This window comes from Bufo gargarizans, chromosome 4 (genome assembly GCF_014858855.1).
Source record: "Bufo gargarizans isolate SCDJY-AF-19 chromosome 4, ASM1485885v1, whole genome shotgun sequence".
Taxonomy (NCBI): Eukaryota; Metazoa; Chordata; class Amphibia; order Anura; family Bufonidae; genus Bufo; species Bufo gargarizans.
Genome location: NC_058083.1, coordinates 516147516 through 516219604, shown reverse-complemented (window position 1 = coordinate 516219604; position 72089 = coordinate 516147516). Strand labels below are relative to the sequence as shown.

Sequence of the window (72089 nt, the reverse complement as noted above, 5' to 3'; positions counted from 1 at the left end):
TGTAAGCCTCGCAAAGTGACTTCAGACCTGTAGTGGTCCCTAAAAATTGGATTTCTGAAAAATTTCAAGATTTGCTTCTAAACTTCTAAGCCTTGTAACATCCCCAAAAAATAAAATATGATTCCCAAAATAATTCAAACATGAAGTACACATATGGGGAATGTAAAGTCATCACAATTTTTGGGGGTATTATTATGTATTACAGAAGTAAAGAAACTGAAACTTTGAAATTTGCTAATTTTTCAAAATTTTTGGTAAATTAGGTATTTTTTTATGCAAAAAATAATAATTTGGGGACTTAATTTTTCCAGTGTCATGAAGTACAATATGTGACGAAAAAACAATCTCAGAACGGCCTGGATAAGTCAAAGCGTTTTAAAGTTATCAGCACTTAAAGTGACACTGGTCAGATTTGAAGGGGTTAATGTGACCTATAAACTGTACCACTCAATTGAAAAACAAACTGAAATATTTTAGGTGGAGGGAATAAAACAAAAATAATAATAATAATAATAATAATGCGGTTGCATAAGTGTGCACACCCTCTTATAACTGGGGATGTAGCTGTGTTCAGAATTAAGAAATCACATTCAAAATCATGTTAAATAGGAGTCAGCATACACCGGCCATCATTAAAAGTGCCTAACCCCAAATAAAGTTCAGCTTCTCTAGTTGTTCTTTCCTGAAATTTTCTTAGTCGCATCCCACAGCAAAAGCCATGCTCCACAGAGAGCTTTCAAAGCATCAGAGAGATCTCATTATTAAAAGATATCAGTCAGGAGAAGGGTACAAAAGAATTTCCAAGGCATTAGATATACCATGGAACACAGTGAAGACAGTCATCATCAAGTGAAGAAAATATGGCACAACAGTGACATTACCAAGAACTGGACGTCCCTCCAAAATTTTGAAGAAAACTGGTCTGGGAGGGACCAAGAGGCCTACAGCAACATTAAAGGCGCTGCAGGAATATCTGGCAAGTACTTGCTGTGTGGTACATGTGACAACAATCTCCCGTATTCTTCATATGTCTGGGCTATGGAATAGAGTGGCAAGATAAAAGCCGTTTCTTACGAAGAAAAACATCCAAGTCAGGCTACATTTTGCAAAAACGCATCTGAAGTCTCCCAAAAGCATGTGGGAAAAGGTGTTATGGTCTGATGAAACCAAGGTTGAACTTTTTGGCCATAATTCCAAAAGATATGTTTGGCGCAAAAACAACACTGCACATCACCAAAAGAACACCATACCCACAGTGAAGCATGGTGGTGGCAGCATCATGCTTTGGGGCTGTTTTTATTCAGCTGGAACTGGGGCCTTAGTTAAGCTAGAGGGAATTATGAACAGTTCCAAATACCAGTCAATATTGGCACAAAACCTTCAGGCTTCTGCTAGAAAGCTGAACATGAAGAGGAACTTTATCTTTCAGCATGACAACGACCCAAAGCATACATCCAAATCAAAGGAATGGCTTCACCAGAAGAAGATTAACGTTTTGGAATGACCCAGCCAGAGCCCAGACCTGAATCTGATTGAAAATCTGTGGGATGATCCGAAGAGGGCTGTGCACAGGAGATGCCCTCGCAATCTGACAGATTTGGAGTGTTTTTGCAAAGAAGAGTGGGCAAATCTTGCCAAGTCAAAATGTGCCATGCTGATAGACTCATACCCAAAAAGGCTGAGTGCTGTAATAAAACCAAAAGGTGCTTCAACAAAATATCAGTTTAAGGGTGTGTACACTCTTGCAACCATATTATTTTATTTTTATATTTTTTCTTCCTTCTACCTAAAAGATTTCAGTTTGTTTTTCAATTGAGTTATACAGTTTATAGGTCACATTAAAGGTGGAAAAAGTTCTGAAATGATTTATATTTGGTCATAAGTTTAAGTTTGTGTGATGTCCAGTTTATGTTTTCCTTTATTATTCTGTGCAGCTATGGATCTGGGTTCCTGTGTGTGGATGTGTGTGTGCTGAGTTCTGTTTGTATTGTTGTGGACTTCAGCTTGCCTGCACACGGATCCAGTCAGCAAGGCTGTGGCAGGTGGCTGGAACTAGTGCAGCACCTGCCATATCCATAGGCCTGTTTCTGTTCCCCTTTTTCCTGCAGCTTGGCCAGTGAGACTCCTGTTCCTCCGCGTCCAGAAGGAACAGGTCGTCTTACCCTCACTCCTAGTTCAGGGACCGGCCGGAGGGTGAGTAGGGATCCGAGGTTCCTGAGCATGGGCCCTCCTACCTTCAAGGTCGGCCCATGCAGCTAGGAGTTAGGGACGGATTAGGGATGTTCTAGGAGGTGACCTGCTCCCTAATTCTCTCGTCCTGGCCAAGCAGCTGTTAACATCTTCTGGCATCGCACGGCTGAGGATTTTCCCCATCCTCAGCTGTGACAATAGTTTTGATGCCTTCAGTGAGAATCTACAATTTTCATAGTCATGAAAATAAAGAAAACTCTTTGAATGAGAAGGTGTGTCCAAACTTTTGGACTGTATATATAATCTCTTTTTAACTTTTTTTTTTTATTTGTCTTGACTCTGCTTTATGTGGATTTTTTTTTTTTTTTTTTGCGGGTTTTTTTCCTCCCTGCCTTCCTACATCCATAACTTTTTACTTTTCTTTTCACACAGCCTTATTATGTCTTATTCTTGAGCGACATGTACTTTTTTTATAGCACATTCCAATTTTTTTTTTACTTTTTCATTTTGATAGTTTGGACATTTTTTTTACTTGAAAATACCCTTTATGTTAAATTTTATTATTGTTTCTTATATGTAAAAATAGAAAAGGGGGTGTTTTGAATTGCTAATATTTATATATTTTTTTAAAGTAATTTTTTAGGGGACCTGTACAGCGATTTTCTGATCTCTGGTACTGCAGATGAAGCTGTGTCTCGGGTTAAGACCATATTCACACAAATGTCTACCGGCCGTGTCCGTTCTGTGGACCGTAATTTGCTGTCCGCAATGCACAGGCACCATCTGTGTACCCACCGTCTGCAGATGCTCACTTGAATGCAGTCCGTCGTCCTCATCTAGGTTCCACAATGCAGAACAGTAACACATGCACTACTTATTTGCTTTGTGGAATCACGGAGAGAAATCCCACGGAAACACTCCATAGTGCATCTGTGGGTTTTCAATCTGTGCCTTCAATCTGGACCCATTGAAGTGGCGCGGCCATTGCCGATTTTGTGGTTCGCGAATTGTGGATCTGCAAAGTGCTGATACCAGACGTGTGCAATCCACAATTTGTAGAAGTGTCCTATCTTTGTCCGTAATGTGGACAATAGGACATGTTCTATTTTGTTACGGTGCTGAGGGTGTGCTGTCTACATCTTTTGCGGCCCCACTGAAGTGAATGGGTTCGCATCCAACCCACAAAAATTGCGGTTGCTATGCCGACCAAAAATAAGTTATATGTCATATGCATGAGCCCTACGCCTTGGAGGTCCTCCATAGAGCAAGTCGAATCTAGCTGGTTCAGTATTGAAATGACTAGAACAGAGTTGCTAAAGGGAGGTTCATCATTTCTGGGCAGGTGGAAGTTGCTATGGGGGGGGGGGGTCCTCCATATAGCAACTCCATTTTAGCTGGTTCACTACTAAAATGAATAGAACGGAGTTGCTGCAGGGAGGTTTATCAATTCTTGGCAGGCGGTAGTTGCTACAGGGAGGTCCTCCATAGAGCAACTCCATTCTAGCTGGTCCGCTACTATAATGACTAGAACAGAATTGCTGAAAGGAGGTTCATCAATTCTGGGCAGGCAGTAGTTGCTATAGGGAGGTCTACCATACAGCAACTCCATTGTAGCTGGTTCAGTACTGAAATGACTGGCACGAAGTTGCTGAAGGGAGGTTCATCAATTCTGGCCAGGCGTTGGTTGCTACAGGGAGGTCCTCCATACAGCAACTGCATTCTAGCTGGTTTGCTACTATAATGACTAGAACGGAATTGCTGAAGGGAGGTTCATCAATTCTGGGCAGGCAGCAGTTGCTACAGGGTAGGTCCTCCATATAACAACTCCATTCTAGCTGGTTCGCTACTATAATGACTAGAACGGAGTTGCTGAAGGGAGGTTCATCAATTCTGGGCAGGCAGTAGTTCCTACAGGGAGGTCTCCATACAGTAACTCCATTGTAGCTGGTTCAGTACTGAAATGACTAAAATGGAGTTGGTGAAGGGAGGTTCATCAATTCTGGGCAGATGGTAGTTGTTATACGGAGGTCTTCCGTACAGCACCTCCATTCTAGCTGGTGACTACTAAACTGACTAGAATGGAGTTGCTGCAGGGAGATGCTATATGCCAGTGCTATAAAAAGTCCCCATCCATACATCTTCTCTCCAGCAGTCTGGTAAGAGTTAGACTCCAATCACATAGGCAGTCTGGTAGGAGTTAGACTCTGGTCACATAAGAGATATCAGAGGGTTAACGCCCCAGCTCTGATGTGCTACCAACAGAAATCTATAGTAAATATTATTGGCTCCCCATTTATTGAATGTTACCATATTCATGGGGGTCCCCCGCCACATTATGTGTCACAATAATGGTTTTGAGAGTTTAAACACCCGCAGTGCTGGATCCGGAAAACTCAGCCTGTCTGAATTTGTGCCGCAGATGTGAAAGTAGCCCAATTCCAGCTTTATTGTTGTAATAAAATGAAAAATAAAAATAAAAAAATCTAAACTTTCTTATTCAACAGTTTTATTAAAAAAATAAACCACAAACTATACAAGAAAGATATAAATATGTTTAAATATTAAACCTAACAAGCATCTGGCACCATGATCACTGTTCTAAAGCATTCATACTGCCTGGTAGAATAGAGCATGGTGAATTAAAGGGGTTATCTGGGAATTTATATTGACTAGAGATGAGCAAATGGAAGCTGACTAAGTGGAATTAGATCTGAATTTCAGGAAAAATTTGATTTGCAAGAAAGCCGAATTTCCTTGCGCTTTGTGGTAACGATTCGCAATTTTTCCTTAAATGGCGGTTAAAATGGCAGCTACACATGTGAGGACATGGGGCAAGGAACTCTGGGAAGGCGGGATGACCCATAATGCCATGCATGCATCCAATCAGCAGCCAGCCAGACCTGTGATGTCACAGTCATAGAAATACCCTCAGCCATCTTGGATTCCGACATTTTCCAGTCTACTTAGTGCAGGGAGAGACGTGTGCAGACGCTAGGGAGAGTCATTGGAAAAACCTCATTGTGAAAAAAACTATTTACTAGTGCAGGGAAAGGATAGAGGAATCATTTCACAGGAAGGGAGAGACGTGTGCAGACGCTAGAGTCATAGGAAAAACCTCATTATGAAAAAAAGTGATTTACAAGTGCAGGGAAACGTTATTTGAGGATCCAAATAGTCATAATACAACTCTGTCATTCAAGCAATTAGTTATTGGGGTGCAAGTGCTATGTTGAAAAGCCTTTAGTGGCTTTTATCTGTGGAAAAATATAAATATATATCGGCAGGTCACTTTTGCTGTTAATTGCTCTGAAATGATTTAGTGGCCTATTTCAGTACAATATGAGAAATATATAGGCGGTTCACGTTTGCTGTTTGCGCTGAAATTATTTAGTGGCCTATTTCAGTACAAGAGAAATATATAGGCAGTTCACATTTGCTTGTATTTGCGCAGAAATAATTTAGTGGCCTATTTCATTACAATAAGAGAAATATATAGGCAGTTCACATTTGCTTGTATTTGCGCAGAAATAATTTAGTGGCCTATTTCATTACAATGCAAGAAATATATAGGCAGTTCACTTTTGCAGTTACAGTTGCAAAAAAAAGTATGTAAACCCTTTGGAATGATATGGATTTCTGCACAAATTGGTCATAAAGTCACAACAATAGACAATCACAGTCTGCTTAAACTAATAACACACAAATAATTAAATGTTACTGTTTTTATTGAACACACCATGTAAAATGTCACGGATGGTGTTGCAGAAAACTAGAAGACACAAATGAAGATCCGACTGACTTGATCCAAAACTAAGGAACAAGAGGGTAAGCCCTGTAACAGCCCTAGCACTCTCCCTTACTGCTCAGCCTATGCAAATACAGAGGGAGTCAGGGTCACCTAGGATCAAGACCACAGGAAAACAGAAATAAAGGAACAGACTTATCTTGTGGATGCAGCAGTAGCAGCTTCTAGCATCAGCACAGTCCAGGAAGTTGTATAAACCGCAAGGTGAGGCAGTATGGGGAGGAGATATATAGGGAGGCAATCACTGCTAATGGATGACAGCTGGGAGAGGGAGGAGAGATGTCAAAATGAAAGCAAAACAAAAGAAGATCATGCAGGAAGTACTGAAGAACGTCTATCAGAACTTCTCAAAGATCTGGTGGTGACATAAACATTCACAGTGCAGGTGGAAAAAGTATGTGAACCCTTGGATTTAGTAACTGGTTGAACCTCCTTTGACAGCAATAACTTCAAACGTTTCCTGTAGTTGCAGATCAGACGTGCACAACGGTCAGGAGTAATTCTTGACCATTCCTCTTTACAGAACTGTTTCAGTTCAGCAATATTCTTGGGATATCTGGTGTGAATCGCTTTCTTGAGGTCATGCCATAGCATCTCAATCGGGTTGAGGTCAGGACTCTGACTGGGCCACTCCAGAAGGCGTATTTACTCCTGTTTAAGCCATTCTTTTGTTGATTTACATCTATGCTTTGGGTCGTTGTCCTGTTGCAACACCCATCTTCTATTGAGCTTCAGCTGGTGGACAGATGGCCTTAAGTTCTCCTGCAAAATGTCTTGATAAACTTGGGAATTCATTTTTCCTTCGATGATAGCAATCCGCCCAGGCCCTGACGCAGCAAAACAGCCCCAAACCATGATGCCCCCACCACCATACTTCACAGTTGGGATGAGGTTTTGATGTTGGTGTGCTGTGCCTCTTTTTCTCCACACATAGTGTTGTGTGTTTCTTCCAAACAACTCAACTTTGGTTTCATCTGTCCACAGAATGTTTTGCCAGTACTGCTGTGGAACATCCAGGTGCTCTTGAGCAAACTGTAAACGTGCAGTAATGTTTTTTTTGGACAGCAGTGGCTTCCTCTGTGGTATCCTCCCATGAAATCCATTCTTGTTTAGTGTTTTACGTTTTCGTAGATTCGCTAACAGGGATGTTAGCATATGCCAGAGACTTTTGTAAGTCTTTGGCTGACACTCTAGGATTCTTCTTCACCTCAATGAGCAGTCTGCGCTGTGCTCTTGCAGTCATCTTTACAGGAAGGCCACTCCTAGGGAGAAAAGCAGTGCTGAACCTTCTCCATTTATAGACAATTTGTCTTACCGTGGACTGATGAACAGCAAGGCTTTTGAAGATACTTTTATAACCCTTTCCAGCTTTATGCAAGTCAACAATTCTTAATCTTAGGTCTTCTGAGAGCTCTTTTGTGCGAGGCATAATTCACATCAGGCAATGCTTCTTGTGAAAAGCAAACCCAAAACTGGTGTGTGTTTTTTATAGGGCAGGGCAGCTGTAACCAACACCTCCAATCTCATCTCATTGATTGGACTCCAGTTGGCTGACACCTCACTCCAATTATCTCTTGGAGATGTCATTAGTCTAGGGGTTCACATACTTTTTCCACCTACACTGTGAATGTTTACATGGTGTGTTCAATAAAAACATGGTAACATAATTACGTGTGTGTTATTAGTTTAAGCAGACTGTGATTGTCTATTGTTGTGACTTAGATGAAGATCAGATCACATTTTATGACCAATTTGTGCAGAAATCCATATCATTCCAAAGGATTCACATACTTTTTCTTGTAACTGCATTTGCGCTCAAAGCATTTAGGGACCTACTTCTGTACAAAAAGAAAAAATATATTTGTCGCTTTTATATTTTATTTGCTTAAAATTTATTCAGTTGAGCTAAAAGTATGTCAGACAGAAGTGCCAGGCCCTGCACAGGGGAGTGGCAGAGGCATTAATGTTTCTGGCGCAGGCACAGGTCGCAGCAGAGTAAGGGAGCTTGGCAGCAGGAGTCACTTCGAGAGGCCTGAGCTCCCAGTGTCAGTTAGCGGTCGTGTCTTGAACAGCAACCCAGCGGTTCTTGATTGGTTGACTCGATCTTCGACTTCGTTGCAAGTGACAGCAGCACCAGCAGCCTGAGTCTAGAGTCGCTGATGAGCAGCTTTCTTCACCCACATAGTGAAGAAACTACTCACCAGCATCTAAACATAGAGCAGAACCTGAACCAGCAGGTGGTGGGATACTTGGACAGCACCCTGCCAGCCGTCATTGAAGATCCGCTGGACTACTGGGCAGCCAAACTGTATTTGTGGCCACAACTGGCAGAGTTTGCCCTGGAAAAGCTGTCCTGCCAGGCCAGTAGTGTGGCATCAGAGCGAGTGTTTCGTGCGGCTGGGGCCATAGTTACCCCAAGAAGAACTCGCCTGTACACCCAAAATGTGGAGAGACGGATCTTTGTCAAGATAAGTCAGCCAGGATTTCCACGCACCAATTCCTGATACATCAGATTAGATCATCCATGCCGCCTCACCCAAACCTTGACAAAAGAGACCGGTTTCTTCTGGATACCTGCCTCAGCTACTACTCTGACGATGCCACACATCTGATGCCAAATGCTCCTTTGTTAAACCACATTCATCAGCGGGTACTGGTATTGCCACCCACTCTGTCACTGGGTCAATTTGTGGTACCCTGATGCTGCTGCCATCTCCACACTATGTCACCTTGCCACTCTGTGGTATCCTGATGCTGCTGCCATCTCCACACTATGTCACCTTGCCACTCTGTGGTCTCTGCCTGATGCTGCTGCCGCCACCTCCAGACTCTGACATTGTGCCACTTGGTGGCCTCCTCATACTGCTACCTCCTCTAGACCCTGTCATTGGGCCACTCTGTGTTCTCCTCATGCTGCTTCCACCTCACCACTATTTCATAGGGCCACTCTGTGGACTTCTCATGCTGTTCCCCCCCTCCCCACTTCATGACTGGGCCAATACTGATGGATTACTGAGCAAATGCTGACCGAGTGAAGGTGGATGCTCCACAGACAGGATAATTTTTTTGTGGGTTATTGTTCTGACTGATCAGAGGAGGGGCAAAATAATCAGTGATATGAACACAAACTTACTGCTGACACCCTCTCCACTATGTCGGGGGGCTCTACTTGTATAAGCGTTTGATAGAACAGGTTCTGTAGACATCTATGTGGAAACAGCTGACGAGGGCGTAAAAGGAGTGCGCTTCTTCTTGACGCTAACATCAACCTGTAAGGCTGAGTTCATACATGAGTTATTTGGTCAGTTTTGGCCCTGTGACTGCCCAAATAAGTAGTGATTCTAAGAGCGACGCCTGTCATCTGCATGTCATACTGATTTCACTACCACAGCAGACTCCCTATCCGTGTTACTGCAAGGCACAGTGTTCTACACCACTATCAAGGCTCTCAGCAGCCTGGAAATAGCCATTTTTAATGCGATTCATGTCAAATGAATTCAGATCGAAGAAAATTTTTGGGGAAGATTCGACGAACTGGCCGAATCAATTTTTTTTTTAATTCACTCATCTCTAGTCCTTAGCACCGCAATCTGCAACTTTTTTCCACTCATGCCAGGTCTAAAAAAGTCGGCGTGGGCAGGGAAGGGTATACAGTTATTGGATAACACCACCATACAGTAGGGATGGGCGATATACTGGTATCACGATATACCGCGGTATTAAAAAAACAGCGATATGGCGATATCACTGTTTCCTAATTACCGCAGTATTTTGTGACATCATCGCTTCAAAAACTGCGTCCGTGACCGCCCGCCCCTGCATCATTTCATATCAATTGCTTCCCGCAGCGGCCGACCAGGCTCCTCCTCGCTTGCTCCCATGGTGCAGTCTCCGCCCACCGATATCTAACGTCGGAATCAGATGACGCCCAGTCTGAGTAGCGCAGTAGCAGCGAGCGAGTGGCGGGAAAGTCAGTCAGAAGTTTAACTTTATCACAGCTGCCGGACGGACAGCTATTAAAGGTGTAATGTCTCTGCCCCAATTATATGTCTTCTGTCCGACCTTGGCCTACTCAGTCGTCAGTCCTTCATGCCTATCTGCCTGCAATTCAACATGCTCCGCACTGCACATTGAAATAGCAGCCAGCAGGCAGGCAGGGAATGAGCAATCACGAGTCCCTCCCTCCCCCATGACCAACAAGAAGAAATTACTGTATGGTGGTGGCAGGCAGGTCACACAGGTGGCCATAAGACATGGGGGGAGGGGGGGCAGCACCTTGTGGCTGCTGCCCCCACTGTAATGTCTCCTTGTGGCTGCGCTGCTGCCCCCATACTGTAATGTCTCCTTGTGGCAGCTGCACCCATACTGTAATGTCTCCTTGTGGCTGCTTCCCCCACTGTAATGTCTACTTTTGTGGCTGCTGCCCCCATACTGTAAGGTCTTCTTGTGGCTGCACTGCTGCTCCCATACTGTAATGTCTCCTTGTGGCTGCTGCCCCTGATACTGTAATGTCTCCTTGTGGCTGCTGCCCCGGCGAACACTGCCATACAGTGTGACAATTAATGTCTCCAAGTTGTGGCTGCCTGGCCGCTGCCCCAAGCCAATGTCTCCTAGTGGCCCCCATTATCCCCATAAAGTATAATGTCTCCTTGTGGCTGCCCTCATATGTCTCATTGTGGCCCCCATACAGTATATCGTCTCCTTGTTGCTGCCCCCATACAGTATAACGTCTCCTTGTGGCTGCCCCCGTACAGTATAACGTCTCCTTGTGGCTGCCCCCATACAGTATAACGTCTCCTTGTGGCCGCCCCATACAGTATAACATCTACTTGTGGCCGCTCCATACAGTATAAGGTCTCCTTGTGGCTTCCCCCATACAGTATAATGTCTCCTTGTGGCCCCCCCATACAGTGTAACATCCCCTTGTCTGCCCCCATATAGTATAAATTTCCCTTGTGGCTGCCCCCATACAGTATAACGTCTCCTTGTGTTTTTCTTTTTTAAACAGGAATTTATTGCGATAAATTTCTTAATATCGTTATCGTCTGAATATTTTTGATATCGCCCAACCCTACCATAAAGTAACTGGAAACCACCGCCATACAGTCATAGGATAACACCACCATACAGTAACTGGATACCACCTTTATACAGTAACTGGATAACACTGTCATACAGTCACCGGATAACATCGCCATACAGTAACTGGATAAAAGGGTATCAGAGGGCACAGTACAGGTAATGACAAGGGGCACAGTACAGGGTATGGTAAGAGGGCACAATGCAGGGTATAAGGGGGCACAGTACAGGGTGGATGGCACAGTCACGAGAGGCGGAGGAGTGAGACAGGTGACTGGGACACTGTATGGACAGGAGGGGTGAACACAGGTAGTTGGTGGAAGGGGCTCTGAGGGGGATTCATACAAGAAGTAGTGGCAGGAGGTCTGTGCAGGGCAGCAGTAGAGGATAGGAGGGTGGAACAGGGGCTCTGGATACTTGAGGGAGGAAAGGAGACAGCAGGGGCTCCATGAGGATGGGATAAGAGAAGGACAGGATATTTGGGGGGAGGCAGGTGTCAATGAGGCAAACTGCTTAGGCCAAGTTCACACCAGTGTTCAGCCTTTCCATTCTCCTGCTCCGTTATAGGAGCAGAATGGAAAGGACCGATTCGGCACATAACGTTATAGGAGCCGAATTGAGCCTACGGACCCCACAGACTATAATGGGGCCCGTTAGATTTTCGCTCAGAGAAAGATTTTTGAAGCCGAGACAAAGTTGTGCATGCAGGACTTTTGTCTCCGCTTAAAAAAAAAACGTAATTAGACTTACCGGTATTTCTGTGTCCTTGAGTCCACCATGATGGATTAACCATGAGATTGACCTCTTGACCTCTGCAGGGGCAGGAACACAGAGAGTTAAATAGGCCACCACCCACTCTCACCCTCAGTGTTTACAAATTACCAAGTGGGTGCAGCCCTGAATTTTTTTTTCATATATATATATATATATATATATATATATATATATATATATATATATACATATTTATATATATACACAGTACAGACCAAAAGTGTGGACACACCTTCTCATTCAAAGAGTTTTCTTTCATAACTATGAAAATTGTAGATTCACACTGAAGGCATCAAAACTATGAATTATCACATGTAGAATTATATACATAACAAAAAAGTGTAAAAACAACTGAAAATATGTCATATTCTAGGTTCTTCAAAGTAGCCACCATTTGCTTTGATTACTGCTTTCACACTCTTGGCATTCTCTTGATGAGCTTCAAGAGGTAGTCATCTGAAATGGTTTTCACTTCACAGGTGTGCCCTGTCAGGTTTAATAAGTGGGATTTCTTGCCTTATAAATGGGGTTGGGACCATCAGTTGCGTTGTGGAGAAGTCAGGTGGATACACAGCTGATAGTCCTACTGAATAGACTGTTATAATTTGTATTATGTCAAGAAAAAAGCAGCTAAGTAAAGAAAAACAAGTGGCCATCATTACTTTAAGAAATGAAGGTCAGTCAGCCCGAAAAATTGGGAAAACTTTGAAAGTGTCCCCAAGTGCAGTCACAAAAACCATCAAGCGCTACAAAGAAACTGGCTCACATGCAGACCGCCCCAGGAAAGGAAGACCAAGAGTCACCTCTGCTGCGGAGGATAAGTTTATCCGAGTCACCAGCCTCAGAAATCGCAGGTTAACAGCAGCTCAGATTAGAGACCAGGTCAATGCCACACAGAGTTCTAGCAGCAGACACATCTCTAGAACAACTGTTAAGAGGAGACTGTGTGAATCAGGCCTTCATGGTAGAATATCTGCTAGGAAACCACTGCTAAGGACAGGCAACAAGCAGAAGAGACTTGTTTGGGCTAAAGAACACAAGGAATGGACATTAGACCAGTGGAAATCTGTGCTTTGGTCTGATGAATCCAAATTTGAGATCTTTGGTTCCAACCACCGTGTCTTTGTGCGACGCAGAAAAGGTGAACGGATGGACTCTACATGCCTGGTTCCCACTGTGAAGCATGGAGGAGGAGGTGTGATGGTGTGGGGTGCTTTGCTGGTGACATTGTTGGGGATTTATTCAAAATTGAAGGCATACTGAACCAGCATGGCTACCACAGCATCTTGCAGCGGCATGCTATTCCATCAGGTTTGCATTTAGTTGGACCATTATTTATTTTTCAACGGGACAATGACTCCAAACACACCTCCAGGCTGTGTAAGGGCTATTTGACCATGAAAGAAAGTGATGGGGTGCTGCGACAGATGACCTGGCCTCCACAGTCACCGGACCTGAACCCAATCGAGATGGTTTGGGGTGAGCTGGACCGCAGAGTGAAGGCAAAAGGGCCAACAAGTGCTAAGCATCTCTGGGAACTCCTTCAAGACTGTTGGAAGACCATTTCAGGTGACTACCTCTTGAAGCTCATCAAGAGAATGCCAAGAGTGTGCAAAGCAATAATCAAAGCAAAAGGTGGCTACTTTGAAGAACCTAGAATATGACATATTTTCTGTTGTTTCACACTTTTTTGTTATGTATATAATTCCACATGTGTTAATTCATAGTTTTGATGCCTTCAGTGTGAATCTACAATTTTCATAGTCATGAAAATAAAGAAAACTCTTTGAATGAGAAGGTGTGTCCAAACTTTTGGTCTGTACTGTATATATATATATATATATTTTTTTTAGTATTATTTCATACTCTAGCCCCTCTTATAATCTCAGGGGGTAATTTCCGAGCAGTCATCGTGGACTCAAGGAAACAGAATTGCCGGTAAGTCTAATTACGGTTTTTCCATTTCGTCCACCATGATGGCTTCACCATGAGAACTATCAGATTACTTAGAAGGGAGGGAGACTGTTTGCAGGACCTTCTGTCCAAAAGGTCAAATCAGCAGAAGCAGACACATCAATACGATAATGTCTTATGAATGTATTTACATTAGACCAGGTGGCAGCCCTACAGATCTTGTCTAGGGAAACGCCTGCTCTTTCAGCCCATGAAGAAGCCACTGCTCTTTTGGAATGGGCTCTTATATTTGTGGGTCTAGTAAGGCCTGACATTTGGTAACAGCAGGATATAGTTGACTTAATCCAACGACCTATAGAAGCCTTGGATGCTTTTCTACCTTTGTTTTGTCCAGCAAACGGAATAAGGAGATTGTCATCCCTTCGAAAAAATGTTGTTGTCGCCAGGTATTGTATTATGGTCTCCCTGACATCCAGGAGTTGAAATTGTTCCTTAGATGATCACATCCTCTGGAAAAGAGGGGAGGACGATTTCTTGGTCTCTGTGAAAATCCGTGACGACTTTCGGAAGAAAACCCGGATCCAGTTTCAAAACTATCCTGTCTGGAAAGATAGAGAGATAGGGCTCTCGGTAGGAGAGAGCCTGACGCTCTCCCAGGCGTCTAGCTGATGTTATAGCTATTAAAAATGCAGCTTTGAAAGTAAGATGTTTAATTGAAATGTCCTGTAAGGGAGTAAATGGAGAATTCATTAGGCCCTTCAAGGCCAGGTTTAAATCCCACTGGGGAATCCTTGACATTATAGATGGCCTTAATCTAGAAGCAGGTCTTACAAATCTTCTTATCCACCTATGGCTGGCTAGATCTGTATCATAGCATGCCCCCAAAGTGGATATCTGTACCTTTAGTGTACTGGGTCTGAGGCCCATATCAAGCCCCCTCTGGAGAAAATCTAAAATCTTCTCGATATTCGGGGTAGAATTTATTGGTGAGCCTTGTGCCAGCCAACTGCAGTGTTTTTTCCAGATCTTGAGATATATTGCAGAAATAACACTTTTCCTGCTGGATTTTAGTGCATTAATAACCTTATCTGAAAGACCTCTACTCTCTAAGATCTCGCGTTCAGGATCCATGCTGATAATTTGAACAGGCTGGGATTTTGGTGAAGGATGGGACCCTGTGATAGAATGTCCTTTTGGAGAGGTATTTTCCATGGCTCTTCCAGAGCTAACTCCTTCAGGACGGGGAACCAATTTCTTTTTGGCCAATAGGGAACCACCAGTATTACTGTTACAGGATCGGTTGTTATTTTCTGCAGTACCGGCGGGATTAGGGCCCAGGGAGGAAAAGCATAAGCGAGGTTCCAGGTCCACCTTACTGAAAAGGCGTCGACTGCCCATGGCTCTTCTCTGGGATTTAGAGAACAGAAACGCCCCACCTTCGCGTTGTTCTTTGACGCAAATAGGTCTATTTGAGGGACTCCCCATCTTTTGGAAATTCTCTGAAAAATTTCTTGATTTAGGGACCATTCCCCTGGGTCTAAAATTTTTCTGCTCAGGTAGTCGGCGTCTATGTTGTCTGAACCTTTTAGGTGGGTTGTTGTGACTGACAGTACGTTTCTTTCTGTCCAGGAGAACATTCTTTCCGCCAGACCCCCTAGCGTAGGAGATCTTGTGCCCTCCTGGTGTTTTAGGTAGGCCACAGCTGTTACATTGTCAGAGAATATCTTTAGATGTTTTCCTGATAATAGTTCTTAGGATACTTTTAGAGTCTCCCAGACAGCTCTCAACTCTTGGTAATTCGATGATCTTTGTCTTATCTCGTTTGACCACCTTCCTTGGTAGTTTGAGGAGGCTACCTTTGCTCCCCATCCCGTACGGCTTGCGTCTGTAATTATCTGGACTTCTGGATTTTTTTAACCAGGTTACTCGCCTTGACAGAATCAATTTAAATCTGATTTTACGCGAAAAGGGATAGTTATCTTTTTCTCTAGGGAAGGTTGTTTTCTGTCCCACTTCCCTAGTATCCAGGATTGAGTTATCCTGGTATGGGCCTGGCACCATGCCACTGCGGTGATGCAGAAGGTCATCATTCCCAGAAGGCTCATGGCACTCTTGATAGAACACCGACTTCGGGATTGGAAACTCTTTATCTTTCCCCTGAATGATTCCAACTTTTCTTTTGGTAGTGATGTCATCTGGGTAATAGAATCTAGCATCACCCCTAGGAATTTTGAGTGGATGGTGCTAGACAAGATTTTTAGCGATTTATTAACCAGCCCAAACTGGTGAATTTGTGAATTAGGTAATCCGCTTGACTCAATGTTTCTGGCTCTGAGTTGCCTATAAAAAGGAAGTCGTCTAGGTATGGAAAAATGTTCAATCCTTCTGACCTGAGAGGGGAGATCATTTCCACTACCAGTTTTGTGAATACCCTTGGGGCGGAAGATATCCCGAAGGGTAGAACAGTGAACTGAAAATGATTTACCACACCGGCGTTGTCTATTAACGCAAATCTGAGGTATTTTTGAGAATTGACGTGTATGGGGGACGTGGTAATAGGCGTCCTTTAGATCTATGGATGACATGAAGCCTCCGTTTTTGATTAGAGGGATAATGTAAGAAATAGACTCCATTTTGAATTTTCTGTAGGTAATGGCTTTGTTTAACCCTTTAAAATTTATAATGGTATGGGAAGACCCGTTGGTTTGAATAATAACCTTTTCTAGCTCGGGGGCTTTTGTTACCACTTTTGAGTCTATTAATTCTAGGACTCCCTGCCAAATTTTTTCTAACATGCTCTGGCTGTGTGAGGTTATTCTGAATTTCTTTGGAGGGGTTGAGGAGAATTCTATCCTGTAACCGTTCCTTATAATGTCCAAGGCCCAGGGGTTCCGGGTAATGGATTGCCACTGGGATAGAAAGCTTCTCAACCTTCCCCCAACTTTGGCGTCATTTTGACAGACATCGGATCTTCTTCCTTGATACGTGGGGATTAAAAGTGAAGATAATAGGATCGTGACTGATCTATATATAAAAGACACTGACCAAAATAGCATACTGTTCTATACCAGTAACCATCCCACCATTTTAAGTGACTTTGTGCCCCTTTCAAGGCTTCTGAAATCAATCTTATTTCCTTGTAATTGGATGAAAGAGGTCTTATGGAGTTGGTCCAGATTCCCTGAAATACTTCTTGGTCTATCTGAGCTCCCCAGCCTCAAGAGCTTGCGTCTGTTGTTAGGGAAACAGCTGACTTCAGTTTTCCAGGTTCTTGTTCTGACGCCACCAATTCAGAGACTTTCTGACTTCCTTGGTCAGAGGATATTATTTTGTTCCAGTCATCTGAGACCTGTTCCAACTTTTGAGGGTAAATTGCTGAAGGGGTCTCGTATTGAAGTGGCCCAAGCTACTGCGCATATACATGAGGACAGGGTTCCTAAAATGTTCATGCCTTCCCCGATTGTGCATACTGGCGTTTTCTGGAATCGGTGTATATATATTTTTTTTTAGATCTTTAGATCCTTTCTGCGATTAAAGAGTAAACTTCGCCCTTTTTCCCCTTTGCATAGCTCCACCTCCCTGCCTTTCCTTTACCTTGTTTTTCATCACAATGGTATTTTTAGCCACAAAAAAATTTGTCTCTTGGAGCGAGATCTGCCCTCCGGAAACCCCCTTTTTCTATCAGTGGCATTCTCCAAGATCTTGTCAAGGTCTGGACTGAACACATATTGACCGTGGAAGGGTAGAGAAATTAGCTTATTGTTAGACGCCATGCAACCCGACCAGGCCTTGGTATTGGATAGTACTGCCATGTGGGCAGAAAGGCGAACAGACTTCGCTGAGGCATCAGCTAAAAAACTGGTCGCCATCTTTAGTACTGGAAGGCTACCAAATATCTGATCCCTCTGGAGTTTTTTTTTACTAGAAGAAGCTTCACCTGTTCTAGCCAGACATTTAGAGTTCAGGCTACTGAAGTCGCAGCTAGCTCCGGCTTCAATAATGCTGCCATGGCCTCCCAGGTTCTTTTTAGAAGACTCTCCACTTTTCTTTCCATGGGGTCTTTTAGGGAAGCACTGTGCACTCCTCCTCAAATGGGAAGTGCCTTTTAATCCTAAGGGGAATAAAGGAACCCTTTTCTGGTTTCTGCCATTCTGCTTTTAAGCACATTATCAGGCACTGGAAATACTGATCTGGATCGCTCCCCCAGTCTCCCAAAAATCTCTTTCTGTACGGATTTAGGTTTCCTAGGAATTTCCATTTGGATAGTTGCTCCGATTGCTTTAATAAGCTCTTCAATATCATCTGGGTTAAAAAAATAACCTTTTATACTCATTATCTTTATCCAAATCAAGCAGTTTTGAACTAACCTCAGGATCAGGCAGATCCGGGTACAAAGAGTCACTATCCACGTTTAGAGTTTCCCTCTAATTACTTCAGCTGTACACTCTTTACAGAGGGGCTTAGACCCAGATGAAGGTAAACGTTTGGAGCATAACCCACATTTCCTGGATTGTAATTTAGCTGAGGAGGATGACTACTTTTCTCCTTGAAAATACAAAGGAGAGAAGGGTCAGCCACAGCAGGGTATCCAGCACAAGAGGGGGCCTGAAGTCAGGCTACTCACTGTTCCCTGTATAGTGGCAGGCTCCTGTCCTGAGCCTGGCGTGGTAGGGGGGCTCATTGCAGTAGTCCCGTCCACGCTGCTTTCACTAATTGTGTTGCACTCTCAGAAGACTGTGCGCTATATATCCATGTGGCCCGCACCAGGGCCCGGGATGCTGGACATGACGTCACCACTGCCCATGCCGCTGTGCATATAATCCGCCTAGGCCACCGCAACAGGGAGCTTCACTGGGGACCCCACAGTTGGGTCCCGGGCACAGACCTTGATGGAGGGAGAGCCAGGCCCTGGATCCGACCCCCAATCTGATAAAAGTAAGCGGATCCATGAAAAAATTAATATAGTTATAGTAAAAATAAAGTTCAGCCAGAAAACCCCAGAGGGTCTCCCAGCACCTCTCTGAACTTCGTTCCCTGGCAGGACAGGAAAAACACTGGTGATGGAGGGAAGGGGAGGAAATGTAAACCTCCCTTTAAACCTCTCTCCGCCTGTACAGGACCCAGCGCAGGAGCGCTCCTCTCCGCCTGTACAGGACCCAGCGCAGGAGCGCCCCTCTCCGCCTGTACAGGACCCAGCGCAGGAGCGCCCCTCTCCGCCTGTACAGGACCCAGCGCAGGAGCGCCCCTCTCCGCCTGTACAGGACCCAGCGCAGGAGCGCCCCTCTCCGCCTGTACAGGACCCAGCGCAGGAGCGCCCCTCTCCGCCTGTACAGGACCCAGCGCAGGAGCGCCCCTCTCCGCCTGTACAGGACCCAGCGCAGGAGCGCCTCTCTCCGTCCTGTACAGGACCCAGCGCAGGAGCGCCCCTCTCTGCCTGTACAGGACCCAGCGCAGGAGCACCTCTCTCCCCTGGCTCTCTTGTGCCATTCAGCTCCCAGTAATAAGATCTATGGGGTGCAAAAACACAAACATGTCACCACACAGCCACATAAGTAGAACATTTAAGATGAGCCAGTAAACCCCAGACCACATGAAGCCCAAACCTAGGAGCCGCACTCCAGACATACATGCCGTACAACTCCCTGTAACTGCCTTGAGCCAATTCACAGCAACACCCCCTACTCCAGACGGTGTCGTTCCTATACCCCATAAACATACTACAACAGACGGCCCCTGACTTTACAGACTACACTAAAAAGTCCTAGGACCGCTCCTCATGCCACCCTACTGTAGCTAACAGCAGGACATACCCACCCCCATCCCATATACCCACTGACCCCCACATTGCCAGGGCCACTCGTCATGCCTCCCCTTTCCCACAGACAGCAGCACGAGATCCCCTTGTCTGATCTTAATGGCTCCCACACGATACTCCCTGCTGACCCCATAGGCCCCAACACCAGGGACTGCACCCCGGACACCCCATGTGGCTAGACTGCTCCCCCAGTACTACTGTCTGATCAGGTGTCCTACAGACACACAATTCTCACCATGTGCCCCTTCTCTCACACAGAGCGGACATCAGATCTACAGACCATTGTCTGCACCCTGCACCCACCGACTGCTGCTCGAGCCCCTCCAGCGAACTGTTCCCAAGGTACAGACTGTACTAACCACCGAACAGGTCGCCATCACTGCCCCCTTCCCATCTGTGCCCTCTACACACAGCTCTCCCCAATGTGTGAGTAGTAGCGAAGTCACGTGACCACTGACATCACACCTTACTTTACACTCAAAGATCTACACCTTATGTCCCCTCATCACAGATCTACACCCCATCCCCCCCCCCCCAACCTGCACCCTCATGGCCCCCAGATTACAGCCGATTCTGTACTGTAACCCCTGTAATTGCACCAGATTGCACTCCATGACCCCCACTGCCCCTGAGTGCTCCCCCTGCCCCTCATATATGAGCTGCATATGCCGCCCCTCCCCCGCTCCCCATGAAGCTCTGTGTACTCCAGGACTGCACCACATCCTGGCACACACAGCCCCTCCCCCTGGCACACACAGCCCCTCCCCCCGGCACACACAGCCCCTGCAGTCCGGGTTTGTCAGCACCTCCCACATTTGGTCCTGTGACCCCGAAGGAGCATGTGACCAGTGACGTCACTGACCTCCCTCTAACAGCTCCGTTCTAGCATCTACCTTTGGTGATGTAATGTGACTCTGAGATATGTGGTGGTGATAAGTAAGGTTCAGGTAAGTGTCCTGTGTGCTGGGCTGCGGGGCGTCCTCTCCGTGTTCTGTGCGGTCTCCTGTGGGGTCAGGATTAGGGACAGGTTTACAGTCAGGGAGGTTTTGTGGAGAACATTAGTTTCTAGAACAACTTGGGGGCGGGGCTCCATCCTCTCAGAAGCCCATACATTCTAGGTGGGTACATGTTGTGTCCAGCAGGGCAGGTAGGTGTGTAGTCACCGCCATTGTCTGTCAGGATTACTGGGGCAGGGGGGGCATTAACCCCTTCACCGCCAGCTCTCTCGGCCAGGCACAGTCAGCCTCCGCCAGCACTCAGCCCACTAGGCACTAGGCTGCCCAGGGAGTGACTGAGCTACAGGAGCAGCACCGGGGTCTATCTGAGTGTAATCTATATGTACAGTGCAGGTATATACATAGTCATCCTCCTGTGTATTATAGTATATACTATGCTGGTATAACCTGGGTCTATCTGAGTGTAATCTATATGTACAGCGCAGGTATATACATAGTCATCTCCTGTGTATTATAGTATATACTATGCTGGTATAACCTGGGTCTATCTGAGTGTAATCTATATGTACAGTGCAGGTATATACATAGTCATCCTCCTGTGTATTATAGTATATACTATGCTGGTATAACCTGGGTCTATCTGAGTGTAATCTATATGTACAGCGCAGGTATATACATAGTCATCCTCCTGTGTATTATAGTATATACTGTGCTGGTATAACCTGGGTCTATCTGAGTGTAATCTATATGTACAGCGCAGGTATATACATAGTCATCTCCTGTGTATTATAGTATATACTATGCTGGTATAACCTGGGTCTATCTGAGTGTAATCTATATGTACAGCGCAGGTATATACATAGTCATCCTCCTGTGTATTATAGTATATACTATGCTGGTATAACCTGGGTCTATCTGAGTATAATCTATATGTACAGCGCAGGTATATACATAGCCATCCTCCTGTGTATTATAGTATAGACTGTGCTGGTATAACCTGGGTCTATCTGAGTGTAATCTATATGTACAGCGCAGGTATATACATAGTCATCCTCCTGTGTATTATAGTATATACTGTGCTGGTATAACCTGGGTCTATCTGAGTATAATCTATATGTACAGTGCAGGTATATACATAGTCATATTCCTGTGTATTATAGTATATACTGTGCTGGTATAACCTGGGTCTATCTGAGTGTAATCTATATGTACAGCGCAGGTATATACATAGTCATCCTCCTGTGTATTATAGTATATACTGTGCTGGTATAACCTGGGTCTATCTGAGTATAATCTATATGTACAGTGCAGGTATATACATAGTCATCCTCCTGTGTATTATAGTATATACTGTGCTGGTATAACCTGGGTCTATCTGAGTGTAATCTGTATGTACAGCGCAGGTATATACATAGTCATCCTCCTGTGTATTATAGTGTATACTGTGCTGGTATAACCTGGGTATATCTGAGTATAATCTATATGTACAGCGCAGGTATATACATAGTCATCCTCCTGTGTATTATAGTATAGACTATGCTGGTATAACATGGGTCTATCTGAGTGTAATCTATATGTACAGCGCAGGTATATACATAGTCATCTCCTGTGTATTATAGTATATACTATGCTGGTATAACCTGGGTCTATCTGAGTGTAATCTATATGTACAGCGCAGGTATATACATAGTCATCACCTGTGTATTATAGTATATACTGTGCTGGTATAACCTGGGTGTATCTGAGTGTAATCTATATGTACAGCGCAGGTATATACATAGTCATCCTCCTGTGTATTATAGTATATACTATGCTGGTATAACCTGGGTCTATCTGAGTGTAATCTGTATGTACAGCGCAGGTATATACATAGTCATCCTCCTGTGTATTATAGTATATACTATGCTGGTATAACCTGGGTATATCTGAGTATAATCTATATGTACAGCGCAGGTATATACATAGTCATCCTCCTGTGTATTATAGTATAGACTATGCTGGTATAACATGGGTCTATCTGAGTGTAATCTATATGTACAGCGCAGGTATATACATAGTCATCCTCCTGTGTATTATAGTATATACTGTGCTGGTATAACCTGGGTCTATCTGAGTGTAATCTATATGTACAGCGCAGGTATATACATAGTCATCTCCTGTGTATTATAGTATATACTATGCTGGTATAACCTGGGTCTATCTGAGTGTAATCTATATGTACAGCGCAGGTATATACATAGTCATCCTCCTGTGTATTATAGTATATACTGTGCTGGTATAACCTGGGTATATCTGAGTGTAATCTATATGTACAGCGCAGGTATATACATAGTGATCCTCCTGTGTATTATAGTATATACTATGCTGGTATAACCTGGGTACATCTGAGTGTAATCTATATGTACAGCGCAGGTATATACATAGTCATCCTCCTGTGTATTATAGTATATACTGTGCTGGTATAACCTGGGTCTATCTGAGTGTAATCTATATGTACAGCGCAGGTATATACATAGTCATCCTCCTGTGTATTATAGTATATACTATGCTGGTATAACCTGGGTATATCTGAGTATAATTATGCCGGTAAACCTGGGGATCCCCAATATATAATTAATAGCAGAAGGACTCGGCTTCGCACGGGTATATTTCATCTATTTCCTTTTATATTTCCGTGTGTTGTAAAAAGATATCAACAGTTTCCCCCATAACAGTGACCTCCACAGTGCCCGCCCCTTTAACAGGGACCTCCACAGTGCCCGCCCCTTTAACAGGGACCTCCACAGTGCCCGCCCCTTTAACAGGGACCTCCACAGTGCCCGCCCCTTTAACAGGGACCTCCACAGTGCCCGCCCCTTTAACAGGGACCTCCACAGTGCCCGCCCCTTTAACAGGGACCTCCACAGTGCCCGCCCCTTTAACAGGGACCTCCACAGTGCCCGCCCCTTTAAGCAGTTAAACGGATTCTGTCATCAGAATTTAGACATATAGCGAGGTCCCTACTAATACACTGAATCCTAAAGTGACCTTATCAAATGCGCCTGTGGCTCTATAATCATATAAAACAGGTTTATATCACCTGTCACTCACGTCACAAATGTGTCCAAGGGGACGTCTCATGATGCAGGGTGCCCGGCTGCAGCCATCTCGTTTTGGTGCCCAGCGCCGCCTTTTGAATTGAAATCGCCGCCCTCCCTTTCATCAGAGTCGTCTACCTCAGTTCATCGCCGTCTCTCTAACGTCCGCTCTCCTCAGCCAGATCCCGCGAGTGCGCACTAGGTATAACCTGATGCGCCCGTGCGGACTCCTGGCAGCGGCCTCGTTAAGCGAAGTGCGCATGCGCCGGCCGGCGCACTTCGCTCGAAACTGCCTTGACACAACCTGCCTACTGCGATGCCGTGCCAGCAATGGGCATCGCAGTGCGCATGCCCCGACCAAGGAAGTCAGCGCGTAGGCGTGGGATCTCGCTGAGCGGGAGAGAAAACAGATGGGCGGGCAGAGGAAGAGGCTGGGCGGGGATAAGAGCCGAAGAGGCAGAGCTGCCTGGGCACCAACGCGGTGGACGCCGCCCCTGGGCACTTGCGAGCCCTCATTTACATATGCATCAAAGTTCATTTTTGGCAGTTTTACAAGTCCACAAAAGCATATAAAGGTACCGTTTTATTCATCTGTGTTGCGGCTACAGCGTTATGGGAATTGTTAAAAAGGGGTAAATGTGCTGACAGACTCCCTTTAACGGTGACTTTAACAGTGGCCGCCCCTTTAACAGTCACCGCCCCTTTAACAGTCACCGCCCCTTTAACAGTGACCCCACTAAACTAATTTTTTTTTTTGTCTTCTTATAATCCCTATACAGCGATATATGAATATATAATGTTATTAGTCATTTTGGTTCAGTAGATCATGAAGAAAACATACTTTTATAATATGTAAATCACCTGTCTACCAGCAAGTAGGGCGGCTACTTGTTGGTAGCAGCCGCATCCTCCTATCATATAGACGCCCCCTCCGCATGTTGATTTGACAGGGCCAGCGAATGCGATCGTCCTCTGGCTGGCCCTGTCTGCTATCAAGATCTCGCGCCGCTCCATCCTCAGTGCGCCTGCGCCGATGACGTCATATCTACACCCGGCGCAGGCGCACTGAGGATGGAGCGGCCTCCTCCCTTAATGACCAGACCACTTTTTACAATTTTGCACTACACTACTTTTACGGTTTATTGTCATACAACTTACCACCCAAATGAATTTTACCTCCTTTTCTTCTCACTAATAGAGCTTTCATTTGGTGGTATTTCATTGCTGCTGACATTTTTACTTTTTTTGTTATTAATCGAAATTGCCCAAAATCTTTGCAAAAAAAGTCATTTTTTCCCCTCCCCCACGACAGCACCTTAGAGAGATGGCTCCGCCCCCAGGACAGGAAACCTGCAGCATAAAAAGGTGAAGCCACTCTCCCACCTCAGTGAGGTTTCTTGTCCTGGTACGGGAGCCTGCAGTTTGGTCATCCTGACCTGGAAGCCCTGGTAGATGCCGGAGGGTCAGCGGCGGCGTGTTGTACCTGCCTGTGTCATTCCTCGCCCACAGGTGTTGGGTAGCGGGACGGAGATGGCAGGGATCCCGGTCCACAGGGGCAGAAGGTGCCGCTCCCTCAGGCGAGGAGGACCGCACTGACGCGTTGAGTGTGGCCAGAAGGCCCCAGGATATTGCAGACCAGCCAGGACGCCACAGGATGTAGACACTGGGTGATGGCGTCCAAACAGGAAGTGCGTTCCACAGCCGTGCACTTCCGGTCAGGTGACCGGAAGTTCAACATCCCAGCAAATTAAAAAAAGCCCTGCTCAGGTATGGAAGCGTCTTGAGTTATTTGGATCCCCGATTACTGAGCTCAGGGTACCAGAAAGAAAGAAAGAAAGGTTGACCAAGTTCTGTCCTAGTGGTGTCTGTGGCGTGGTGGGTCTGCAGGAAGCTGTGTATCTCTCAGGTGAGAGGGGCACTTGGTGACAGAAGGGTAACTTTGGCAATGTTTTATCAGTGCAGGTTTACCTACTATTATGGATGAAGAAAGGAGGTCTGAAAGTGCAGATATTGAGATCCTGCCGCCGGTATTGTGAGTCCTAATATTGGTCCTTAAAGGGTTTAGGCTGTTTCCTTAGATATGGGTATGTTTCCTTTTCTTAGACGGTGCCTAAGAAGGTGGTGGCCAAGAAAAAGAATAAGGAATGCCCTATCTGCAAGTGCTCGCTGTCTTCTTCTTACACTAAGAAGCTCTGTCAGCAGTGCATTGAGAAGACGGTGGCTGAGGAGACTCCGAGTCTTCTGAAAGATCTAAAATCTATTATGTCCGAAGTTAAAATGTCCCTGAAAGCCGGTAGGAGGAGGAGAAGAGCGGTGAGGCAGGAATCTGACGTGGAATCAGAAGATAGTGAATCTTTCTCTGGGGATGGGGACTCTAATGATTCCTCCTCTTCTGAAGATAATACAAGAGAAGGGAAGTTCCTATTTCCAGCAGAAGATACGGACAAATTATTAAGTCATCCGATCTACTCTGGAGTTAGAGGATACCAAAGAGGATAGATCTGTAGAATATGCTGTGTTTTAGGGGCTTGGGGAAAGGAAGAGTAGATGTTTCCCTGTCCATAGATCTATGTCAGCGGTAATAGAGAAAGAGTGGAAAAAGCCAGATAAGAAGCCATTTATCTCTAAAACCTTTAAACAGAAGTACCCCTTTGAGGAAGAGGCTTCTACATCTTGGGACAAGGCCCCAAAACTGGATGTAGCCATTTCTAAGTGATCCTCCTTGCCTTTCGAGGATATGGGATTTTTAAGGGACCCCTTAGATAAGAGAATAGATTCTTCCCTTAAGAATTCGTGGGAATCTTCTGCGGCTGCTTTCAGGCCTAGTATAGCTGCCACTGTTGTTGCGAGGTGTATGTCACTGTGGTTAGATAGACTGGAGGGGCAGATCAAGGATAAATGCCCTAGAGAGCAGTTGTTGGCATCTATACCCACTTTTCAAAAGGCCGCGGACTTTATTGCGGATGCCTCGTGGACGCGGTGAGGCTGGAAGCTAGAGCCACATCCCTTTCCAATTCTGCGCGACGAGCTTTGTGGCTTAAAAATTGGAAAGGGACAGATATGCCGTCCAAGCTCAGGCTATGTAGCATTCCCTGTGATGGCCAGTTTCTTTTCGGGTCTGAACTTGACTCTTTACTCGAAAAAGCGGCAGATAGGAAGGAAAAATTTCCCCAGGAGTCCTTCACTCAGTTCAAGCAGTATAAACGGCCCTTTCGGAACCCGTCAAGATTTCAAATTAAGAAGCATACGGGGGATAGAGAGCAGAGAGCAAGGCCTAGATACGGGAGTAAAGTTTTTTTTGTTTAGATCAGCCACAGCTCGTATGGAAAAACAGGGAAAGCAATGACGCCATGATCCCAGTAGGAGGAAGATTAAAATTCTTCCTTCCTGCTTGGGAGAAGATGGCAGGAAAATGGTTGATAGGTCTTCTGCGGGAGGGTCTAAGATTGGAGTTCTTGAGATGTTCTTCAGAAAGATTTGTGATGTCAAGATCTTCTCTCGTAATGCTGCAAGAAATAAAAAAATTAACAAGCAAAAAGGTGTTAATTCCTGTCCCAGAGTCAGAGCTAGGGAAAGGTTTCTATTCTACCCTGTTCCTAGTGAAGAAACCAGATGGGTCATACCGGACAATAATAAATCTCAGATAACTGAACAAATTCCTGAAAGCCAGAAAATTCAAAATGGAAACTATCCGGTCAGCAATATATCTTTTATCTCCAGGCTGTCATATGGCGGTTCTGGATTTAAAAGATGCATACCATCATATTCCGATACATCCAGATCACCAGAGATTCCTCCGGGTGGCTGTAAGAACCGAGTCAGGTCTTTTGCACTATCAGTTCCAGGCGCTTCCCTTTGGCCTTTCCATGGCGCCTCGGATCTTTACCAAGGTAGTGGCGGAGATGGCTTCCTTCATCAGAAGGGAGAACATCACGTTGATGGGGGCGGAGCCATCTCTCTAAGGTGCTGTCGTGGGGTCAGGAAAATCTGATTACCGGTAAGTGTAATCATCATTTTCACTTTCAGTTGTAAAATTTTTCAAATAAAACTACATTTCTATATAAATTTTTCTCTAAATTTATTGTTCTACATGTCTTTGATAAAAATGCAATATGTGTATATTTGTTGGTTTGCGCAAAAGTTATAGCGTTTACAAACTATGGTACAAAAATGTGAATTTCTGCATTTTGAAGCAGCTCTGACTTTCTGAGCATGTGTCATGTTTCCTGAGGTTCTACAATGCCCAGACAGTAGAAACATCCCACAAATGACCCCATTTCGGAAAATAGACACCCTAAGGTTTTCGCTGATGGGCATAGTGAGTTCATGGAAGTTTGTATATTTTTTGTCACAAGTTAGGCTACTTTCACACTTGCGTTCGGATCGGATCCGTCTGGTATCTGCACAGACGGATCTGCTCCTATAATGCAAACGATGGTATCCGTTCAGAACGGATCCGTCTGCATTATACTTCAGAAAAAAAATCTAAGTCTAATTGTTAGTCAGACAGATCCGTCTTGACTTTGCATTGAAAGTCAATGGGGGACGGATCCGTTTGAAATTGCACCATTTTGTGTCAACGTCAAATGGATCCGTCCCCATTGACTTACATTCTAAGTCTGGACGGATCCGTTTGGCTCCGCATGGCCAGACGGACACGAAAACACTGCAAGCAGTGTTCGGGTGTCTGCCTCCTGAGCGGAACGGAGGCCATACGGAGCCAGACTGATGCATTCTGAGCGGATCCGCATCCACTCAGAATGCATTGGGGCTGTACGGATCCGTTCGGGGCCACTTGTGAGAGCCTTCAAACGGAACTCACAAGCGGAGCCCCGAACGCAAGTGTGAAAGTAGCCTTAGCGGAAAATGATTATTTTTATTTATTTTTTCTTACAAAGTCTCATATATTCCACTAACTTGTGACAAAAAATTAAATTTTACATGAACTCTCCATGCCCCTCACGAAATACCTTGGTGTCTTCTTTCCAAAATGGGGTCACTTGTGGGATATTTATACTGCCCTGGCATTTTAGGGGACCTAAAGCGTGAGAAGTAGTTTGGAATCCAAATGCGTAAAAAATGCCCTGTGAAATCCTAAAGGTGCTCTTTAGAATTTGGGCCCCTTTGCGCACCTAGGCTGCAAAAAAGTGTGCACATGTGGTATCGCCATACTCAGGAGAAGTAGGGCAATGTGTTTTGGGGTGTATTTTTACATATACCCATACTGTGTGAGATAAATATCTCTGTAAAAGACAACTTTTCCCATTTGTTTTTTATACAAAGTTGTCATTTTACAGAGATATTTCTCTCACCCAGCATGGGTATATGTAAAAATACACCCCAAACCACATTGCCCTACTTCTCCTGAGTACGGCGATACCACATGTGTGACACTTTGTTGCAGCCTAGGTGCGCAAAGGGGCCCAAATTCCAATGAGTATCTTTTAGGAGGGCATTTTTAGGCATTTGGATTCCAGACTTCTTCTCACGCTTTAGGGCCCCTAAAATGCCAGGGCAGTATAAATACCCCACATGTGACCCCATTTTGGAAAGAAGACACCCCAAGGTATTCCGTGAGGGGCATGGCGAGTTCATAGAAGTATTATTTTTATTTTTTTTTGCCACAAGTTAGCGGAAATATTTTTTTTTTTTTTTCACAAAGTCTCCCTTTCCGCTAACTTGTGACAAAAAGTTCAATCTTTCATGGACTCAATATGCCACTCAGCGAATACCTTGGGGTGTCTACTTTCCGAAATGGTGTCATTTGTGGGGTGTGTTTACTGTTCAGGCATTTTGGGCGGGGCTAAATTTTGAGCAACCCTGTAAAGCCTAGCGCTGGGTTCACACCTGAGCGTTTTACAGCGCGTTCATACGCGCTGTAAAACGCTCAACACATGAAAACCAATGCTTCCCTATGGCCCTGGTTCACACTTGAGCTTTTAACAGCGCGTTTGAACGTGCTGAAAAACGCCCTACGCTCAAAAAAGTTCTTGAGCTTCTTTGGGGCGTTTTGTCGCGCGTTCCCGTACATAGACTTTCGGGAACGCGCGACAATGGGTGTTAGCTTGTCTCTGTATGCGTGATTGTAAACGTCGGTACAATCGCACATACAGAGCGCTCCTTTCAGAAGACTCAGGTGTGAACCCAGGGTAAAGGTACTCGTTGGACTTTCGGCCCCTTTGCGCACCTAGGCTGCAAAAAAAGTGTCACACATGTGGTATCGCCGTACTCGGGAGAAGTAGGGCAATGCGTTTTGGGGTGTATTTTTACATATACCCATGCTGGGTGGGAGAAATAGCTCTGTAAAATGACAACTTTGTATAAAAAAATGGGAAAAGTTGTCTTTTACAGAGATATTTATCTCACACAGTATGGGTATATGTAAAAATACACCCCAAAACACATTGCCCTACTTCTCCTGAGTACGGCGATACCACATGTGTGACACTTTTTTGCAGCCTAGGTGCGCAAAGAGGCCCAAATTCCAATGAGAATCTTTACGATTTCACAGTGCATTTTTTACTCATTTGGATTCCAAACTACTTCTCACGTTCTAGGTCCCCTAAAATGCCAGGACAGTATAAATACCCCACAAGTGACCCCATTTTGGAAAGAAGACACCCCAAGGTATTCCGTGAGAGGCATGGCGAGTTCCTAGAATATATATTTTTTGGCACAAGTTAGCGGAAAATGATTATTTTTTTTTTTCCTCTCTTACAAAGTCTCATATTCCACTAACTTGTGACAAAAAATAAAATTTTATATCAACTCGCCATGCCCCTCACGGAATACCTTGGGGTGTCTTCTTTCCAAAATGGGGTCACATGTGGGGTATTTATACTACCCTGGCATTTTAGGGGACCTAAAGCGTGAGAAGAAGTCTGGAATATAAATGTCTAAAAAATTTTACGCATTTGGATTCCGTGAGGGGCATGGCGAGTTCATGTGAGATTTTATTTTTTGTCACAAGTTAGTGGAATATGAGACTTTGTAAGAAAAAACAAAAAAAAATAATCAATTTCCGCTAACTTGTGCCCCAAAAAAATAATCTTGTGTGAACTCGCCATGCCCCTCAAAAGTGATCTTTATAGCGCCGCAGTGATTTTACAGTGTTTTTGCAGTGATCAGAAAGAAAAAAATTGTCACTGCGGTGGGGCGGACTGAACGCAAGAGTGCGCACAAGATCAGGCCTGATCGGGCGAACACTGCGTTTTTTGTAGAGCCTATAGAACATGTCCTAACAAGAAAAGGCATTTTCTATATAGTTCTGGCAATGTGCAGATCCGCAAAATGCGGAAAGCACATTGCCGGTGTCCGTGTTTTGCAGATCCGCGGTGTCCGTGTTTTGCGCATCTGCAAAACACATACAGATGTCTGAATGGAGCCTTACAGGGGGGTGATCAATGACAGGGGGGTGATCAGGGAGTCCATATGGGGTGATCAGGGGTTAATAAGTGACAGGGGGGGGTGTAGTGTAGTGTAGTGTAGTGATTGGTGTTACTTTACAGAGCTCCCTGTGTCCTCTGGTAAAAAGGGACCACCAGAGGACCAGGTTACAGGTATATCAGACGCTGTTAACAAAACAGCGTCGGATATACCTTTCAGGGGTTAAACAAATCGCATCTACAGCCTGCCAGCGAATGATCGCCGCTGGCAGGCTGTAGATGAACTCATTTACCTTCCGATCCTGTGAACGCGCTCCTGTGTGCGCGCGTTCACAGGAAATATCGCATCTCGCGAGAGGACGCACCGATGCGACCAGGAGGAATAACCCGGCCGCCCGCATGACGCATTCCTGCGTCAGGCGGTCGGGAGGTGGTTAATATCTCCTTGGTGGCCCTATTTCAACTATTCACTGTGTATTCAATTACCCCTTAATTCCACATTTTTGTTCCCTGTACTGCCTCTTTTTACCTGTGCTTAACCCCTTAAGGACTCAGCCCTATTTCACCTTAAGGACTTGGCCATTTTTTGCAAATCTGACCAGTGTCACTTTAAGTGCTGATAACTTTAAAACACTCTGACAGCTCACTCCACTTTCACATATGGCTAAAGTCAGTTTTAGCCAAGTCAGATTTATGATCGGCCCTTTAAGACTGTAATAAATGTGGCTTGACGGTAGCAGTTTATCCGTCAGTAAGCAGCTTTACAAAAGTCGCACGTTTTTATGAAAAAGTTGCATGTTCTATTAAAAAGTCTCATAAGATAAGCATGGTCCTCACTGGAGTGAAATTGAGACTTTTTTGTGACTTTTTAAATAGTCCCAATAGTAAATCTGTCTAGAGATTAATTCACATAAGAAAACACGCCCACTTTCAGAAAACTGGCGAGCATAGTGCAGAGCAGAAAGAAGTCGCAAATTTGTGCGCAGTTTTAGGCTAGTTTCACACTAGCGTTCGGCTGTCCGCTCGTGAGCTCCGTTTGAAGGGGCTCACGAGCGGACCCGAACGCAGCCGTCCAGCCCTGATGCAGTCTGAATGGAGCGGATCCGCTCAGACTGCATCAGTCTGGCGGCGTTCAGCCTCCGCTCCGCTCGCCTCCGCACGGACAGGCGGACAGCTGAACGCTGCTTGCAGCGTTCGGGTGTCCGCCTGGCCGTGCGGATCCGTGCGGATCCGTCCAGACTTACAATGTAAGTCAATGGGGACGGATCCGTTTGAAGATGCCACAATATGGCTCAATCTTCAGGCGGATCCGTCCCCCATTGACTTTACATTGAAAGTCTGGACGGATCCGTCCGAGGCTATTTTCACACTTAGCTGTTTATATGCTAAAATAATGCAGACGGATCCGTACTGAACGGAGCCTCCGTCTGCATTATTATGATCGGATCCGTTCAGAACGGATCCGATCGAACGCTAGTGTGAAAGTAGCCTTAGCGTTTGCGCATTTTTTTGGGACTTTTTCACTCCATTATTCTGACCTAAGCTAATGATAAGTCTGGCCCTTTGACTTATGCAGGCCATTCTGATATTTTTTTTTCCGTCACATATTGTACTTCACGACACTGGTAAAATGAAGTCAAAAAAATTATTTTTTTTGCATAAAAAAAATACCTAATTTACCAAAAATTTTGAAAAATTTGCAAATTTCAAAGTTTCAGTTTCTCTACTTCTGTAATACATAGTAATACCCCCAAAAATTGTAATGACTTTACATTCCCCATATGTCTACTTCATGTTTGAATTATTTTGGGAATGATATTTTATTTTTTGGGGATGTTACCAGGCTTAGAAGTTTAGAAGCAAATCTTGAAATTTTTCTGAAATTTACAAAAACCCAATTTTTAGGGACCACTACAGGTCTGAAGTCACTTTGCGAGGCCTACATAATAGAAACCACCCAAAAATGACCCCATTCTATAAACTACACCCCTCAAGGTATTCAAAACTGATTTTACAAACTTCGTTAACCCTTTAGGTGTTGCACAAGAGTTATTGGCAAATGGGGATGAAATTTGAGAATTTCATTTTTTTGCCTAATTTTCCATTTTAACCCATTTTTTCCACTAACAAAGCAAGGGTTAACAGCCAAACAAGACTGTATCTTTATTGCCCTGACTCTGCCGTTTACAGAAACACCCTATATGTGGCCGTAAACTACTGTACGGGCACACAGTGGGGCGTAGAGGGAAAGGTGCGCCGTATGGTTTTTGGAAGCCAGATTTTGCTGGACTGGTTTTTTGACACCATGTCCCATTTGAAGCCCCCCGATGCACCCCTAGAGTAGAAACTCAAAAAAAGTGACCCCATTTTATAAACTACGGGATAGGGTGGCAGTTTTGTTGGTACTAGTTTAGGGTACATATGATTTTTGGTTGCTCTATATTACACTTTTTGTGCGGCAAGGTTACAAGAAATAGCTTTTTTGGCACGTTTTTTTATTTTTTTATTTACAACATTCATCTGACAGGTTAGATCATGTGGTAATTTTATAGAGCAGGTTGTCACGGACGCGGTGATACCTAATATGTATACAATTTTTTTTATTTATGTAAGTTTTATACAATGACTTCATTTTTAAAACCGAAAAAATGTTTTAGTGTCTCCATAGTCTAAGAGCCATAGTTTTTTCAGTCTTTGGGCGATTATCTTAAGTAGGGTCTCATTTTTTGTGGGATGAGATGCCGATTTGATTGGCACTATTTTGGGGTGCATATGACTTTTTGATCGCTTGCTATTACACTTTTTGTGACGTAAGATGACAAAAAATTGCTTTTTTTACACCATTTTTTTTTTTTACGGTGGTCATCTGAGGGGTTAGGTCATGTGATATTTTTATAGAGCCGGTCGATACAGACGCGGCAATACCTAATATGTATACTTTATTTTTATTTATGTAAGTTTTACACAATGATTTCATTTTTGAAACAAAACAAAATCATGTTTTAGTGTTTCCATAGTCTAAGAGCCATAGTTTTTTCAGTTTTTGGGCGATTATCTTGGGTAGGGTATGATTTTTGCGGGATGAGATGACGGTTTTATTTGTACTATTTTGTCGTACATGTGACTATTTTGATCACTTTTATTACCTTTTTTGGGAAGTAAGGTGGGCAAAATTTCAATTTTCTCATAGTTTTTATTTTTATGGCTTTCACCATGCGGGTGAATGTAACATGACCGTTATATAGATCAGGTCGTTACGGACGCGGCGATACCTAATATGTGTAGTGTATTTATTTTTTTATTCAGTGTTAAATGTTTTTTTTTTTATCTTAAAGGGACTCTGTCACCACTTTCTAACCCCCACTTTTTTAACTATCGTTTTATTCATGGTGCCCTTCTGATTACAGTTGTCATCTTATATGTTAGATCTGCGGTGCCGTTTAGGTAAAAAATCGATTTATATCACCTGTCAATCAGCTAGATAAGGTGCCCAGGGCGTTCCTCTCCTCTTGAATCTGCCGCCTGCCGCCGCCGCCGTTGGTGCCCAGCTCCTCCCCCGGTCTCGTCAGCGCTGCCTCAAACAACACAGATCCGCCTCCGGCTCTCCCTCAATGCCCCCTCCTTTTTTTCGGAAATCTCGCCCGTGCGTACGCATCCTTTCGGCATCATCGCTCTAAGTTCGCGTTATGCGCATGCGCGAGAAAAGGATGCGTACGCACGGGCGCAGGCCTGTGCGCACACGCGAGATTTCCGAAAAAAAGGAGGGGGCATTGAGGGAGAGCCGGAGGCGGATCTGTGTTGTTTGAGGCAGCGCTGACGAGACCGGGGGAGGAGCTGGGCACCAACGGCGGCGGCGGCAGGCGGCAGATTCAAGAGGAGAGGAACGCCCTGGGCACCTTATCTAGCTGATTGACAGGTGATATAAATCGATTTTTTACCTAAACGGCACCGCAGATCTAACATATAAGATGACAACTGTAATCAGAAGGGCACCATGAATAAAACGATAGTTAAAAAAGTGGGGGTTAGAAAGTGGTGACAGAGTCCCTTTAACTTTTTTTTTTTTGTTTAAATTTTTTTGACCCAGACCCACTTGGTTCTTGAAGATCCAGTGGGTCTGATGTCTGTATAATACAGTACAGTACACTATATAGTGTTTTGTACTGTATTTTACTTACACTTTGTCTGAACAGATCTATGCCTTTAGCACAGATCTGTTCAGCACCATGGACAGCAGGATGCCTGAGAAGGCGTCATGTCTCCATGGTAAGGAGGGGGGCTCCCTACCTCTGTCACCCCATCCTGTCTAGGGGCTGCAAAGGCACAGCAGCCCCCCGATGGGAGAGGGAGGGAGCTCCCTGACAGTTAACCTTTTCCATACAGCGGTCCGTACGGACCGCGGTATGGAAAGGGTTAAACGGCTGACATCTGCACAGATGTCAGCCGTTTATACCAGAGTGTCAGTAATGTGCTGACACTCTGGTATAACAACTGAACACCAATGAATTTTCAAGAGGAGGCGGGCGGGGGATCGCGATCCCGCCTGCCGCACCGCCCGCCTCCGGCACCGCCCCCAACCCCCACAATAAAATCATGCAGGGGTGCAAAATGGATATTTTAGGCACACTAAAGTTTCTGATCCCCGCGGTCCCTCTGTCACGGAAGGTGTACAGAAAACTAGAAGACACAAAATGAAGATCCGACTGACTGGATCCAAAACTAAGGAACCAAAGAGAGAGCCCTGCAACAGACCTGGATCTCTCCCTAACTGCTCAGCCTATGCAAAAATCTCAATGGTAGATGATCGCATATCCTCGTTCCTCGACTGTATAACACCTGAACACCCTATAATAGTGAGGGACACGACCACCGGCTCCCTACACTTGATACGGAGGGGGTCAGGGTCACCTGGGATCCAGCAAACAGGAAAACACAAAGGAATGAACAAACTTATCTGTAGAAGACTCAGTAGTAGCATCCAGCATGCACACACTCCAGGAAGTTGTATAAACCGCAAAGTGATGCAGTATGGGAAGGGATTTAAAGGGATGCAATCAGTGCAACTACATGACAGCTGAGAGAGGCTAACGAGATGAGAAAACGAAAGCAAAACAAAAGGAACCTCAAGTTGGAGGTTCTGAAGAACGTCTGTCTGAGTTTCTCAGATGTCTGGTGGTGACACCCTGACCGCGCAGCAAAGCGCAGGTCTGAATTGACCTGCGGTTTGCGGCGATCGCCGATACGGGGGGGTTACATGACCCCCCCCTGGCGTTGTGACAGGATGCCGGCTGAATGATTTCAGCCGGCATCCTGTTCGAATTAACCCCCGGGGCGCCGCAATCGCGATTTAAACTTAGGACGTACCGGTACGCCCTGAGTCCTTAAGGATTCGGGAAATAGGACGTACTGGTACGCCCTAGGTCCTTAAGGGGTTAAAATAGGGTTGCTAGGCATGTTCTATCATAGACGGAGCACGCAGCGTCCAGGGTCACATTACTGACAGCCAGGCACTGTAAGTAAATGATTAAAGCCAGGTCCTCCCCAGCAGCTGATAACAGTGCCTGGGCTGTGTGCACTTCTCCCTGTCCCTGCGCTTGGCAGACGCTCCCTCACTCAGCAGAGCTGGGACAATGCAGAGTTGAAGCAGCACAGACCAGGGAAGGGAGATCTGCCGTCTGCTCAGTGTATAAATGAAAGCAACATGTGGTAAGAGGACCCCTTTGTGCTGCAGGAGATTAACCCTTTAGGGGGAGGGCTCTGGTTACTGACACTTTTGGGGGGCTATTGTTACTGGCTAGTGAGGGCAGGCGGGATTAGCCTCAGGGTGAGGGCAGTGGCGGCCATCTTAACTGAATAGTGAAATTGCAGTTTTGTGAAGACTGGTTGCTAAGGGCTGAATCTTATTAAATAAGGGGTAAGTCAGTCTAATAGTAACTGATTCTGGAATATCATGTTATTAGTAACTACATATATGAAAATTGAAATTAGGGTGACCGTTATCATTTAAGGGTTAGCAAAGTTTGTAACATCAGTTTTGAATAATTTGAGGGGTTTAGTTTCTAAAATGGGGTCATTTATGGGTGGTTTCTACTATGTAAGCCCCTCAAAATCACTTTATAACTGAATTGGTGCTTAAAAAAGCTATTTTGGAAATTTTCTTGAAAATTTAAAAAATTACTTCTAAAATTTTAAACCTTCTAACGTCCTAAAAAAATAAAATGACATTTACAAAATGATGCCAACATAAAGTAGACATATGGGGAATGTTAACTGATAACTATTTTACAAGTTTTTATTAAGTAGAGAAATTCAAATTTAGAAAATTGAGAATTTTTAAATGTTTTGGGAAAAAAATATTGACCCAATTTTGCCGCAAACATGAAGTACAATGTGTCACCAGAAAACATTCTCAGAATCAGTTAGATAAGTAAAACTATTCCAAAGTTATTACCACCACGTAATTAGCAAAAATGGGCCTGGTCAGGAAGGTGAAATCTGGACTGGGGTAGAAAAGGTTAATATATGCAAATAAGCCTCTGGGAGCAACGGGGGTGTTGCCCTTACACCTAGAGGCTCCTCTTTTTCTGCACCCGCCACGCCCATTTCACTGTCATTGACAGGGTCAGGTGTGATTACATCTTCACTGCCTGGTCCTGTCAATCAAAGTGAAAAGGGGCGTGGTAGGTACAGAAAGGAGGAGCCTCTAGGTAAAAAGGCAACACCCCCGTTACTCCTGGAGGTTCATTTGCATATAATAAAACATAATTTTCTCAGCAGTGCGGGCACATATCAACATGGGACTAACACAGATGCCTTCAGCTGCCAAGCGCACATGTACCAGGTCAGCCGGTGTCACAGGTACCAATCTGCTGACAGATGCCCTTTATTCTTGTGATTCCATCTGCTAGGACGAGGGCAGTCTGAGCTCTAGATCTATGAAGTGATCTACCAGATTACAGCTTTAGGCTGCTTTCATACCAGCGTTTTCAGTTCCGCTATTGAGATCCGTCATAGGATGAAAACCCTTCAGTTTTGTCAACATTCATTGTCAATGGGGACAAAACTGAACGAAGCGGAGTCACCAAAATGCATTCTGTTCTATTTGGTTGCTCTCCCATCACGGACAGAATAATGCTGCAAGCAGCACTTTTCTTTCCGCGATGTGGTGCAGAGCAAGACGGATCCGTCCTGACACACAATGTAAGTCAATTGGCACGGATCAGTTTTCCCTGACACAATAGAAAATGGATCCGTCCCCCATTGACTTTCAATAGTGTTCATGACGGATCCGTCTTGGCTATAGAAGATATAATACAACCGGATCCTCTCATGACGGATGCATGCAGTTGTATTATTGAAACGGAAGCGTTTTTTGCAGATCCATGACGGATCCGCAAAAAACGCTGGTGTGAAAGTAGCCTTATACTGGTATTACCGCTGTGACCTGTAACTGACTATAGTGGTAATATGAAGGTGTGACAGGCTTTTGATCTGAAACATGGAGGAACTGCCTTGATACACTTTATTACCTCCTCCAGTGTTTCCTCTTCTTATCTCCAGTAATTGTATTTTACATCGGTTCATCTTCTTTCCATTCAGGTTCCTACAATATAGGATTCGCTCAGCGTATATCTCCTATATAAGATCGTTCTCCTGATTGACCCATCAAGGATGGATATGGATGTGGACAAGATGGCAGAGAGTATAATAAATCTCACCCTAGAGATCCTCCTCCGGCTTACTGCAGAGGTGAGAGATTCTGATGATGTCACGTTACATCATCTTCTCTATGTTACTAACAGATGGACATGACTGGAGAGGTGAGGGAGTCTGGAGATGTATGGAGTGATATTTATTACTGCGTCTCTCCATAATTAGGAATACACAGTAGTGAAGAAGACCTCTAGTGAGCATTGTCAGGCCCCGGTATCTGAAGGACGGGGAGGAATCCTGAGCCCAATATCCAGGCCGACACCTCACATCCCGATACATGAGAAAGTCAACAGAGAGAAGATCCTAGAGCTCACCAACAAGATCATTGAGCTGCTGACTGGAGAGGTGACATAGCTGGGAATGCCGGGACATTATACAGTAACACTATGAAGGGATCTGGATGATGACTGTATCATTGTGTTGTCAGGTTCCTGTAAGGTGTCAGGATGTCGCCGTCTATTTCTCCATGGAGGAGTCTGAGTATTTAGAAGGACACAAAGATCTGTACAAGAACATTATGATGGAGGATCACCAGCCACCAAGTAAAAGACATGACTAAATACACACATCCTCTCACTAGTTATATGTAAGAAATTAATTGTCACCGTTTGTTTTTCCTACAGTTAAAGAAGAGAGAACAACTCCCAGTCCTCTTCTTCTACAGGATGGTTCAGAAGAACATCAAAGCATTCCATATGATGATCAGATAGATGGAAATAAGGTCTCATGAAAGGTTCCCTATGATCTGTAGAAGTGCTGTGAAGATCTTGTGTTCAGTCTTGTTTTATAAACCAGTATTATATGTTTTATCCTTGTATAATGAGAAAGGTAGAGATGTCAGGATTACAGCTAACTATAGACCTTGCATGTTGTCTGGATCTTCTCACAGTTTTCTGGTCAGTAGAGACTGCTGGTTGGAATAAGGAACCAACTAGATGCATATATACAGGAGACCTGCAGATATTTTTGGGTCAGACAATGAAACATGGCACATGTGTCTCTTGAACAGATTTGACATGGTGCTGCTCCAAAGTGTGTTATATAAGTGACCCCCTTCCCTCCACTTTATCCCCTGTACAAGGATCTAGACTTTGTTGCAGGGGAAACACTAGGCTGCTGCACTTGAAGTAGTTTCTGTACAAGGCAGAATACATGCAGTTCAATAAATGGTCCGTTGTCAGGGCAAGCAGCTCAGGATCAGAACGGAGATCAGGCAAGGGTCAGGTCAGACAGCAAAGGGTCCAATCTAGAAGTCAGGCAGAAGTCTGTACACAGAACAGACAAGCTTTGCATGAAACTAGCATACTAGAACCTACTGATCAGGCTTCTTTCCATGGCTTGTAGAGATCAGAGTGCGTGCATGCCGGCCCTATAAGAGCCAGAGATAGTGTGTGTGCACACATGACCTATGGGCAGAGAAGGTCATTATCGGCAGGAAGCAGGCCTCAGCTTGTGTGGGAGGACAGCGTTATTCCAGCAGCCGGGACCACTGGGAAGGGAGAGAGGGATGTCTGTGGGACTGGACCACTGGAGCCCTAAAGCTATGGAGCAGGTAAACCAGGCAGCAGGCGTGCTCACCAGCAGGAAGGAGAGGAGCTATAGGCATGGACCGCTGCCATAGCAGATAACTCTGCTGTCATTTCATCACTTTTTGTCATTGTAATTAATGATCTTTTCTGGTCACATCAAACATTCCACACGACTTCTCCATCAGTCTACTGACTTTTACCGTTTCTGTTTCACAGCTTTTAAATCTGGATAAAGATCTGAACAATATTAAGGCTGAAGATACATATGTGAGGAGTGATGAGCAGATCATAGAGGACATTCCCACCGATAACCACCCAGGTGAGTAGTAACCACTACATAAAGCAGAGAAGACTCACAGATTCTGCTCCTTCACTGCCTACTGATGACTCATTGTACAGGGTGGGCCATTTATATGGATACACCTTAATAAAATGGGAATGGTTGGTGATATTAACTTCCAGTTTGTGGCACATAAGTATATGTGAGGGGGGAAACTTTTCAAGATGGGTGGTGACCATGGCGGCCATTTTGAAGTCGGCCATTTTGAATCCAACTTTTGTTTTTTCAATAGGAAGAGGGTCATGTGACACATCAAACTTATTGGGAATTTCACAAGAAAAACAATGGTTCTTGGTTTTAACGTAACTTTATTCTTTCATGAGTTATTTACAAGTTTCTGACCACTTATAAAATGTGTTCAATGTGCTGCCCATTGTGTTGGATTGTCAATGCAACCCTCTTCTCCCACTCTTCACACACTGATAGCAACACCGCAGGAGAAATGCTAGCACAGGCTTCCAGTATCCGTAGTTTCAGGTGCTGCACATCTGGTATTGTCACTACCAGAGCTTTGAGACGTTCTCATAGCTCTGTTTCCACACCCCTGTGATGATGTCACTACTAGAGCTAGGAGGAGTTCTCTTCCCTGTTTCTCCGCCTCTGTGATGAGGTCTTTACTTTTGGTTTCCTTCCTCCCAGCTGTTCCTCCTGTGTTTGATTTTGCTGCCTTTAAATCACCCCTCCTCCTTTGTAGAGGTGCGGATTATACTCTTCATTTTGAGCTGTATCTCTCGCTTGAGTGTCTTCACCTGTGTTACTTCTCTTCACTGGATCTGTGTCCTGCTGATGCGAGTACTTCAGATATCGTCTGCTGACTTCGGATCTGTTTGCACTGCGGCTGCAGCACCTCAGTTAAGTGTACAGACATTGTGTTTATCTGTTCTTTGCTGACTGGATCCGAGGCGACCCCGGTTCCGTCCATATACTGAGCAGGGCACCGGTGGCCGTGCCCCTTCCACTATTGTAGGGGTTTCAGTGGTCTTCAGCCTCAGGTACGCGGGCATGTCTCGATCTACCATTCGGATCCGGACATGCGCATAGCAGCTTAGGGAGAGCTTTTAGGGTCTGGCAGGGGTCCTTATTCCTCCCTAGAGTGGGTCCGTCAGTTGTTATTCTCTGTGTACACTCTTGTTGCTCATTCACAGCCGTGACATTATAATCCGCCAAACCGTCCTTTTTTGATATGGATCCGCTTTCTGACCTGGTTGACCGCATGCAGGGTCTTTCTTTGGAGGTAGCGGATCTCCGTCAATCTATGACTCAGCTTCAAGCATTGGGCTCTGCTCCGGCCCATGGAGTCTGTTGCGAGCCAAAGGTCTCACTTCCGGAGACGTTCTCCGGGGGCAGTGAGAATTTTGTTCGTTTCAGAGAGGCATGCAAACTCCATTTTTGCTTGTGTCCCCATTCCTCTGGTAATGAGGAACAGAGGGTGAGGATTGTCATCTCCCTGCTCAGGGGTAATGCTCAGACTTGGGCTTTTTCGTTGCCATCGGGGGATACCTCCCTTCGATCCGTAGAAAGATTTTTTTTTAGCCCTGGGGCAGATATATGATGATCCGGATCGTGTTGCTCTGGCTGAATCTAACTTACGTTTGTTATGCCAGGACAAACTGTCTGCTGAGCTTTATTGTTCTGAATTTCGGAGATGGGCAGCTGATACAGGTTGGAATGATGCTGTACTCCGGAGTCAGTTCTCTCATGGTCTCTCAGAGAGATTGAAAGATGCGTTTGCTTTCCATGAGAGACCAACGTCCTTAGAGTCTGCCATGTCATTGGCGGTACGCCTTGACAGGCGTCTAAGAGAAAGAAACGAGACCTCTCTGTCCAGTCATTTTCAGTCTAGGGGCAGTGGTGCGGACTCATTTAGTGTGCAGGGGCCTCATCCTCTCTCGGTTCCCTCTGTGGAGGAGCCCATGCAGCTAGGTCGTCTTGCCCCAGATAAAGGAGGATTTAGTCCTCAGAGAATGGTGTGTTTTTGTTGTGGGGGCATAGGTCATTTGGCTAATGTTTGTCCGTCTAGGAGATTCCTGAACTGTACTAAGAGTTATAATAAGAGAAAGACCTCAAAAAGTAAATCATCAAATTCTGCTTCATCTGCTACTTTGGGCAAAGTTGATGTAGGAATTGATGCTTTTCCTCTGACCTGCAGTTCCCGTTTTCTCCTTTCTGCCAGGGTGGCGCTAGGGAGCAAAGTAATTTCTTGTGAAATTTTTGTCGATAGTGGAGCGGCCATCAATCTTATTGATACTCAATTTGTAGCCATGCATGGTTTTCAGGTTTGCACATTAGAAAAGGATATACCTGTTTTTGCTATTGACTCTGCCCCACTCTCACAGAGATCCCTGAAGGGCATTGTTCACAATATCCAGTTAGCGATAGGTGACACTCATGTGGAGGATATATCTTGTTTTGTCCTTAACGGATTGCCTTCTCCTCTAGTTTTGGGGTTACCCTGGCTTATTAGACATAACCCCACTATTGATTGGCAAGGAAGGCAAATAATTGAGTGGAGTGAGTTTTGTAGAGAGAATTGTCTCACAGCGATTTTTGCAGAGGTGTCTACTAAAACGGTGCCATCATTTCTCTCTGAGTTCTCGGACGTGTTTTCCGAGAGTGGTGTTCAGGAGCTACCTCCTCACCGGGAGTTTGACTGTCCCATTAACCTCATTCCCGGCGCCAAACTGCCAAAAGCACGCCTCTACAACCTCTCACAACCGGAAAGAATCGCAATGCGAACTTATATTTCTGAGAGTCTCGATAAGGGGCATATTCGTCCCTCAAAATCTCCTGTTGCCGCTGTTTTTTTTTTTTTGTTAAAAAGAAAGATGGCTCTCTGAGACCTTGCCTAGATTTTAGGGAGCTGAACCGTATCACGATTCGCGATCCCTATCCTCTTCCTCTGATCCCGGACCTCTTCAACCAAATTGTTGGGGCCAAGGTTTTTTCCAAGTTGGATTTGAGAGGCGCATACAACCTGGTCAGGGTCAGAGAGGGGGATGAATCGAAAACGGCCTTTAATACTTCTAATGGGCATTTTGAGAATCTCGTTATGCCTTTCGGCCTGATGAATGCTCCGGCCGTCTTTCAGCATTTTGTTAACAGTATTTTCTACCATTTAATGGGGAAATTTGTATTGGTGTATCTTGATGATATTTTGATTTTTTCCCCTGATGTTCAGACCCATCAGGATCATCTTTTTCAGGTTCTGCGGATTCTGCGGGAGAATAAATTGTACGCCAAGCTGGAGAAATGTGTTTTTATGGTATCGGAGATTCAATTTCTGGGTTTTTTCCTCTCTGCTTCTGGTTTTCGCATGGATCCGGAGAAGGTCCGTGCTGTGCTGGAGTGGGAGCTTCCTGAGAATCAGAAGGCATTGATGCGCTTTCTGGCTTTTGCGAACTATTACAGAAAGTTCATTTTGAATTATTCCTCTGTTGTCAAACCCCTCACTGACATGACAAAAAAGGGGGCGGATTTTTCCTCTTGGTCGGAGGAGGCGCTTGCAGCTTTTTCTAAGATTAAAAAGAGTTTTGCGTCTGCTCCCGTCTTGGTGCATCCCGATGTTTCCTTACCTTTTATTGTTGAGGTGGATGCTTCCGAGGTGGGTGTGGGTGCGGTTTTGTCCCAGGGCCCTTCTCCTGCCAAGTGGCGACCCTGTGCTTTTTTCTCTAAAAAACTCTCCCCGGCAGAGAGAAACTATGATGTGGGGGATAGGGAGTTGTTGGCCATCAAGTTGGCTTTCGAGGAGTGGCGCCATTGGTTGGAGGGAGCCAGATACCCTATCACCGTGTTTACCGACCATAAGAATCTGGCGTACTTGGAGTCGGCCAGGCGTATGAATCCGAGACAGGCCAGATGGTCTCTCTTCTTCTCCAGATTCAATTTTGTTGTTACATTCCGCCCTGGGATCAAAAATGTGAAGGCTGATGCTCTCTCTCGCTGTTTTCTGGGAGGAGGAAACTCCTAGGACCCGGGTCCCATTTTGGCGGAGGGGGTGGTTGTTTCTGCCCTGTATTCTGATTTGGAGGCCAAGGTCCAGGCTGCCCAGACTGAGGTACCTCCCCGTTGTCCTCCTGGGAAGTTGTTTGTGCCTCCTGAGTTACATCACAAACTCTTCAAGGAACATCATGATACCGTTCTTGCTGGTCACCCCGGGAGTAGAGCCACGGTAGATCTCATTGCTCGGAGATTTTGGTGGCCGGCTCTCCGTAAGTCGGTGGAGGGTTTTGTGGCTGCTTGTGAGACGTGCGCTCGCGCCAAGGTCCCTCATTCACGGCCTTCAGGTCCCCTTCTCCCGTTACCCATACCTTCCCGTCCTTGGACACACCTCTCCATGGACTTTATCACGGATCTTCCTCGTTCCTCAGGGAAGTCGGTGATCCTGGTGTTGGTGGACCGTTTTAGCAAGATGGCTCATTTCGTACCCTTCCCTGGTTTACCCAGTGCTAAAACGTTGGCGCAAGCTTTTGTCGACCATATTGTTAAATTACATGGCATTCCCTCGGATATTGTTTCCGATAGAGGCACGCAGTTTGTGTCCAGATTCTGGAAGGCTTTCTGTTCTCGTCTGGGGGTTCGGCTGTCCTTCTCTTCTGCTTTTCACCCGCAGTCGAATGGTCAGACTGAGCGCGTCAACCAGAATCTGGAGACTTATTTGCGCTGTTTTGTGGCAGAGAACCAGGAGGATTGGTGTTCATTTCTCCCTCTTGCTGAGTTTGCTCTGAACAACCGTCGTCAGGAATCTTCTGATAAGTCACCATTCTTCGGTGCATATGGGTTCCATCCGCAGTTTGGGACATTCTCGGGAGGCTCTCCCTCTGGTTTGCCTGAGGAGGAGAGATTTTCCTCGTCTTTGTCTACCATTTGGCAAAAGATTCAGAGTAATCTTAGAAAGATGAGTGAGAAATATAAGCGTGTGGCTGATAAGAGACGTATGCCTGGTCCGGACCTGAATGTGGGTGATCTGGTGTGGTTGTCTACAAGAAATATTAAACTGAAGGTTCCCTCCTGGAAATTGGGTCCCAAGTTTATTGGGCCTTATAAAATCTTGTCAGTCGTCAATCCTGTTGCCTTCCGTCTTGATCTTCCACGGGTTTGGAAGATACATAATGTATTTCACAGGGCTCTTTTAAAACCATATGTCCAGCCCACGGTACCCTCCTCTTTGCCTCCTCCTCCGATTTTGGTTGATGGCAATCTGGAGTTTGAGGTTTCCAGAATTGTGGACTCTCGCATTGTCCGCGGTTCTCTTCAGTACCTCGTTCATTGGAGGGGTTATGGTCCTGAGGAGAGGATGTGGGTTCCGGTGTCGGACATTAAAGCCACTCGCCTCATCAGGGCATTTCATAGGGCTCATCCTGAGAAGGTGGGTCCTGGGTGTCCGGAGTCCACCCGTAGAGGGGGGGGTACTGTCACTACCAGAGCTTTGAGACGTTCTCATAGCTCTGTTTCCACACCCCTGTGATGATGTCACTACTAGAGCTAGGAGGAGTTCTCTTCCCTGTTTCTCCGCCTCTGTGATGAGGTCTTTACTTTTGGTTTCCTTCCTCCCAGCTGTTCCTCCTGTGTTTGATTTCGCTGCCTTTAAATCACCCCTCCTCCTTTGTAGAGGTGCGGATTATACTCTTCATTTTGAGCTGTATCTCTCGCTTGAGTGTCTTCACCTGTGTTACTTCTCTTCACTGGATCTGTGTCCTGCTGATGCGAGTACTTCAGATATCGTCTGCTGACTTCGGATCTGTTTGCACTGCGGCTGCAGCACCTCAGTTAAGTGTACAGACATTGTGTTTATCTGTTCTTTGCTGACTGGATCCGAGGCGACCCTGGTTCCGTCCATATACTGAGCAGGGCACCGGTGGCCGTGCCCCTTCCACTATTGTAGGGGTTTCAGTGGTCTTCAGCCTCAGGTACGCGGGCATGTCTCGATCTACCATTCGGATCCGGACATGCGCATAGCCGCTTAGGGAGAGCTTTTAGGGTCTGGCAGGGGTCACCCTTATTCCTCCCTAGAGTGGGTCCGTCAGTTGTTATTCTCTGTGTACACTCTTGTTGCTCATTCACAGCCGTGACAGGTATCTTCACAGCATATGCGGTTTATTTTTCTTTGTTTAGTGGAGGACCTCATCAGAGGACTGCATCGGGTATACTAAGTTGATAATATGATGGTGATAGTGGAGGTGGACATCGTGCTTGCTCCTCCCTCTGCCCTCCCCTTTCATGGGCATGGTGGGGGAGTGATCATCTGTCCTTTCTCTGCTGTCCCCTTTCCCCTATTGGGGTCACCATTTTATGTTGATAACAGTGGACTGATGAATTCCTGATATTTGGGGTGAGGATTCATGACACACGATCTGTGCACTGGATTCCTCTTCCCCCCCCCCCCCCCCCCCCTAACTGGGAGTGAGGGTCCCTCTGACACATCTGGGGGGACCTCCTTTCCCAGGGGATATTCATCTGCCTATATATCCCTTTAGATCATCATGATTAGCGGCTCTTATACCTTTGCTCTTTCTTTTGTGTGTGTGGGGGAAGAGGAATTGTCACACTTGATGGTGCCCCGAGTACTTTTTTTCACACCACCACTACATCTCAGTTCAGGTTTTCTGTCCTCCAGATAGGTTGTACCTAGGGAGCTCTTGCTTCTCCCTTCTCAAAGATATCGGCTGGGAGCCATGCGCTTGGGGACGGGCGGCGGTAAGCTTTCGGCGTCATGACGTCACTTCATGTGATGCGACGCTAGAGGTGGAGGCTCCTTTTGCCGGCTGGATTAGGCATTTGCACCTACTGTTAAACGGAGGCCAAGGTACATTTAAATGGCAGCAGGAGAAGGCAGCCAGCTCTATCTTTGCACACACAGTGCTGTGCTGGATTCGTTGTCTGGATACAATGTCAGAACCGGATGATTCATGACGCGCTGATCCCTTGGAACCCTCGAGGCCCACAAACCCGGTACTGGACCTGATACTGGAGTGGGGAAGTTAGCTCTACATATGGTGACAGATATCCTCTTCTAATATTTATGGATTGTTGTTTGCTTTTGCTTTTATAGGTATCAAAAACACCTAAGAATTAATCTAAGCATAAAGAATGTAGTGGATGTAGAGTAGCTTTACCAGCATCCTATGTTAGACCACTATTTCAGTGATGTGTGGATAAACTGGTTCTGGAAGAGTCACAAACTTTATCTAAAAGTATTAAGGCTTTGGTGAGATCACAAGTTAAATCATCTGTTGTCCCTGAAACGAAATCGTCCACGGTCACCAGAAAGGGCCGGTTACAGTAGAGAGACTGATTCTGAAAACTCTGGGGAGGATGAGGATTTAAATTCTGAACTTTTATTAAAGCCTGTTTATAGCTACCATGCAGTTAAAGGATGTAAAACGGCCTAAAACAATAACTGACTAAGTTTTTGAGGGACTGTGTCCTAAACATCATAGAGTATTTTCAGTGCATAAAAATATAGAAGCTCTTATTATAACAGTGGAAAAATCCTGATAGGAAATGTTTTATACCAACTACAGTCAAGAGAAAGTATTCCTTTTAAGAATTTGTATCTGAGGTATGGGATAGGGCCCCACAGTGGATGCACCAGTTGCAAAAAATCTGCACTTCCATTCGAAGACCTGGGATGCCTGGGAGATCCGTTGGATAAAAAAGCTGACATTTATCTTAAAGGAACATGGGAATCAGCATCCACTAGTCTTAAGGCTGGTTTCACACGGGCGTGATGGATTTGATCCGGATGCGTTCAGGGTGCGTTCAGTGAAAATGCAGCGATTTTGGCACTTAAACAAGTCAGTTTTGTCTGCGATTGCGTTTAGTTGTTCAGTTTTTTCCGCGTGGGTGCAATGCGTTTTGATGCTTTTTTCACGCGCGTGATAAAAAACTGGTTTACAAACAACGTCTCTTAGCAACCATCAGTGAAAAACGCATCGCACCCGCACTTGCTTGCGGATGCAATGCGTTTTTCACGCAGCCCCATTCACTTCTATGGGGCCAGGGCTGCGTTACAAATGCAGAATATAGAACATGCTGCGATTTCAAAGCATTGCAGAAGTGATGCGTGAAAAAAAACGCTCATGTACACAGCCCCATTGAAATGAATGGTGCCGAATTCAGTGCGGGTGCTATGCGTTCACGTCACGCATGGCACCCGCGCGGAAATCACGCTCGTGTGAAAGGGACCTAAGCCTGCTATTGCTGCCTCCTGGGGCTCTAGGTCTTTAAGGTTATGGTTGGATCAGCTTGAGTCTCATATTAAGGACAAGAATCCTAGAGAAGAATTACTTTCTTCTCTTCCTACCTTCCTTAAAGCGGTTGTCCTAGCAGATGCATACACTGATGCAGTGCATTTTTCGGCCATGTCGAATGCTGCCAGACGCGCTATCTGGTTAAAGTCGTGGAAAGGAGACCAGGGCTTTAAGGCTAGACTTTGTGTAGTCCCCTGTGTCGGTTCTCTGCTTTTTGGCCCTTGGTTAGATGATATTCTGGAAAGAGCTTCTGATAAAAAGGTGTTCCCAGTTCCCCAGAAGCCTACCTTTTTTGTAAACTCCAGTCCAATTTTAGAAGATAAAGGGAAAGGCAGGGTGATACAAGAGAGATTTCCTAAAAGATCTAGCTTTTTTTGTTCAAGCCCCAAGAAAGTAGACCTAAGGACAAACAGCAATGACGCCAGGAGTCAGGTGGGAGGAAGGTTGTCACAGTTGTCGCTGGGGGTCCATTTCCCAGAACAGATGGATTCTAGAGGTTATAAAACATGAGTGTCGGATAGAATTCCTTTCTCGTCCACTCGACTTTTTTGTTCAAACAATATGCTTCACGGATCTCCAAAAAAGAGATACTTTAGAATTGGAAGTTATGGCTCCATTAAGAAAAGGGGTGGTTTGCCCGATTCCCAAAAGAGAAGTAGGGAGGGTTTCTATTCCACTCTTTTCTTAGTAAGAAAGCCAAATGGATCGTTCAGAGTAAGGCCTCATGCACACGACAGTTTTTTTTCACGGTCCGCAAAAACGGGGTCCGTGGGTCCGTGATCCGTGACCGTTTTTTCGTCCGTGGGTCTTCCTTGATTTTTAGAGGATCCACGGACATGAAAAAAAAAGTCGTTTTGGTGTCCACCTGGCCGTGCGGAGCCAAACGGATCCGTCCTGAATTACAATGCAAGTCATTGGGGACGGATCCGTTTGATGTTGACACAATATGGTGCCATTTCAAACGGATCCGTCCCCATTGACTTTCAATGTAAAGTCTGGAGTTCTTTTATACCATCGGATTGGAGTTTTCTCCAATCCGATGGTATATTTTAACTTGAAGCGTCCCCATCACCATGGGAACGCCTCTATGTTAGAATATACTGTCGGATATGAGCTACTTCGTGAAACTCAGATCCGACAGTATATTCTAACACAGAGGCGTTCCCATGGTGATGGGGACGCTTCTAGTTAGAATACACTACAAACTTTGTACAAGACTGCCCCCTGCTGCCTGGCAGCACCCGATCTCTTACAGGGGGATATGATAGCACAATTAACCCCTTCAGGTGCGGCACCTAAAGGGGTTAATTGTACTATCATATTCCCCTGTAAGAGATCAGGGCTGCCAGGCAGCAGGGGGCAGACCCCCCCCCCTCCCCAGTTTGAATATCGTTGGTGGCACAGTGTGCGCCCCCCATCGGGCCCCCCCTTCCTCCCTCTAATGTTAGAAATCGTTGGTGGCACAGTGTGCGCCCACCATCGCCCCCCCCCCCCACCCCTCCCTCCCTCTATTGTAATAAATCGTTGGTGGCACAGTGTGCGCCCACCATCGCCCCCCCTCCCTCCCTCTATTGTAATAAATCGTTGGTGGCACAGTGTGCGCCCACCATCGCCCCCCCCCTCCCTCTATAGCAGTAACAACATTGGTGGCAGTGTGCGGCCTCCCATTCCCCCCCCCCCCATCATTGGTGGCAGCGGAGTTCCGATCGGAGTCCCAGTTTAATCGCTGGGGCTCCGATCGGTAACCATGGCAACCAGGACGCTACTGCAGTCCTGGTTGCCATGGTTACTTAGCAATAGTACAATAGTAGAAGACTCATAGTTACCTGCTTGCTGCTGCGATGTCTGTGTCCGGCCGGGAGCTCCACCTACAGGTAAGTGAAAGGGCTGTGCGGCGCATTGCTAAAGAACTGTCACATACCAGTAGGAGGAGCTCCCGGCCGGGCACAGACATCGCAGCAGCAAGCAGGTAAGTATGAATCTTCTACTGTTGTACTATTGCTAAGTAACTATGGCAACCAGGGCTGCAGTAGCTTCCTGGTTGCCATGGTTACCGATCGGAGCCCCAGCGATTAAACTGGGACTCCGATCGGAACTCCGCTGGCACCAATGATTGGGGGGGGGGGGGAATGGGAGGCCGCACACTGCCACCAATGTTGTTACTGCTATAGAGGGAGGGGGGCCGATGGTGGGCGCACACTGTGCCACCAACGATTTATTACAATAGAGGGAGGGAGGGGGGGCGATGGTGGGCGCACACTGTGCCACCAACGATTTATTACAATAGAGGGAGGGAGGGGGGGCGATGGTGGGCGCACACTGTGCCACCAACGATTTCTAACATTAGAGGGAGGGAGGGGGGGGCGATGGTGGGCGCACACTGTGCCACCAACGATTTCTAACATTAGAGGGAGGAAGGGGGGGCCCGATGGGGGGTGCACACTGTGCCACCAACGGTATTCAAACTGGGGAGGGGGGGGGTCTGCCCCCTGCTGCCTGGCAGCCCTGATCTCTTACAGGGGAATATGATAGTACAATTAACCCCTTTAGGTGCCGCACCTGAAGGGGTTAATTGTGCTATCATATCCCCCTGTAAGAGATCGGGTGCTGCCAGGCAGCAGGGGGCAGTCTTATACAAAGTTTGTAGTGTATTCTAACTAGAAGCGTCCCCATCACCATGGGAACGCCTCTGTGTTAGAATATACTGTCGGATATGAGTTTTCACGAAGTGAAAACTTAGATCAGAAAAAGCTTTTATGCAGACGGATCTTCGGATCCGTCTGTATGAAAGCAACCTACGGCCACGGATCACTGACACGGATGCCAATCTTGTGTGCATCCGTGTTCTTTCACGGACCCATTGACTTGAATGGGTCCGTGAACCGTTGTCCGTCAAAAAAATAGGACAGGTCATATTTTTTTGACGGACAGGATACACGGATCACGGCCTCGGCTGCAAAACGGTGCATTTTCCGATTTTTCCACGGACCCATTGAAAGTCAATGGGTCTGCGAAAAAAAACTGAAAACGGCACAACGGCCACGGATGCACACAACGGTCGTGTGCATGAGGCCTAATACTACATCTGAAGAGACTAAACAGATCCCTAACTTACAAGAAATTCCGTATGGAACCAAAGTCAACGACAAATTTAGTCTTCCATAATTGTTGGATGGCGAGCTTGGATCTGGAAGACGCTTATTACCACATTCCGATTCATGCCTCGTACCAGAAATTCTTGAGAACAGCAGTTTGGATAAGAGGAAAGTTGTTACATCTTCAGTACAGGGCGCTCCCCTTTGGCATATCTCAGGCTCCAAGACTTTTTACAAAGGTGGAAGCAGAGGTAGCGGCCTTTGTAAGAGTGAGAGGTGTACCTTTAGTACCTTATCTAGACGATTTTGTTGATTTCCCATTCAAAGGAAAGAGTTGGAGAGAGATATAGATCTTCTATGTTCCACCTTAGGAGATTTGGGTTGGAAAATAAATTGGGAAAAATCAAACCTTGTTCCCTCTCATATTTGTGTGTTTTTAGGAATCCAGTTGGACTCCTGCCAACAAAAGAATTTCCTTCCCCTCATAAAGAGGGACTCAATCAGGGACCAGTTTTTGTAAATTTTTCACTCCTACCTGTGTACTTTTAGAGAAGCAATGGCTGTGTTGGGTCATATGACGTCCACTATTCTAGCAGTAACATATGCACAGATTCACTCCAGAGAGCTGCAGAGGGATATTCTGTAATCCTGTAATCTGTAAATTACCACGGACCCCAGTCCTTGGGGTTGGGGAGCTCATTCCACAGCATCCTGGAGAATAGATGAAAAGCTAATAATACAATTCCTTGGTAGTTTCAAGGGTCACAAGGCTTCTACTAGTGCCATTGGTAGATGGGTCAAAAATGCCATTTCCCTTCCCTATTCTTTTTTGAACTTGTCTCCCCCAACTGGGGTTGGAGCATATTCAATAAGAGCAGCCACTTGGGGTTCTCCTCATACCTTTTTTAGACACTATATGATGCATCTAAATTCAGATTCAGCCTTCGGGAGGAAAGTACTACAGGCTGTATTCCACCTTCCCTAAAAGATTAACTTATAGTTTATTCTGGCATGGGTGCTGGCATTTGTCTGCCTTAACTCACAGGTGCCACAATCAGCGTTGATAGCGGCACCTAAAGGGTTTAGTGACGGATGCGACCACTGCTCTGTCATTGCAGCCGGGTGTCATCCGCGTATGGAGCAGGGTCACTGCAGAGCGTTAAGGGGTTAATTTAGAGGATAATTACCACGTGTGTTTATATATAATATATATATATATATATATATATATATATATATATATATACTGTTTGGCACATGACACTTTGCTTGACAAAGGCTCCATTGAGTTGAGCTGAAATATTGCAATAGCATGGGCGAATACAAACTCCACATTTTTGACTATTTTGGAGTGCTGCCTCTTTTTTTCTATTTTTTTCAAACTTTGGATTCTGGCCAATGATCCTGAGAGGGATTGTGCCGTCCACTTTTGATTGTGCGGCTTTCCGTCTTTTCTTTATACTATATGTGTGTGTGTATAACGTATTTTTCGCCCCAAAAGTGGGGGGAAAATGGCAGTGCATCTTATGGGGCGAATGCTGCCATTTTTACTCTGCTAACACTGAAACATCGCCGTCCACGATGCTTCACAGCGCGGCCTGTGATGTATCAGCGGAGAGGAAGGAGGGGCTGGAGGCAACTTGCGGCGGGGCCCGGTGCAGTCACTGTACTCTATTACACCAGGCCCCGCTCACACCAGTATTCATATGTAAAGTGTAGGCAAGGTAGCACAATCCACTACTCACTATGAAACTCCCGTACTAGCAGGCACTGCAGGCTGGCCGGTCACTCACTTTGTCGCGGCGCATGCTCCACCTGCTTCATTAATACAGTGGGAGGAGCATGCGCGTGAGGAAGTGAGTGACCGGCCAGCCTGCAGTGCCTGCCAGTACGGGAGTTTCATAGTGAGTAGTGGATTGTGCTACCTTGCCTACACTTTACACATGAATACTGGTGTAAGCGGGTCCTGGTGTAATAGAGTACAGTGACTGTACCGGGCCCCGTCGCGATTTCAACACCAGTTACCGGCCTCCACCCCCTGTATTAGGGTCACTATACACAGGGACACTGTTATGGGGGGAACTGTGGATGACACTATAGCATAAGATGCTATATCTGTCATCCACAGATCCCCCCCCCCCCATAACAGTGTCATCCACAGATCCCCCCCCTTAACAGTGCGTCATTCACAGATCCATAACAGTGTCATCCACAGATCCCCCTATAATAGTGTCACCCACAGACCACCATCGGTTCAAAACTCACCAAAAGCACACCTTTTGGTTCATAATATTTTTTTTCTTATTTTCCTCCTCAAAAACCTAGGTGCGTCTTATGGGCAGGTGCACAATGTGGTGTGTGTGTGTGTATATGTGTATATATAATATACAAACACAGTAGAAGCATGTAATGTGTATGAGTAGTGCTCATGTGTACAGTATATTCATGTAATTTGTGTATGTGTCTATGTAGTATGTACTTACATGTGTGTAATTTAAAGGATAACTGTCACATTTAGACCCTAATTTCAATTTTCATATATATAGTTACTAATAACATGATATTCCAGAATCAGTAACTATTAGACTGACTTACCCCATATTTAATAAGATTCAACCCTTAGCAACCAGTCTGCCGTCACCCTGAGGCTAATCCCGCCTGCCCTCACTAGCCAGTAACAATAGCCCCCCAAAAGTGTCAGTAACCAGAGCCCCCCACCCCCCCTAAATGGTTAATCTCCTGCAGCACAAAGGGGTCCTCTTACTACGTTGCTTTCATTCATACACTGAGCAGACGGCAGATCTCCCTTCCCTGCTCTGCGCTGCTTCGGCTCTGCATTGTCCCAGTCTGCTGAGTGAGGGAGCGTCTGCCAAGCGCAGGGACAGGGAGAAGTGCACACAGCCCAGGCACTGTTATCAGCTGCTGGGGAGGACCTGGCTTTAATAATCATTTACACACAGTCCCTGGCTGTCAGTAATCTGACCTTGCAGGCTGCGTGCTCCGTCTATGATAGATGGACCTGCATACCAACCCTATTTTAAGTACAGGTAAAAGTAGGCAGTACAGGGAACAAAACTGTGAAATTAAGGGGTAATTGAATACACAGTGAAAAGTTGAAATAGGGCCACCAAGGAGATATTAATCACCACAATCCAATACTCCAAAAAATATATATATGACAGTTATACTTTAATGATGGACCTTCATGTGTGTGAGTGAATCTATCTTATTATATAGGCTGGGATCACATCATGGTTGTGATATATGTTTAGTTTGTACATTGGGAAAACTGCCAACATAAAAGGTAAATGTGTCCAGAGGCTTTTGGTCTTCATCAGAGCCCATAAATGTGATATGAACAGACCATTATATGTACAGTACATGCCGGTATTATTTATATGTATGTGGTATATGAGCAATAATATATTTACTACGTCTGTGAGATAGATAGAAGATGGGCTTTCAGCTTCAATTTCTGGTGTGTTTTGTGCTTGAGTGCAGTTAGCGGTCAGTGTGTGAGACGGACACCAGCTTATAGCACTGACTCACAGGTCCCTTATGAACCTATGAAGATGCTGGCTTCAGAACAAGAAAATTCCATTGACCATTCTGGTGACCTAACATCATCATCTATTGGTCCAGGCTACTTATCTACTGTCTAATGTTAGGAATATGGATTAATATTTATTGTCAGCCATGTCCTCACACCACCATTTGCTGACAGATAGCAGAGGTAGTGAACTCCACAGGAGGGCCCTGCTTCAAAGCCCCAGCCCTGATTGTTATTTGATTCACCTTTTGGCATGTTCATCAGTGTACATGCAAAATAAGTTCCCACCCCCCAGCCATCTGATTGTCAGCTGGCAAGGAAGAAAGCCCCAGGGGTCCAGGCTTCAAGGAGGCCCCAGGTGGAGAAAGTCACACCTCAATCAACCAGTTTGGAGGCAAGCTAAATCCTGCAGGAAACCCCCACCCCAGCAGGAGGTATCATCCCTTGTCAGGATCAAGGATACCTTCCAGACATGTTGGCACCTACATTTCATAAGGAATTATGAATCGCCCGGCCATTGCAGGCGCAAACCGGATACATATTTGTGTCCCGGTGGCCACAATGTACGTCCCCATGGGCTTTGTTTGATGGGGGCATGCCAGGGAAAGGAGATATCCATATCTCCCCACAGAAACCAAATACCGGTACCATGTTTGGACTCTAGTTGTAGCCGGAGCCCAGACGGATCAATTGGGCCCGGAACCATCTTCCTGCGACATTCTGGGGCTATCAGCCCTATGGGTCATTTGCTCCTAGCACCAGAGAAGGAGGGGTGGACCCTACCCATAGGCGGGGAGGGGAGCGGCTGGCTACAGGTCATAAGCCCATGCAAGCCAGAGGGCAGTCTCTTTTCTGAAGGGGTTTACATCGTGCCAATGTGTTTGGAGAGACCAGGAACCAGCTGACCTCATTGCCCCCACGTGACTGCAGCCAAGGCCTATTCCACCCTTATGACCCAAAGGAACTTTCATCTACCCGGTAACTGACTTTTACTTTGCTTAACCCTGTTGTACCCATATAACCTGTATCTGTAACCTCAGACACCTGTATATATTACCTGTGTATATTGTGTTATTTCTAGTGTGCCCTTACGGCGATTAAATATATAATTTAATCTTGTGCTGTCTTGTATCTCGATCGCGAATCCCCACGTCCGTGTTTTGGCCTAGTTATAAGCTACCGCTGGTTAGTTTCTCACCCTGTATAATTTCGTTAGCAGACCGGGCTTATATCAAACGAGAGCTGGTGGCAGATACCTGGGCGGAGACAGCGCTGTTTTCATTGCAGCAGTGAAAAGGCTCTCTCAGCTTGTTGCCTCTCTGTGCCCGCATAGACAGGAGGTGTATGTGTAAACTGTACCACGCTGACCTTACCTGCTCCTCTGGAGGGCGTAACGTCACGTTTTTGGTAACTCGTGACCATACCGCTTCTCGTGAGCTCGACGTAGGCGATGTTAGGCGGGCACGAGGTGTGGTATTCGTCACACCATAGTTGATATTTGAATTTTGCTCCATGACTTGTAATTTGTATGGATTTTTTTTATATAGAACTGTTGTAAATATATATAATTTTAAGGTTCCATTATTAAAAAATTGTAAATGTCAGATTTATTGGCAGATAACTGTTCCAGGAGCTCAGAAAAACACGTGATGGCAGATTTTAGAACAGATGATTGTGGTGTCACAGAAGCTTCACATGAAGAGCATGCTGTTATCTCAGATGTACCCTCAGCCGTTCACAGCAAAGGTCTATTATCTGATCCTTTGGATGGATTTCAATCTTCTGATTCATCACAGACTGTTAAGCAAAATAAAAACCACAGAAGAAGTGTTCACCATCAGAGAATTCACACAGGGGAGAAGCCATTTTCTTGTTTAGAATGTGGGAAATCTTTCATAAATAAATCAAATCTAGTTGCACATCAGAGAATTCACACAGGGGAGAAGCTATTTTCTTGTTTAGAATGTGGGAAATGTTTTATTGATAAATCAACTCTTGTTAGACATCAGAGAATTCACACAGGGGAGAAGCCATTTTCTTGTCTAGAATGTGGGAAATCTTTCTCACAGAAATCATATCTTACTATACATCAGAGATATCACACAGGGGATAAACCATTTTCTTGTTTAGAATGTGGGAAATCTTTTCCATGCAAATCATATCTTGCTGTACATCAGAGAATTCACACAGGGGAGAAGCTATTTCCTTGTTTAGAATGTGGGAAATGTTTTACTGATAAATCAAAGCTAGTTGCACATCAGAGAATTCACACAGGGGAGAAGACATTTTCTTGTTTAGAATGTGGGAAATGTTTTACTGATAAATCAACTCTTGTTAGACATCAGAGAATACACACAGGGGAGAAGCCATTTTCATGTTTAGAATGTGGGAAATCTTTCATAAATAAATCAAAGCTAGTTGCACATCAGAGAATTCACACAGGGGAGAAGACATTTTCTTGTTTAGAATGTGGGAAATGTTTCATAAATAAATCAAGTCTAGTTGCACATCAGAGAATTCACACAGGGGAGAAGCTATTTTCTTGTTTAGAATGTGGGAAATCTTTCATAAATAAATCAAATCTAGTTGCACATGAGAGAATTCACACAGGGGAGAAGCTATTTCCTTGTTTAGAATGTGGGAAATGTTTTACTGTTAAATCAACTCTTGTTAGACATCTGAGAATTCACACAGGGGAGAAGCCATTTTCTTGTTTAGAATGTGGGAAATCTTTCATAAATAAATCAAAGCTAGTTGCACATCAGAGAATTCACACAGGGGAAAAGCCATTTTCTTGTTTAGAATGTGGGAAATCTTTCATAAATAAATCAAATCTAGTTGCACATCAGAGAATTCACACAGGGGAGAAGCTATTTTCTTGTTTAGAATGTGGGAAATGTTTAACTGATAAATCAACTCTTGTTAGACATCAGAGAATTCACACAGAAGACAGGCCATTTTCATGTTCAGAATGTGATAAACATTTTAACACTAAATCACATCTTGTTAGACATCAGAGAATTCATACAGGGGAGAAGCCATTTTCTTGTTTAGAATGTGGGAAATCTTATGCACATAAATCCTGTCTTGTTATACATAAGAGAAGTCACACAGGGGAGAAGCCATAATGTCCTTGTTTACAATGTGGGAAATCTTTCATACATAAAGCAAATCTTGTTAAACATCAGAGAATTCACACTGGAAAGAAGTGATTTTAATGTTCAGAATGTGATAACTAGAGATGAGCAAACTTTTGAAAAATTCAATTCTGCAGCTTGGTCAAAGTTCAACAAGAAATTTGATTTGTTCCGAATTAATTTGTCACGGATCAATAGGGTAAAACCCCATTTAGCCTATCAATCAATGAGACCATTTTTAACTGCCTTTGACTAAAGTGCACCCGTCTAACAGCCATTAAACATGGTAATACACTCATATGCACATATGGCCTTTTGGATAAAAATAAATATCTCACCTAATCTGTAATGACCTGGAGTGCCATTACCACTCCTTGGCACCTCACTACCATTTCATATAGGCTAACATAAATGTAATCTAATGCAGTAGTGTACTTATCTTCACCATGTGCATATGTATTTCCTGTAGCTGTTAAATGTTTATGTAATTACCTGGTCTGCCAGCAGGTGGAAGCAAACACTTGGCAGTGCTAGTTGCAGGGAATGGACTGGATTGTCCATTCTCTCCCTCCCTCTAGAGGGAGAAGGAGAGGAGGAGTTTAGCTAGTTAGCAGGCAGTCTAGCTTTCCCCCTCCTGGGGAGAGGTTGTGTGAGGAGCCTGAGAAACCCCCTCCTGGGCGAAGGCAGCAGGCATAGTCCTGTCTGGACAGTTCTGTTTGTCCTAGCCAACCTTATCACTGGAGGTTGTGCATATTGGTTGCATGTCCCCTCCTGGGCTTGTATTGCCGAAAACCAAGCTAGAGCTTGAGGTATTGACAGCCAGTACAGAGTTTCCTAGGATAATCTATAGTAAGAAACTCACATGGCTGAGCTAAGAGAGCTACAAAGAGGATACAGCAGAGAGTAGTTTGTTGCAGAGAAAGTATTTGCCTGCCATTCGCCTGCTGAAACCTATTGGAAACCAAGATAAGTCTGGAAACTGTTTGGATTACCGTTTATTAGAAGTAAAGCAACTGTTTAACGTTTGACCAAGTCTGGACTCCATGACTCCATTTATTCTACTTATTTATCATCCACGTTACCTAACCCCTTTAGCACTTTCTTCGTAGCACCACCACCTCTGAGATTCCAACCATAGCCAAAGGTAGCACCGTGACACATGCTACACAACATCTTCAGGGATATAGTGGCCTATTTAACACCACTCTGGCCTTCCATCATCTAAATGGAGCCCTGTGCTACCGCAGCTGGCGTCACGATTCTTTGCTCTATAAGAGGGACATATTTCGTAGAAACCTCCTAAGGGGCAAGGGATACCCCCGATGTTGCCAGTGGGCCACTGCACATCCATTTGCTTGCACAAAGGCAGTCTGCTCCTCTCTTCATTGAAAAAGACCTGCTTAAGTACCTGCGCTTAGAGTGATGACTTTACCATGTGATCATGCTGAGAGAGCACGATGACATCATCACACTTAGCGAAGGGTCTTTTTTAGTCAAGAGCGGACTGCCTCTGTGCGAACAAGTGGATGAGGTGAGTAAAAAAAAAAGACAACTCCAGCCACCATTTTAGCAAAAATGATTCGTTATCATGAGGCCCAAGGAGATTTAGCTTCATTTAAAATCGATTATTTTTATGCTTTTTTTCTAAAATTCAGACTGAATTCCACTTCAGATGGTTTACTTCGCTGAACACTAGTGCTACCCATATTGTTAGACATCAGAGAATCCACACAGGTAAAAACTATTTTCATGTTCTGAATGTGGAAAATGAAATAGAATGCAGTCAAGTCTTATCACACATCAGTGAATTCACACACGGCCAAAGCCAATGTCATGTTCAGGATGTCATCTGTAATTGCACAGCAGAGAGCCTACAGAGGAAAAATATTTTTCTACCATGGAATTTTTTTAAAATTTCAATTGTCAACTTCCAAGAGCTAGAGCTTTGATTAATTTTATGTAGCCGTATGAGGACTTGTTTTTTGCGTTCCAAGTTATAGTTTTTATGGTGCCATTTTGGGGTACACATAACCTCCTGATTAACTTTTATTAACTCTTTCTAGGAGAAAGATGGGGAAAAACATCAGTACTGTTTTTATGCTATAAAATTTGTGGCGTTTATTTTTGGCACAAATTACATGATATCTGGCATCTCTAGTGACAATGGATGGGAGCTGGAGCAGGATTACCAATACCTTCTCAGCTCAATTCGGCCCCAATATACACTGCAGGAGAGCTGGGTGGCAGTCCCAGACCTACAAACCTACAACTGGGAAGACCCAACTGAGGTATCCCCTGCTTCACTACCAGCTGCGAAGGTAGGGGACCTCATAGACTGGTCCTGGAAGGACCCCCAGTCGGCAGGTGGAGATGGGACCGAGGTTTCTCTACCGTTCCTTCAGGGATGCTGGGCAGCCGGCCCAGATCCCCAACTACAGCCAGAGTTCCCGAGAGTAGGGACAGTCAGTCCTACTCCCCAGCGGCCAAGTATGTTCTTGGAAGAGCAGACAACCGGTCTCTTTTCCCAGCAGCAGTCTGTGTTACAGGGAGAGGAGATTGTAGGTCCCTCGCCCCTATAGCAACAAGCATCACTGAAAGTTGAGACGGTCAGTACCACTACCCAGCACCAGGCAGCATTACCGGGAGTTGGGACGAGTCAGCTTACCCTACAGTGAGAGGCGACAACTGGTCCCTCCCCCCCCAGCGGCAGCCTGAAATATCGGAAGAGGAGACAGCTGGTCCCTCTTCTCAATTACAGAGGGACCTCATAGACTGGTCCTGGGGAGAACCCCAACTGGCAGGTGGAGATGGGACTGAGGACCAACTTCAGCTGTATCAGGAGGGAGGATCAGGTGGTCCTACTCCTCAGCAGCAGCTGCCCAACCAGGTCCTGGGGGTAGTGGAGGAGACTGCAATACCCACTGACCCCATTCCAGTGGAAAAGCTGACATCTGGGCAGAGAGCAGTTGGCCTCTGCCCACCAAGTAGCCACAGCTCCAAGCTAGAGAAAAACAATGCAGCAAAGAGTAGCAGACGCCCACTCAACAGCTTAGGACATACAGAACAGAGCTAGGCCCTAGAGTTCAACAGGACCAGTGTTTGTTTATGGGTGGGTGTCATGGATGAAGTAGGGGAGAACACCAAAAGACAATTAAGAAGCAATGGGAAAGACACCTAGGCCTCACCGCTAGGGAAGGAAAAGGGTCACCACCTATAAAACCCTGCTCCTGGCCCTAACTCCCATCCATATGGGCACCTCTCGATGGTAGAGATACCCATACACGGGAACCTAGATAACCCTGGTGACCCTCAGATGCCCTAAAGATAATGACTGGGCAGAGACCATCCGTTCCTTCCCTGGTGAAGGAACTAGCAGTCTCACTGAGGCCTAGTAAACAACCGGGGGGAGGGGGGTTGGGGAATACAAAACATGACAAGGGAAACACTTAACTTAAGAGGATGAAGGATGAACAGGACTTCAACACAAACCATACTCCAGCTCTTCCAAGACCAAATGAAGCTATCCCAAGCAAGGAGTGATGGGAAAAGTCAGACTAAATAGGGTGTGGTAGAGGTCACATGATCCACACCTAAACAGGAGGTGTGGACATACCAGCAACACATAGACAAAGTGAAACCAAAAGAGGCTGTCAGATTACTAATGCATAGATAATCTTTCAGACCTTCTGGGACCTGTCACAGATGTGACAGTACCCCCCTTCTACGGGTGACCTCCGGGCACCCAGGACCAACCTTATCAGGATGAGCTCTGTGGAATGCTCTCACCAGACGACTAGCATTAACATCGGTCGCTGGAACCCACATCCTCTCCTCTGGTCCATACCCTCTCCAATGAACGAGATACTGAAGGGATCTCCGGAGAACTCGGGATTCCACAATCCTGCTGATCTTAAATTCTAAATTGCCGTCCACCATGACAGGAGCAGGAGGCAAGGAGGACGGCTCAACAGGTTCAACACATTTCTTTAGCAACGATTTATGAAATACGTTATGGATTTTCAATGCGTGAGGAAGTTCAAGACGGAAGGCTACAGGGTTAACAATGGCAGTGATCTTATATGGACCAATAAATCTTGGGCCGAACTTCCAAGAAGGTACCTTAAGTTTAATGTTTCTTGTAGACAACCACACAGAATCACCCACTCTCAGGTCTGGACCACTCGTACATCTCCTGTCAGCAACACGCTTATACCTGTTGCCCATCTTTTTCAGGTTATCTTGGATTTTCTACCAAATAGAAGACAAAGAAGAGGAAAATCGTTCCTTCTCAGGAATGCCGGAATTTTGAGCACCAGAAAATGTACCAAACTGTGGATGGAACCCATATGCCCCAAAAAACGGCGACTTATCAGTGGATTCCTGTCTACAGTTATTTATAGGAAACTCAGCTAACGACAAAAATGAAGACCACTCTTCCTGATTCTCTGAAACAAAACATCTCAAGTAAGTCTCCAGATTCTGATTAGTGCCCTCCATCTGTCCGTTCGACTGAGGATGAAAAGCCGAAGAGAAGGACAATTGTACACCCAGACGAGTACAGAACACTTTCCAGAATCTGAAAACAAACTGAGTCCCTCTATCGGACACCACATCAGAGGGAATGCCATGTAGTTTCACAATGTTGTCGACAAACACCTGTGCAAGAGTTTTAGCATTGGGTAGACTAGGTAATGCAATAAAGTGTGCCATTTTACTAAAACGATCTACAACCACCAGAATCAGAGTTTTTCCTGAAGAATTCGGTAAATCCGTGATAAAATCCATGGACAAATGGGTCCAAAGTCTGGACGGGATGGACAATGGAAGCAGAGATCCGGAAGGCCGAGTATGTGTCACCTTAGCACGTGCACAGGTACCACAGGCTGACACATAGTCCTCAACACACTTACGCAACCCCGGCCACCAAAATCTGAGATTGACAGTCGATCTGCTCTCAGGGTGCCTAGAAATCACCGTACAGTGATGTTCCTCGAACACCTTGTGACGTAATTCAGAGGGAACAAACAATTTCCCCGGAGGACAAGAGTCCGGAGCATCCTCCTGTGCCTCCAACACCCTGGCCTCAAGATCAGGATAAAGAGCGGATATGACAACCCCCTTCAGATAAAATGGGACTAGGGTCCCAGGAAAGCTACGCGACAAAGCATCCACCTTGACGTTCTTAAGCCCAGGGCGGTAAGTGACGATGAAGTTAAATCTGGTGAAAAACAATGACCATCTGGCCTGTCTTGGGTTCAGTCGCTTAGCCGACTACAGGTAGGCCAGATTCTTGTGATCTGTAATTACTGTAATAGGGTCATTTGCTCCTTCCAACCAATGTCGCCATTCCTCGAAAGCCAACTTAATGGCCAGTAATTCCCTATTCCCCACATCATAATTCCTTTCAGCAGTAGAGAGTTTTTTAGAGAAAAATGCATATGGGCGCCATTTACTAGGTGAAGGACCTTGCGACAAGATTGCTCCTACCCCTACCTCGGACGCGTCAACCTCAACAATAAATGGCTGAGTCAAGTCCGGTTGCATCAGAATAGAGGCCGAAGCAAAACATTCTTTCAAAGCAGAAAAGGCCTGTAATGCCGCCTCAGACCAGACAGAAATATCCGCACCCTTCCTAGTCATGTCTGTTAAAGGTTTAACCACGATGAATAGTTCAAGATGAATTTACGGTAGTAGTTGGTAAACCCCAAAAATCGCATAAGCGCTTTCAGATTTTCGGGTCGATCCCAGTCCAACACGGCACAGACCTTCTCGGGATCCATACGAAAACCTGAGGATGAGAGCAGCAAATACACACTTTTCCATCTTAGCATACAACTTATTCTCTCTTAGGATCTGTAACACCTGTCTCACATGATCCTGATGAGTCTCTATATCAGGCGAATAAATGAGTATGTCATCAAGGTATACAACGACAAACCTCCCCACCAGATGATGAAAGATGTAATTGACAAAGTTTTTAAAAACCGCAGGAGCATTGGTTAACCCAAAGGGCATGACCAGGTTTTCAAAATGACCCTCAGGGGTATTAAATGCGGTCTTCCACTCATCCCCCTCCTTGATCCTTACCAGATTATATGCCCCCCTCAGATCCAACTTAGAGAACACCTTGGCAACGACAATCTGACTAAACAAATCCGGAATCAAATCAAAGGAAGGGGGTAAGGATCACGGACGGTAATACGATTGAGCTCACGGAAGTCCAGACATGGTCTCAGGGTACCATCTTTTTTCTTTACAAAGAAAAACCCAGCAGCCACTGGGGACTTGGATGGTCTAATATGTCCCTTTGCCAAACTCTCGGTAATATACTCTCGCATGGCCTTTCTTTCGGGTTCCGAAAGATTATACAACCGAGATTTGGGCAATTTAGCTCCGGGAATATGATTGGCGGGACAGTCATACTCCCGGTGTGGAGGCAACTCCTGATTACCACTCTCAGAGAAAACATCAGAAAATTCTGAAATGAACGAGGGTACAGTTATAGTGGTCACCATAGAGAATGATGCATTAAGACAGTTATCCATGCAAAAATCACTCCAATCGAGAATCTGTCTCGCTTGCCAGTCGATGTTAGGGTTATGTTTGCTTAACCATGGTAAGCCCAACACCAACGGAGCAGACATACCGTCCAATACATAACAGGAGATAGATTCCTGATGCAAATCACCCACTCTTAAATGAATGTCATTCACTACCTGCGACAGACATTTTTGGGTGAGAGGTGCTGAGTCAATTGCAAAGACAGAAATACTTTTCTCTAATGCATTAGTAGTCAACCCATGAATGCGTACAAACTCTCCATCAATCAAGTTAACTCCTGCCCCACTGTCGATAAAAGCTTCGATTTTCACAGTTTTGGACTCTAGCGCCACCTCGGCAGTCAGGAGAAAACTAGTACTACTAGTAAAAGACAAATGTAGGTTTTCTTGCTCCACACCACCGATAGTAATTTGAGGATTAAAAGGTTTTTTCTTTTTGTTTACACCTTGATGCTGCAAGTACGGACAAATGTTCACAAAATGTCCCTTCTTGCCACAATAAAAGCAGACTCCTTTTACATGACTCAAGCTTTTGCCAGGAGTAGCTCCTCCTAACTGCATAGGCTCATCACAAGTCGCAACTACCAGTATCTCTCCACCATAAGTGTCAAAGGAAGCAGTACCCTTATTGGATAGTACGTCCTGAAGGTGAGGACCCCTAGATCTCTCCCTCAGGCGTCTATCTAGACCAGGGGTGCACAACCTTCACATAACAGACATGTATGTCTATGTCTTGTCGCTGCTCACATGCATTTTTCCTGTATTCTCCTATTAGATGGGAGTCCTGGAGGTGTAACCAGACATTTATAGTATATACTGTATATACAATACGCCATAAATACAGTATTTCGGTTTTTAACCCCATAAGGACCGGGCTCATTTTCACCTTAAGGACCAGGCCATTTTTTGCAAATCTGACCAGTGTCACTTTAAGTGCTGATAACTTTAAAACACTTTGACTTATCCAAGCCATTCTGAGATTGTTTTTTCGTCACATATTGTACTTCATGACACTGGTAAAATAAAGTCAAAAAAATTAATTTTTTTGCATAATAAAATACCTAATTTACCAAAATTTGGAAAAATTAGCAAATTTCAAAGTTTCAATTTCTCTACTTCTGTAATACATAGTAATACCCCCAAAAATTGTGATGACTTAACATTCCCCATATGTCTACTTCATGTTTGAATTATTTTGGGAATTATATTTTATTTTTTGGGGATGTTACAAGGCTTAGAAGTTTACAAGCAAATCTTGAAATTTTTCAGAAATTTACAAAAACCCAATTTTTAGGGACCACTACAGCTTTGAAGTCACTTTGCGAGGTTAACATAATAGACACCGCCCCAAAATGACCCCATTCTATAAACTACACCCCTCAAGGTATTCAAAACTGATTTTACAAACTTTGTTAACCCTTTAGGTGTTGCACAAGAGTTATTGGCAAATGGGGATGAAATTTGAGAATTTCATTTTTTTGCCTAATTTTCCATTTTAACCCATTTTTTCCACTAACAAAGCAAGGGTTAACAGCCAAACAAGACTGTATCTTTATTGCCCTGACTCTGCTGTTTACAGAAAAACCCCAAATGTGGCCGTAAACTACTGTACGGCCACACAGCGGGGCATAGAGTGAATGGTGCGCCGTTTGGTTTTTGGAAGGCAGATTTTGCTGGACAGTTTTTTTGACACCATGTCCCATTTGAAGCCCCCTGATGCACCCCTAGAGTAGAAACTCCATAAAAGTGACCCCATCTAAGAAACTACACCCCTCAAGGTATTCAAAACTGATTTTACAAACTTTGTTAACCCTTTAGGTGTTGCACAAGATTTAATGGAAAATAGAGATACAATTTCAAAATTTCACTTTTTTGGCAGATTTTCCATTTTAATATTTTTTTTCCAGTTACAAAGCAAGGGTTAACAGCCAAACAAAACTCAATATTTATGGCCCTGATTCTGTAGTTTACAGAAACACCCCATATGTGGTCATAAACTGCTGTACGGGTACACGGCAGGGCGCAGAAGGAAAGGAATGCCATACGGTTTTTGGAAGGCAGATTTTGCTGGACAGTTTTTTTGACACCATGTCCCATTTGAAGCCCCCCTGATGCACCCCTAGAGTAGAAACTCCAAAAAAGTGACCCCATTTTAGAAACTACGGAATAGGGTGGCAGTATTGTTGGTACTAGTTTAGGGTACATATGATTTTTGGTTGCTCTATATTACACTTTTTGTGCGGCAAGGTAACAAGAAATAGCTTTTTTGGCACGTTTTTTTTGTTTGTTATTTACAACATTCACCTGACAGGTTAGATCATGTGGTAATTTTATAGAGCAGGTTGTCACGGATGCGGCGATACCTAATATGTATACAATTTTTTTTATTTATGTAAGTTTTATACAATAACTTCATTTTTAAAACCCAAAAATTGCTTAGTGTTTCCATAGTTTAAGAGCCATAGTTTTTTCAGTTTTTGGGCGATTATCTTGAGTAGGGTCTAATTTTTTGCGGGATGAGATGACGGTTTGATTGCCACTATTTTGGGGTGCATATGACTTTTTGATCACTTGCTATTACACTTTTTGTGACGTAAGATGGCAAAAGATTGCTTTTTTTACACGTTTTTTTTATTTTCTTTTACGGTGGTCATCTGAGGGGTTAGGTCATGTGATATTTTTATAAAGCCGGTCGATACGGACGCGGCGATACCCAATATGTATACTTTATTTTTATTTATGTAAGTTTTACACAATGATTTCATTTTTGAAACAAAATCATGTTTTAGTGTTTCCATAGTCTAAGAGTCATAGTTTTTTCAGTTTTTAGGCGATTATCTTGAGTAGGGTCTCATTGTTTGCGGGATGAGATGACAGTTTGATTGGTACTATTTTGGCGTACATGCGACTTTTTTGATCACTTTTATTACCTTTTTTGGGAAGTAAGGTGGGCAAAATTTCAATTTTCTCATAGTTTTTATTTTTTTATTTTTATGGCGTTCACCGTGCGGAGAAAGTAACATGACCGTTTTATAGATCAGTTCGTTACGGACGCGGCGAGACCTAATATGTGTAGTGTATTTTTTATTTTATTTTTTTATTCAGTGATAAATGTTTTTTTTTTATCTTAACTTTTTTCACTTTTTAAAAAAAAAAATTGACCCAGACCCACTTCGTTCTTGAAGATCCAGTGGGTCTGATGTCTGTATACTACAGTACAGAACCTATATAGGTTTCTGTACTGTATTTTACTTACACTGAACAGATCTATGCTTTCAGCATAGATCTGTTCAGCACCATGGACAGCAGGACGCCTGAGCAGGACGATGTCAGCCGTTTATACCAGGGTGCCAGCAATGTGCTGGCACCCTGGTATACCCACTGTACACCAACGATTATTCAAAGGGAGGCAGGCGGGGGATCGCGATCCCGCCTGCCGCACCGCCCGCCTCCCGCAACGCCCCCACTGCCTGCGACACCCCCCCTGCACCACCCGCCGCCATCAAATCGTGCAGGGGTGCAGGGGGGAGGTGGAATCTTGATTTTAGGCACACAGGGACCACGGGGATCAGAAACTGCAAAAAGCGCAGCAAACCGCAGGTCTGAATTGACCTGCGGTTTGCTGCGATCGCCGACATGGGGGGGTCACATGATTTCAGCCGGCATCCTGTTCAGTTTAACCCCTGGGGCGCCGGAATGCCGATTTTAAAGTTAGGACGTACCGGTACGTCCTTGGTCCTTAAGGACTCGGGAAATAGGGCGTACCGGTACGTCCTATGTCCTTAAGGGGTTAATAACCCTCTAACTTTTATTTTCGGCACTTGGGATTCCTTCCATCTGACAATGTGGCCCCCAACCAGAAAAGGTTGTGCACCCCTGATCTAGACGTATACCAACAAAGAGAACAGGTACCATGGAATACCCAAAATGTCAAAAATCTAAATCTAAAATTTATTAAGACATAAAAACATAAACACAAATACAAATATGTGGAGACAATACAAAGTGCCCACAGTGCCCACGTCTATCTAGACGTACAGCAAGGGACATAGCTGCCTCCAATGACACAGGATTTTCATGAAAGGCCAACGCGTCCTGCAGTCTCTCAGAGAGACCCTGACAGAATTGGCTGCGGAGAGCAGGATCATTCCACTCAGTATCGGTAGCCCATCTCCTAAATTCAGAGCAATAGGTCTCCGCAGAACGATCTCCCTGCCGCAAACTCTGTAACTTGGTCTCGGCCTGAGAGATCCGATCCGGAGGGACAGTGATCCGTTCAGCAGAGAAAAAGCCCAAGATTGGGCGTCCTCTTTAAGCAAAGAAATAATCATACCCACACGTTGACACTCATCCCCAGAAGAGTATGGACACAGCTTAAAGTATATTTTACATGACTCCCTGAACCGGATGAAATTGTCACTACCCCCAGAAAACCTGTCCGGGAGAGCCACCTTCGGTTCAGGACAGGCCTGGGACCCACCACGGGAACTAGCAGCCTGTGGACTCTGAATCTGCAAGACAGTTGCACGGAGGTCTGCTACCTCCAAAGTCAGATTCTGCATCTGTTCGACCAGTGCAGTCATAGCATCCATAGCTGCACAGATCAGAACAAAAAATGGCGGTATTGGCTTGGGATAATGTCACAGTTGAAGTAGGGGAGAACACCAAAAGACAATTAAGAAGGAAGGGGAAAGACACTAGCCCTCACCGCTTGGGAAGGAAAAGGGTCACCACTTATAAAACCCTGCTCCTGGCCCTAACTCCTATCCGTATGGGCACCTCTCGATGGTAGAGATACCCATACACGGGAACCTAGATAACCCTGGTGACCCTCAGATGCCCTAAAGATAATGACTGGGCAGAGACCACCTGTTCCTTCCCTGGTGAAGGAACTAGCGTCTCACTGAGGCCTAGTAAACAACCGGGGGGCGGGGAATACAAAACACGACAAGCGAAACATTTAACTTCAGAGGATGAAGGATGAACAGGACTTCAACACGAACCACACTCCAGCTCTTCCAAGACCAAATAAAGCTATCCCAAGCAAGGAGTGATGGGAAAAGTCAGACTAAATAGGGTGTGGTAGAGGTCACATGATCCACACCTAAACAGGAGGTGTGGACATACCAGCAACACACAGACAAAGTGAAACCAAAAGAGGCTGTCAGATTACTAATGCACAGATAATCTTTCAGACCTTCTGGGACCTGTCACAGATGTGACAGTGGGCTGCTCAACTAACTCAGGCACCGACCGACAGGAGGTCAGGTATCTGGTTAGTCTACTGTTGGGAGGGGAGAAATATGACATACTGAACCGTCACTGCTGGAGAAGTTCGTGGGCTAGCCTCCTTCCTACGGACTATGGACCCAGAACTATGGAAACCCCCTCTGACCTTTTGGGGTTACAAGGAACTATGAACTCTGTTTTGTGTGGAGTTTATATGCCACATCTTTCCTATTGCCCATTAAAGGTGCAGGGTGACAATCCAGCAACACAAAAAGGTTTAAACTTTGCACTGAGACTCCCAATGACTGTGTTAGTGATAGGATTAAGATAGCTGACTCTAGGAGTAGCCGACTCCGGTGTAGATGAGTAGATCACCCTATGATACACTCAGCAGATAATCCCATCACATGTGTCTCCTATCTCCCTATTCATTTATTAAGATACTGGGGAGGGAGGACATCCTTCTGTTCATGTTTTGATTGTGTTATGTTGTTAGACTTCTTGAACTGTATATATACTGAGTTGGTCTTCAATAAAGCAGTTCTTGATTTGTTTCACCCACAACATAGAGTCTAATCTCATGTGTGGGGGGGACAGCTATATTTACTCTGGGGATTGCTATCGGTATCATACTCCCCTGGGATTACAACACGGTTCTACCCACTGGAAGCTAGATCCTGGTCTTGGGCCCAGGGTGCGTGGAGGACAGCGAGACCCCAACCAAGCTGTAACACTGGAAGTGGAGACTACAGTGCTGATGGTGTCCGGTGGAGTGCTTGGAAGTACCCGGTGAGCACTAGGAAGCATCGATTGGCGGAGGCACCCAGTCGGGGTACCAGGTGTTCCGTCACATTCACCTTCTTCCCTTCAGCCATTTTACACACCTCAGTGAGTGCTTTCAACTCTGCCTCCTGCGCAGACATGTGCGGAGGGAGTGGTTCGGCAAAGGCTACCTCATGCTGTGTGACCACTGCATATCCGGTGTGGAAACGGCCATCCTCTCCCATAAACCTGCTAACATCTACGAAATACTCAAACTCAGGATTAGGCCTCATGCACACGACCGTTGTGTGCATCCGCGTCCGTTCCGTCATTTTTCACAATTTAGCGGAGGTCCCATTCATTTCTATGGAGCTGTGAAAAAAAAATGATAGTCCTCCGTTTTTTCTCAGCGTCCGGGATTCCAGTCTTTCAAAAAGAATTTAACCTGTCCTATTCTTGTCAGTGGAAAATGGAGGACGGAACCATTCAAGTCAATGGGTCCGTCAAAAAAAGCGGATGCACAACTGGGATGTCATCCGCGTCCGTGTCCGTTTTTTTTCTACTAGACCTTGGTGCAATAAAATTACACTTTTCATTAATCTTCCTTTTTTTTCCCCTGTCAGACAAAAAAAAAGGAAGACGCAAGGAAACATAACTGAAGGAAAATCACTGACAGTGAATAAACACTGTCGTGTGCATCAGGCCTTATCAAGAGGTTTTTTCATGCACATGAGAAAATCCAGAAGTTTCTTCTTGCATCAACTGTATACAATCATGAGGATCATTTTCAGCTAAATTACACAAAAGGCTACCTGTTCTACCCTGAGGATGAGGAGGGCACATTGGAGTCTGAGTTGTCTAGCCATAGAAATATGTTTTGGTAGCACCTGTGTGAGAATGCCCTGTATGTCATGGGGAGTTTGCATAATC

General features: G+C 45.1%; 1 protein-coding gene across 2 annotated transcripts; it reads left to right on the top strand.

The window, feature by feature from the left end:
• Positions 1–20411: 20411 nt before the first annotated feature.
• Positions 20412–60300, top strand: LOC122934019 (gastrula zinc finger protein XlCGF57.1-like). 2 transcript variants are annotated; one of them, XM_044289149.1, is made up of 6 exons: positions 20412–20524; positions 38595–38744; positions 38874–39053; positions 39136–40260; positions 40454–40556; positions 57077–59629. In XM_044289149.1, exons 4-6 carry the CDS (start codon positions 40117–40119, stop codon positions 58597–58599), a joined length of 1770 nt encoding a protein of 589 aa, XP_044145084.1. In that variant the 5' UTR covers positions 20412–20524; positions 38595–38744; positions 38874–39053; positions 39136–40116; the 3' UTR covers positions 58600–59629. The 2 variants fall into 2 exon arrangements, with proteins under 2 accessions (XP_044145084.1, XP_044145085.1); XM_044289150.1 differs by lacking the exons at positions 20412–20524; positions 38595–38744; positions 38874–39053; positions 57077–59629 and adding an exon at positions 60264–60300 and having other exon boundaries at positions 39199–39250; positions 39332–39429.
• The last annotated feature ends 11789 nt before the right edge of the window (positions 60301–72089 follow it).

Excerpts from the sequence above, each read along its gene's own strand:
- LOC122934019 (XM_044289149.1), top strand. The coding sequence starts at position 40,117 with ATGGGCAGAGAAGGTCATTATCGGCAGGAAGCAGGCCTCAGCTTGTGT. Across the intron at positions 40,261-40,453 it reads GCCCTAAAGCTATGGAGCAG|CTTTTAAATCTGGATAAAGA; the intron begins GTAAACCAGGCA and ends TCTGTTTCACAG. Across the intron at positions 40,557-57,076 it reads TCCCACCGATAACCACCCAG|ATTTATTGGCAGATAACTGT; the intron begins GTGAGTAGTAAC and ends TGTAAATGTCAG.